Source organism: Zea mays, chromosome 3 (assembly GCF_902167145.1).
Source record: "Zea mays cultivar B73 chromosome 3, Zm-B73-REFERENCE-NAM-5.0, whole genome shotgun sequence".
Classification (NCBI taxonomy): domain Eukaryota; kingdom Viridiplantae; phylum Streptophyta; class Magnoliopsida; order Poales; family Poaceae; genus Zea; species Zea mays.
Window position 1 is genome coordinate 221710965 of NC_050098.1, and position 71019 is coordinate 221781983.

Genomic DNA, 71019 nt, shown 5'->3' on the forward strand with positions numbered 1-71019 from the left:
TCAAGATCACATAGCAGTCACATGCAACTTCACCATCGAGCCTCCTCACTAGCGTGCTGCTAAGAAGTTCAAGGATCGGTGGTTTACGAGTATTCGAAAGGTCACCCTCCTCAACAACATCTACAATATTCGGTCTGACCAAGTGGATCATATAACGCACAACTGCTCCAAGCGACAAAGGGTAGCTTTCATAGCAGGCACGGTAAAGCTGGATTAATGTTGGAGCACATGCGACGTGCACTTTGTCATCAACCAAAGTGGTGCACACGACACGATGACTCCGACTCCGGGAATAGGAGCAAATGATCTCGCCTCAATGTGGAGGGCGGTTATAGTTCCACATCCTCCAATAATATTGAACCAGCACGCCCTATTGGTCGTTATAGGGCAAGAGCGTAACCCCCTAGATTTGCCCTTGAATTCGATCCAACCAAGGTAGCTACAAGTGGGAGTTGATCAAGGTCACCACAACACTTATGTTCTATAGATTGTCTTGGACTCCTCTGGTGCTGTAATTTGTAATCTTATGTGTCATCTATGTATATCTATGCATGATTAGTAAGAGGATGTAGAGTATTACATATAATGCAATCTAAACCTCTATAAAAATCTCGGTGTGTTAAGCTCTTGCTGTCATGATCTCATTCTCAGACATATTGGTGTTAGGACTCGCTCTGTTTCCTGGCTATCATTTCTCTGATACTCTTGGTACTATGTTGTCTTTGCTATGCATGACATAATGAATCCCCTTTCTATGTTTTAATCAACTGTATATTTTATTGTACAGTGTGTCAAATAACCTGGAGGTCACTACTACGTGGATTCTATGGCAGTTACGACGAATACATGAGACAGTCCGATAAAACAGTTTCAAGTATATAATTAATATAGTTAGATGGATCATTGAATCTATTTTCATAATAAACGTCATTGAGGACCTAATTATTGTTAATGTTTTCTAGAAAGCTAGTGAAACTTAAAAAAGTTTGACAAACACCAATATTATAACAACACTTAAAAAGAGACAGGAGTACAGATATAACTATACCAACTTAACTATACTTTTAGTTATTTCCTCCACCATGCACTGAGTTGGAATAATTTCCAAACAGCAAGTTGCAGAACGGTATATTCCATGACCAGAAAGAGGGGCTCTTGTTTATTAGAACCTATATCTTGCCTTTTGATTGCAAAATAGAATAATATCATACTGAAGGCCCATCCAGGATCCGGGTGTTTTAAAATTTTCTTTACCTCCTTTCCAAACTTTCAGCTCGGTATTCCAGATTCTATGCTGCTATGCTGAATCTGATCAAGTGTCCATTTTCCCCTTTTTAGACTTTTCGAAAGTAAGCGAAGGAAATCGAACTCATGTGGTGGGCTTGATAAACATCAAAACTCCCCGACACAAGGAGACTCATTTAGACCTAAAATGTACAAACAGAACTCATAACTATATATATTTAGATTCAAATTCAAGATGATAGTTGTGTCTCCGATACCATATTTAGCCACATACATCCACAGATTCAATACAAAAGCTAAAACTAGCAGATAATGGGAACAATTCATTGTACACACCACTGCTATGAAAATCTTTTACAGAAACGGTAATCGACATGAAGCCCATCATGGCAGACACTAATGGAGTATTTGGTTTGAGGAATCACTCCATACAAGATAAGATAGTGTCTCACAAGTCTATTTCTCAAATTTGGTGGGATAACCACATTTCTAATGTTAGTACTAATTAACTATAAGTTATGAGATGATGATGGATCAACTCATTCCATTCTAGAACTAAATTAAAAAAATGAGAAGCGAGAAGATGATAGATTAGCTTATTTTCAGACCAAACACCCTATAAACTCTCCATGTCGTCCTTGTTGGAGGTTGTTATTGTGGATGTGGATGGTAATGGATCACGATCTAAATATTTCTTCACAATGAGTTAGATCCTTTAATTAATTTCAGTTTAAAAATAAATAGGAATAGAGACTGATTCTAATCTGATTTGATCCCTAATTGTGAGAGATGTAGGTTGGTGCAGTTGGTGTTAAATAGGCAAGGGACAAGGGAGTGAAGGGTGCATGGCCTCGTGAGAGAATGAGAGAGACATGAACATAGCTCGATTATTTTTGTCTAGTGGTGGGTTTTGTAAGGAAGTTTGCATATGAAAATAGATCTTATTTTTAAAGATAATGTTCTTTGTCCACAGTACCTCTAGCTAGGCGGTAATTATATGCTAGTCGTCCATTTGAATTTAAAAGTTTATTGAAACCATTTTTTATAGCAGTAGCGATCATTTAGAAGTTACAATAAAATAAAAGGAACACTCGTGCCCGCCGCCGCCGTTGCACCCATCGGCGACGGTAACGATTGGTTCAAGTGTGGTGGACGCAAGCTTATTAGAAGCCGACGCGGGCCGGGGTCGCTAGCCTACTCGATGCTGATTAGCATGAAGTGTCTACGTACGTTCTGAGCATGCAGCGTATGTTCCGATAAATATGTTGCAGTAGAAATGTTTCAGACTTTCAGGTCACTTGAGAACAACGAAAAAAGATGGACATCAGAATATAAATATCGTGCATAAAGTAGCGACATTTTAACTACGAGAAAAACACTACAAATAAACAAAATCCCGGGGGCAAATGCTTGTTACAACTTGCTGCCGGCCGGTCGAGTCCAAAGCCCTGATCCTTGGAGCGAGCGGTTGCAGAATCTATTCCATTTTCTGGGCCAAGTTGGGCACGTAGGTACTGTTGTTGGTGCCTGCATTGATGAACAATTTTAAATATAGGGAATAAATAAAATAATTAGGAAAGAGAAAAAAAATGTTCGCAAACACATCCGCCTCTCTAGATCTGCTCGATCGGCCCACGTCACAAGCTAGTTTCCATTTGTTTTAGATCTAATTGCAAATAACCCTGTTAATGTTTTCCTATATTCCAAAATAAAAATATATTTCTCCTATTTACCTATTAAAAAGTAATACGTGATAATAGATATGGCCATGGGGAATTCTCGACGGGGAATAGCTCCCTATAGCTGTCTCCACGAAAAATTTTCCCTGTTTCCCGTGGGCATCCCCGCGAATACTTGCAGGGCACATTTCTTCTTCACTCCTGTTCTCCGTGGGATAAATTCCCGTTTTTGTTTAAATTATAATTTGGACATATATATATATATATTGTTATTGTTGACACCTTTTTGGAGGCGCCAATCACTCAAAAGAACCAGCGGCGGTGCTCTCTGGTCAGGCGCGGACGGTCCGCGGCACAGAGCCGGACGGTCCGTGACCTGGCGCGAGGCGGCGGCGCTCTCTGGTCAGACGCGGACGGTCCGCGGCACAGGGCCGGACGGTCCGCGGCCTGGTGCAGGAGCTAGGATTCCCTGCCTGACAGCCGGACGGTCCGCGCCCTAGGGTCGGACGGTCCGCGCGTGCGCAGGGGCGGCGGAAGATCGCCGGCGGCGCCTGGATCTCGCTCCCGGGAGGGACCCCGTCGGGGAGGAGAGATCCTAGGAGTTGTCTAGGCTCGGACAGACCGACCTAGACTCCTCTAGTCGACGTAGAGTCGAGGAGAGGCAGAGAATTTTGGGATTGGAATACTAAACTAGGGCTAAACTAGAACTAGACTAGAACTACTCCTAATGCATAAGGTAAAAACGAGTAGTAGAATGGATTTGTTCGATTGCTGGGGGTTCAATCGGCCGTAGCCCTTCATCTATATAAAGGGGGAGGTCTGGATCCGCTTCAAACTGATTTTCGAGTTAATCCCGCGGTTTTAGGTAACCAATCCCGCGAGAAACTAGGAACCCTAACTGACTCTGCGCACGCGCGGACCGTTCGCGCCACCACCGCGGACTGTCCGGACCGCGGACCGTCCGGCCTCGGGGCCGGACCGTCCGCACTGCTCTTTTTAGAGCTCAACATATGCCCCTCTGCCTTTTGGTGAAGGTTGACGAACCAAAAGCATATGAACTAAACCTGATGTAGGTCACCGGCTTTTCGATATGAAGATTATTCAATAAAGCACCAATATAAAGGTCATTTCGGATTTGTATCTTTCTCGGTCATGACCATTTGATCAATGGATCAAAAGGAATAGAATGAAGGTGTCCCCCCAGTCTGGATAGACGAAGGGACTATACATGTACCATGGATTCATCATCGTGCCATTCCATGTTTGAACATGATAATATACCGACGATGAGTAAATAGGTGGAAAGTACCCTGGTTTCATAGAATGAATAGGTGATGCTTGTTGTGTCGCCTTTCGAGTCGTTTTGTTTGACCGTTTTGTTTTAGCAGGTGACCGGGGTTTCTTTGTTGACCGATCACGTGGAACAGTCTTTTTGCTAGTATTTTTGGAGAGCAACTGATCAAAAGTAGGATCAGCTTTGATCAGCCGATTATATGTGCTTTGACCTTGCGTCTTTTTCCTTGCTTTGTGTAGAGGTTGACGCCTTTGGTCATAGGTGGACTGTCCGGCTGAGTTAGCCGGACCATTTGTCTGAGCACCGGATTGTCCGCACGTAGGTGCCGGACCATCTACGATGCTGGGGCTAGGTTGATGTGTTTGGTTCATTAACTGTGCCTACCCCCCGGCGTCTTCGAACTTTTTAGCCTTCTCGTCCGAAGCCTTTCGAGCAATCTCCTTTTGTGATATATCTGACATGCGAGGATTGCTGATGACGATGCCCTTGCCTTTGCCTTTATCGGCCATTTCGGGCCGAACCAAGACCTTTTTGCATGTGAGTTCTATTGTATTAACAGGAAAGGGTTGTGTGTCTACTTGCATCTCCTGAAAAGCCAATCGACCCTCATTTATGGCCGATTGTATCTGTCGACGAAAAACATTACAATCATTGGTGGCATGAGAAAAGGAATTATGCCACTTACAATAAGCACGCCTCTTTAATTCATCAGGAGGAGGAATAGTATGAGTTAATTTAATGTTGCCGTTTTTCAGTAACTCGTCAAATATTTTATCCCATTTGGCAACATTAAAAGTAAACTTAACTTCTTCTTGTCGATTCTTTCGAATCGACTGTAAAGCAGAACACGCTGAAGGTTTAGCCTATCCTGGCCAAAACAGTTCGGCGGTGTATACATCCGTGGATTCATCGTCCGAATTATCGTATCCCACTAGATGCATCTTATGGCTAGCCAATTTTGATGTATCCTTACTTCGGCTTTCACAGGTCATAGCCCGCTGGTGTAAGTGCACTAGCGAAAAGAATTGGGTGCCATCTAATTTTTCTTTTAAGTAGGGTCGCAACCCATTGAAAGCTAGCCCTGTCAGTTGTTTTTCTGCGACATGAATCTAAAAGCATCGGTTTATAGTGTCCCGGAATCTCCGGATATAGTCATTAACCGATTCTTCAGGCCCCTGTCGGACTAAAGCTAAGTCAGCCAAGTCTAACTCATGTTCTCCTGAGAAGAAGTGTTCATGAAATTTCTGCTCTAATTCTTCCCAAGAGTTAATAGAGTTTGGTGGCAAAGCTGTGTACCATGCAAATGCAGTATCAGTAAGGGACAACGAGAATAAACGAACGCGGTAGGCTTCCCCATCAGCCAATTCTCCCAAGTGTGCTATGAATTGTCTAATATATGTTCATGTGTGCTTTTCCCACCTTCACCAGAAAACTTAGAGAAGTCTGGTATTCTAGTTCCCTGTGGATATGGCACGATGTCGAATCAGTGGCTATAAGGCTTCCGATACGATTGCCCTGTACCTGACACACTAACACCGAGTTTGTGCCTGAACATCCCGGCTACCTCGTCTCTGATCCTCTCCGCCATATCTGGCGACCATCCATTGAGTTTGTGGGTGGAAATCTCAGGTTGCCTGACATCACTTTGTCGGCTTTCCTCCCAGGGATGTTTGAGGTGTGTGCTAGGTGTCCTATTAATGTCACCAGCTCCTGCCCTATACCTCTCAGGCTCTCTTGTGGCCGAACAGTATTCAGCCCTATGTCCATGAGGTGGTATGGTATGATTATAATGTGTTGCTGGTGGGGCACCATAATGTTGCTGTGATGAATGTGGGAACTGTGCGTATTGCGCAGCTCTCGGCTCTGTGTATGCATATCCGGACGGTCCGGCGTAAGAGGCCGGATGGTCCGGGACCTGGCCAAATGGTCTGAAGGTATATCCGGATTGTCCAGCCGTATATGGTGCTGCGTGGGTAGTCTCGTACCCAGACCGTCTGTCATAAAGAACTGGACGGTCCGCGATCGGGCCGAATGGTCCAGGGCTGTACCCGGACGGATCAGCCATATATGGCGCGACTTGGGCAGTCTGCGCATGGACTCGTGTAGAGTCGGATGGTCCAGCGTAATACGTCGGCCGGTTCATTCCATATCCGGACGGTCCGGCGTAAGACGGCGGACGGTCCGCAACATATCCGGACGGTCCGGCGTGATGTACCGGACGGTCCGTGATGGGGCCGAAGTGTTCAGGGTTGTACCCTGATGGTCCGGCCATGTACGGTGTGACCTGAGTGTTTTGTGTGCGTGCCTGCATCTGGTCGGACGGTCCGACGAAATACGCCGGACGGTCCGCGGTATAACCGGACTGTCTGAGATGATGCTCGGACGGTCCGGTCGCGTCCAGTACGTGTCGCGTGCCTAGTGGTTGCGGCTATGATGGTGACACGAAAGCATGCATCGGCATACCATATGATGGCTGGGTCAAAGGTGACCCGTTTATAGCCGATGTGTTTGACGTGGGTGGCACTGTATTAGACTCTCGCGATGGAAAGTTAGGAGCAGCTGATTTCTCGTATGCACGTAAATGCATTTTAATAGATTCATCTACATATTTCTTTAACTGATCTCCTCGTTGATCCATGAAAGTCGTAAGAGATGGATCTGGAGTACTTACAGCGGGACCCTGAAGTGGAGGTAGGAGAGATTCCATATCGATCTCCCCTTGACGGACGATCTTCTGGTGGCGATCTACCGTGAAGTGTGACAAGTACTTGTCTGCCGCCTCCTTGCGCCGTTCGGAGAGTTTATGCAGCAGTTCCGCCTCTTCCCTGTCGCGTTGTTCGTTCCATTGCCGCATCACCTCCTTCTCATCGCGCATTACGAGGTCTTCAAAGGGCCTTTGGTCATCAGCCGGGAGCGCCTCCATGGCCGGCTTGATGATGTTGGTGGTGGAGATCTTGGTGTGATCCTTAGAACCGACCATCTATGGGCCGATTTTTAGCAGGTCTAGACACCTAATCCCCAGCGGAGTCGCCAAAAAGTATGTTGACACCTTTTTGGAGGCGCCAATCACTCAAAAGAACCAGCGGCGGTGCTCTCTGGTCAGGCGCGGACAGTCCGCGGCACAGAGCCGGACTATCCGCGACCTGGCGTGAGGCGGCGGTGCTCTCTGGTCAGACGCGGATGGTCCGCGGCACAGGGCCGGACGGTCCGCGACCTGGTGCAGGAGCTAGGATTCCCTGCCTGACGGCCGGACGGTCCGCGCCCTAGGGCCGGACGGTCCGCGCGTGCGCAGGGGTGGCGGAAGATCGTCAGCGGCGCCTGGATCTCGCTCCCGGGAGGGACCCCGTCGGGGAGGAGAGATCCTAGGAGTTGTCTAGGCTCGGACAGACTGACCTAGACTCCTCTAGTCGACGTAGAGTCGAGGAGAGGCAGAGAATTTTGGGATTGGAATACTAAACTAGGGCTAAACTAGAACTAGACTAGAACTACTCCTAATGCATAAGGTAAAAACGAGTAGTAGAATGGATTTGTTCGATTGTTGGGGGTTCAATCGGCCGTAGCCCTTCATCTATATAAAGGGGGAGGTCTGGATCCGCTTCAAACTGATTTCCGAGTTAATCCCGCAGTTTTAGGTAACCAATCCCGCGAGAAACTAAGAACCCTAACTGACTCTGCGCACGCGCGGACCGTCCGCGCCACCACCGCGGACTGTCCGGACCGCGGACCGTCCGGCCTCGGGGCCGGACCGTCCGCACTGCTCTTTTTAGAGCTCAACAGTTATTAATACAAAACATTTTCACTTATATATGTTGTTAGATGTAAGAAATCATTATGTGTACATTAAAATGAACACATTTATACAATGATTGATCTCTTGATAAGGTAATTATTTATTTTTATCATTAACTAGTACACAAAAAATATCGTCACATGCATGTTTAACGGGTCCCCGTGGAGAACGGGGAGATGAATGCTTCCCCGTCCCCATCCTCGTTTACCAGTTGTGGAAAGAATTTTTCTTGTTTACATTCCCATGTGGAAATAAACTTCTATCTTATCCCTTAATGGAGGAATTTTCCGCGAGGAATCAGGGATCGAGGCCCATTACCATCTATACATGCTAATATCCACTTAGATCTACCTGAATGGATGGTCTAATTTAGGGCCCATTTGGTTGTGGGATAGTGGTAACAGTCAGGGACAACCATGTCCCCGAACGTCTCTTCTTGTTGGTCAAATTATAACAGTCAGCTGAGGATGTTCTATCCTAGCTCCTGACTCTGAACCAAACAAATTTATATAAGTGATCATTATGTCGTATCATTGCAAACAAACACATTGTTAGAGTACTGTAGCAAGAACTTCAGGCCCTTTCTTCGCTTGGTCCCTAATCCTCTATGGCATATAGTATATCCTTGGTTACTAGCGGCAAGGTCGACCACCTTCCAATCAAGCAACTTGGTGTGCAGCTCTGACGGAGGCATGCGTAGGTCATCCTAGGTGTCCCCCGTTTTCATGCAAATTTCTAAATACTCAGGCAGTAGCTCACGTTCCCAATGAAGATCAACTTGCCGGTATTAGCACATCTAAGCATTACTGAACACTCAAAGTCTCAATGCACTCCCTGATTTCCTTCATCACCATGGATGTCTCCCAAGTGCTCATAAGTCATAGCTACCTTTGTGCTCGATAACCGTCATAAAGTTAGTTGCTTGTTCGTGGTCCTATGAAAATGCCCCTGGTTTTGATGCAATGCAAGCACCACCATTGTTGCGTAGCAGCCATGAAAAGATGTAAGGACAAAAAGTCATTTCCTTAGTGGAGAAACTCCAGATTGAACAAAGATAACATGGTCGACAGTCGAGAAAAAATCTTAAGAATGTCTTGTAGCGATAGTTTCACTTGAGGAGCATGTGTCTATTACAATACAAGTTGTCCATCTTATCAACTTAAGTTTTTTGATTGAACTGACTGATGTATGTAACTTAACATGGTATCAAAGAAAGAGGTCTCAAATTTGAATCATAATTATGACAACTTAATAATTAATTATTGATCGCTCCTATTGCACATGTGAGGTTTGGGTTGAACTGGTTAGGGTGAGGCTTTATGACCAGTACCCTTGCTTGATCTTTGCTTACTAGACTTATTATTTATGGTTGTGTGCTATAGACTACCGATGCACATCTTACTAGTTAAGAAATTTTATTTATCTAATGTAGCATCATGTGGAGTCCTAGGTTAGAAAAAATAGTAAGGGGATTCACTCCCTCTCTCGTAGCTTGATCATCCTTAAATCTTTACTAGGGTCATCATTCTTTTCAAAAAGTTACCACAAGTGGATATCTTAATAAGGAACTGGGCTATGGAGTTTATTTTCACACATGTGACATTTTACCAACGACAACCTCCATTGTATACATAGTTGACCCAAAATTAGAATTTTCTATGGAAAGACAAGGAAGATTCTAGGGAACATAGTTTTTAGTAGTTCTTTTCATGAATCTAAAAGGGCATGGCCCCCTACGTTGTTTTATTAGCTCAAAACATAAAACTAGTCCAAAGCGCTAAATAGAATACAAAATAGTTAAAATAGCTAAGCAAACTTAAGAAACAAAGAAGGAAGCAAAAAAGATAAGAAAAGATAATTGACCATGCTAGAGTTCATATCCATGATATACGTGATTTAGAGAGGCTTGACTTCACTCTGTAGGATAGAAGTGTCAATTCAATGAAGAAGAATCTTCCACAATCCTACAAATCCAATTTATTCCTTCGAAGCTAAGGTCATTTCTAGTCGTCTAGATTGTCCAACACGTGAGGATTATAGCCTCCATGTAGAATTATGATTGTAACAGGTTTTGAACAAAGATGTGGCTTTTGGGAAATTGTTGTCTATTGAATAGTCAATGTTGATGATATCCCAACACATTCTTGGAAAGTGACAGTCATAGAAAGATGTTGATAGGATTCTTCTACTAGCACAATGGAAAGCACACAATTATATGAGTCCAAGTGCATGTTTTCCCTCCTTAAGAGATTTCTGGTGGTTAGCTAGCCTTTGATCAACAACAAGTAGAAGACCTTGTGTTTTGGCTGATAGTAATTCTTCCTCAACAATTTGAAGGTAGGATCAATCTCTAAGTGTCCCACCAAAACATTATAGGTTTTGGATGACGAGAGGACTCTAGAACCTCAAGTGTACCAAGGAATCATTACAAAGGGGCATCAAAGCGATTGTTTGCTAAATATCCTACAAGTGGTGGAAGGCATCTGAAAATGTTGGGTGAATTACTCTTGGTTGAAAGCTTTCTTTACTGGTTGAAACAAGCTAGTGGTTAACTAATGAGAGATCCTTTATTGTAAGGTCCATATCATTTGAGATGCATGTCTTTCTTTTCCTATATGGATGGTTGGTATATATCTTAATATGATTTGAGTGGCTTGTTTAAGTAGAAATATTATCCTACAAACATCTTAAAAGAAACATGCCTATGAGTTTGATTACTAGTCATAGTATATGATATGAGATGCTTGTAATATCTAGATACACATGAAAGCCCCAAAAGTTAGACTTAAATGCTCCAATATATGATATACTTTTGATAGCCTAATATTAGTAAAGAACTTAGGTGAAGCTTATTTCTCACAAAACTAATATTTTAAGGCATAATCCATTGTTCAGTTATGAAAAGTATAACCTCTATTTTAGGTGGATATTCGACTTAAATGCCTCCACCAAAAAGACGATAGTCAAACATTAGTAGAACTTAGAGCATTTTTTATGCCTTGGGATTCAAGGGATTGTTGGATTATTTGGGTTTGTCCATTTTTTATTCAGAAATTAAATTAAAGAAAATTCCAAGATCAAAGTTATCGTTAGGTGTAATTTTTTGGGTCCTTTATGTGGTATAACTGATGGTGATGAAGGTTAAGTGCATGATAACCATTATGTATTGGTGGATTATGATGACTTTTATGTGGTAGTGGTTTATGATGCCTTAGTGGTTTTCGTTACAGGTAACAGATAATGACATGATGCCACTATCACTTTGTGTCCTCACTCTTTGTCTTCCTCGTTGCGGCATAAAAGGACTCATCCTCATTTTCGCGTGGGAGAAAAAACAACTAAGAACACCACCTTATTGTTGTTATGGTACTCGGGCATACTCGTCCCAAATTCTACGTGTATGAAGAGTAGGCCTCTAAAATTGGCATCGTTCACGAGTTCATCTGATCAGGTAAAAATCTGCAATCAGTTTTTTTGGGTTGTGTCTTTCAAGTGATTGCTCGATGTTCTTCTTAACGGTTGCGACTTCTTCCTGCTACTTTTCGACGGTTGGTCCCTCGTGATGGTGATTAACACTGCAACCGTATTGTACGACATCGAGCAGAACGACTACATTAACAAAGGCTATGTCAACTAGCACTAGCTCTAGTGGCGCTAGATATGCTATTGTTACAATCCACATTTTATTTTTATAATTAAAACCATGACAAAATATCATATATATTGTGCTTAGTAAAGAACATAGGTGAAGCTTATTTCACACAAAACTAGAATTTCAAGGCATAATCCATTGCTCAGCTACGAAAAAGTATAATCTCTATTTTAGGTGGATATTCGACTTGAATGTGTCCACCAAAAGACGATAGTCAAACATTAGCAGAACTTAGAGCATTTTCTACGCCTTGGGATTCAAGGGATTGTTGGATTTAATTGGGTTTGTCCAATTTTTATTCAGAAATTAAATTAAAGAAAATTCCAAGATCAAGGTTATTGTTAGGTGTAATTTTTGGGGTCCTTTATGTGGTATAACTGATAGTGATGAAGGTTAAGTGCATGATAACCATTATGTATTGGTGGATTATGATGACTTTTATGTGGTAGTGGTTTATGATGCCTTAGTGGTTTTCGTTACATGCAACAAATAATGACATGATGCCACTATCACTTTGTGTCCTCACCCTTTGTCTTCCTTGTTGCAGCATAAAATGACTAATCCCTGTCTTCGCGTGGGAGAAAAAAACAACCAAGAACACCACCTCATTGTTGTTATGGCACTCGGGCATCCTCGTCCCAAATTCTACGTGTATGAGGAGTAGGCCTCTAATAAAACTAGTATCGCTCACGAGTTCATCTGCTCAAGTAGATATTTGGTTGTCTTTCAAGTGTCTGCTCGATGTTGGTAAAAATGAGGACACTAACAAAATCGAGGGCACCAGCTTAAAAAACCCACGGTTGCGACTTCTTCCTGCTACTTTTCGACGGTTGGTCCTTAGTGATGGTGATTAACACTGCAACCTTACTGTACGACATCGAGCGGAACACCTACATTAACAAAGGCTATGTCAACTAGCACAAGCTCTAGTGGCGTTAGATATGCTATTGTTACAATCCACCTTTTATTTTTATAATTAAAACCATGACAAATTACCATATATATTGTGCTTAGATCACACATGCTCATAACTAATGTCGCTAGTATGATGTTAATATTGTTTAGATTAAATTGTTACTGAAAGTATCTATTTTTTTAACATATATGTTCAGTACATAAAAACCAGATCTTTTTAACTGCATGATTTCCTTTATTTTTCATGAACACATGAATGATATTCGTATTTTTTTGCGAGGGAACCCTTAAGCATATTTCGCGTCTCTGTACTGAACACGACTGAATCTAGTACTGAAAACAGCTGAATCTAGTACGCATATTTCCCAGCATGATGACTGGTGATAACATTGTATATTCCTGTGAAGTATACTAATAAACCACGAATAAATGTATTTATAATTTAGAGTATGGGTAGTAGTCAATTAGCAGCCAAAACTGAAGTAGCCAACTTGACATGTCGTGCCAATCTGCCATCGGAATTAACAGCAATGGACGGTTATCTAGACAGTATTAAACATTATCGCAGCAACGCCAGTGGCATGCATGATGACACAATGCAGTTCTTTACGCGGGCGTAATGCGAATTAATTATGACTAATCTCATGGTAATTTGCCGTTTCAAGCATGCAGGAAGTATCTGCCCTGTGTCCAAGGATCAGATCTCATGTGGTATAGTAGTGGTACAGCAGCTAGCTACTGCTCTGTGTCCCAGTCCACCTAGTCGACGTCACGAGTGGTTAAATTTATTATGCCATGTTGCATATGGTACAAAACTAAGCGGAACCAAAATAGCCGAATTGAATAAGGGCAATAAATTAACAAGCGGACAGGCAGTGGTTAAGTTTTCAGTTACATACCTGGATGCAGCGGCGGGGCGGCGGCGTACCAGTAGTGGAAGGGCACTTCGCCGGACTCGATCTGCGCGACGTCCACGGCGAGCTGCTGGTAGCGGCGGCGCACTTCCTCCACAGACGTGGTGCCCCCCATGTAGCGCGCCACGTTGTGCCACCGGTCTGGGGTGTCCGTGTCGTACACCGCCAGGGCGCGCTCGAACAGCTTGTTCTGCGGCTTCGTCCACTGGGACGACGTCGACGATGACGGCGACGAGCCCTTGGCCGAGTTGGACGCCGACGACATGGCGCTGTTTTGATCGCGTGTGGAACGGACAACGGTACGTCCTGGTCCTCCTCGGAGGTTTGGAATGGTTGAGGTGGGGAGCCCTACGGAGCCACGATGGTTCAATTTATAGGATCCGTGCCTCCGTGGTGGAGCTCAAATCTCCAACTGCCAGGGTAGAGAATTTTGTATCGTTTAGAGCATCTCCAACAACGCCTCAAACTAATGTTTCAAATCGAAATATAGGGCTCTACACAGGAAAAACAACTCCAACAGTGCCTCAATTCAACAAATTTTGTCAAAAAACTATATGGCACTCTCTCAAGTGCCTCAAATATACTACACCGTAGTGGGCTGCCCTATAATCTAAATTTGGGCTTTACTGTTGGAGCGGAGTGTTTTGTTGGTGCCCTAAATTCTATAAAATTTACTATTTTTAAATTATAAGGCATTTTTATAGGTCACGTTGTTGGAGATGCTCTTAGCTACAAGTCATAATTGTCAACTTATTTATCATAACACGAGCACGACTCATTTTCGGTACCCATCTATCGCCATCGCGTAAAGTGAAATTACTGTGTGATTGAGAAATTACTGAACAAATGTTGTAAAATTACCGAGTGATTACTATAAAATTACTAAGTAACTAGACAATTACTACATAGTTGTTGTTCTTTTCTCAGCGTGTAAATGAAATTACTGGGTAATTGAGAAATTACTGAACACATGTTGTAACGTTACTGTAGAATTACTGAGTAATTAGACAACCAGTACATAGTTTTTGTTCTTTTCTAGGTGTGTAATCAAAATTACTGAACAATGTTGTAAAATTACCAAGTTATTACTGTAAAATCACTGAGTAACTAGACTCACGAGGAAGCGGATCATGGATCTATCGCGCGTAGGTCTTAAGTCGGTCGGGCACGCTGGTGGGTGCGCGGGCTGGGTGTGAGCTAGGACGAGGTGACGAGAGGGGCGGAGGGAGGTTGGTCTTAGTGAAGTTTTAGAGTCAATGGTTTTAAGGACCAAACAACCAAAACCTTTGGAGAAGCTTATCCACTACACCTGCTCCATAATCTTGGTGTGTGTGTCATTGTTATCACCGGTCGATCGATCACCATGTCCTCCAGCATCTCTATTTGACTTGGTCAACACGATGTACTCCTCCATATATACATTTGTTTATTGATATCCTCAAGTATCAACCACCCACAATCAGTCTTTCTGCTGTTGAATAATTAGACAAATTCCAAATTAAATTCCGAATATAAATCATGACCAAATCAGAAGAACTGAAATAAAAGCCAAATCAGATGATGCGTACTGATTAGACTTACTGATTGTTGGCGCGCGCCAGGATCAGATGGGTTGACGAGGTCAGCAGATCACGAGCAGTCGCGTGAAGACGCTTCCCAAAAACCTTATTCGCCCTCTCCCGGTGCAGGATCTAGAAGACGAAGGGTTCCGGAGACCTGCTCTCCTGATCGCAGATGCACCTCTGCGGTCGGGACGAAGGGAACTAAAAGGCGGCTCAGCTATGAAGAGAGGCGAAAGCGAACTGGGATCTGGGATGATATGGAGGCTGGCTGCCGGGCTCCTTTTATAGGGTCGAGTCCGCGACCCCCGTGCTTATCCGCCCACGAAAATCTCGCAATCAGTTGAGATTTTGTAGGAATCGGTTAGGATAAGCGTAACAGCCAAGAAACCAAAAAATCAAACGGCAAAAGGTAGCCGCGCCCCCGCAAGGCGAGGGGCCGGATTTCGGCGGACCATTCACGCGCATGTCGTGCGCCCGCGCCCTTCGCCCCGCCCCGCCCCGCCCCGCCCCGGCCCGGCCCGGCCAGGCCAGGCGAGGCGAGCGAGCGCGCGCGCGCGTGTGGCTCTCCACACTCTCTCCTCTCATCCATGACTTGGTGAGTGAGTGTGGCTTCCATATTTAAGTTAGCTCTACTCCACAAGAGCTAGCAATATGGTGCTATTGGTTCCACCTATCCCTTTGCCATCCACTTATATGGGCTTTTGAGATTTTTCTGGGATTTATTTGAATAACTTAATTGGGCCAAGCCCATAAATCCTAACAATCCCCCACCAGATCTCAAATGCCCATCTGCAGTTTTCGCCACTGTTCACTACTGTTTAATATACTAGTTTTTCAGCAGAGACTGTTAAGTTGAACTTCCGCCTAGAACTCCAAGTTACACCAACCCACAACTTGGACAATGGACTATGCCTTGAATTGCAAGTTTTGCGTGAATGGGTTTCACTTGAAGTCATGACCAGTACTTGGCTACCAGTAGTCCCCTTCTCGGGTGGAGCATATACGTCGTACTCCAAGGTCTCTTCATGAGTTTACTAGAGATCACCCAGATCTCATAGACTGCGACGTTAGACAGTCTAACTCATATAGGTGTGTTCTTTCAAAGAATGTTCTGCAGGACAACATCTTCGCTAATACAAGCCAACAGAACACATTAAGGCACAAAGCCAACCTGCCTTACAGCATTTGAGAGTATTGCATCTTTACTTAGAGAGGGTCAAAGGCTACTCTCCTCAGTTCACCAATGGCTTGTTCTTCCCAGGACCTAATTCACGGGATCTCCGATCACATAGACTGGGTTTCCACCATGGCAACTTTATTCGGGTCTCATACCCATCTCTCTCGATGCGATTTCTATCACATTACGTGGTAGTCCCTTGGTAAAAGGATCTGCCAGATTCTTATCTGTTGAAATATAAGTCACACTTATAACTCCGGAGTTTCTCAACTTTCTGACAGACTTCAATCGTCTTTTGACATGTCTTGATGACTTTCCATTATCCTTAGAACTCGTCACTTTAGCAATCACTGTCTGATTGTCACAGTTCATAAGGATAGCTGGTATTGGTTTCTCAACCACCGGCAAGTCCATCAAGAGTTCACGCAACCATTCTGCCTCAACGGTTGCTGTGTCAAGTGCAGCTAGCTCGGCTTCCATGGTTGACCTCGTCAAAATGGTCTGCTTGCATGACCTCCATGATACCGCACCTCCACCAATAGTAAAGACATAACCACTGGTGGCATAAAGCTCGTCTGCATCAGATATCCAGTTCGAATCACTATATCCTTCAAGTACTGCATGCTGACCAGAATAGTGAATTCCATAACTCATTGTACCTTGCAGGTAGCGCATAACCCGCTCAAGTGCATGCCAATGATCAGTCCCGGGGTTTGACATGAACCTACTCAATTTGCTCACAGCAAACGAGATATCGGGCCTTGTTGCCCCAGCAAGATACATGAGTGAACCGACAATCTGAGAGTATCTCAATTGGTCTAAACCAATTCTCTTGTTCTTTCGCAGTGTCACACTGGGATCATAAGGTGTTGAAGAAGGTTTGCACTCAGAGAAGCCAAATCGCTTCAAAACCTTTTCAACATAGTGAGATTGCGAGAGAGTAATCCCACCATCTGCCTTAATCAGCTTGATGTTTAGAATCACATCAGCTTCTCCCAGATCTTTCATATCAAAACTCTTTGATAGAAAAGACTTGACTTCATTGATCACATCAATGTTTGTGCCAAATATCAATATATCATCAACATATAAGCACAAAATAACTCCTTCGCCCCCACCACAGCGATAATATACACACTTGTCTGCCTCATTAATGGCAAAGCCTGCAGACGTTAGAGTAGTGTCAAACTTCTCATGCCACTGCTTTGGTGCTTGCTTCAGACCATACAAAGATTTCAATAACTTGCACACCTTGCTTTCTTGACCCTTTACTACAAATCCATCAGGCTGTTCCATATAGATTTCCTCGTCCAGCTCTCCATTAAGAAAAGCTGTCTTTACATCCATCTGATGAACAAGGAGACCATACGAGGCAGCCAAAGAAAGTAGTACTCGAATAGTGGTCATTCTAGCAACAGGTGAGTAAGTATCAAAGAAGTCTTCTCCTTCTTTCTGAGTATAGCCTTTAGCCACAAGCCTAGCCTTGTACTTTTCAATTGTACCATCAGGCTTGAGCTTCTTTTTAAACACCCACTTACAACCTACAGGTTTGCATCCATAGGGTCGATCAGTGATTTCCCACGTACCATTTGAAAGAATAGAGTCCATCTCATTATGAACTGCTTCTTTCCAATCATCTGCATCTGGAGATGCAAATGCTTCTGCAATGGTAGTAGGAGTATCGTCCACAAGGTACACAATGAAATCATTACCAAAGGATTTTTCAACCCTTTGTCTCTTGCTCCTTTTAGGAGCATCATTGTCATCCTCCTCTAGGACAATTTCATGTGGCTGTTCAAAACTCTCAATAGGTGTATTATGTTCAGGAATTATCTCAGAAGAGTATCTAGAATTGCTATGAATGTCTTTCATTGGAAATATATGCTCAAAGAAAGTAGCATCACGTGATTCCATAATAGTATCAACATACACATCAGGAACTTCAGATTTAACTACTAAAAATCTATATGCTATGCTACACGAAGCATATCCAAGAAAGACACAATCCACTGTCCTTGGACCAAGCTTGCGCTTTTTATTAATTGGTACATTGACTTTCGCCATGCACCCCCAAGTGCGCAAGTATGAAAGTGATGGTTTTCTCCCAACCCACTTCTCATAAGGGGTTTTCTCTTCTTTGCCCATAGGAATTCTATTCAGAACATGACATGAAGTCAGGACTGCCTCCCCCCACCATGCCTTAGATAAACCACAAGTGTCTAACATGGCATTCACCAGGTCAGTCAACGTACGGTTTTTCCTTTCAGCAATCCCGTTTGACTCGGGTGAATAGGGAGGAGTCCTCTCATGAATAATGCCATGTTCTGCACAGAAATCATCAAAGACTTTGGGAAAGAACTCGCCACCACGATCTGATCTAAGACGTTTGATCTTTCTCTCTAGTTGGTTTTCAACCTCAGCCTTATAGATTTTAAAGTAGTCTAAAGCCTCATCTTTAGTTTTTAGCAAGTATACATAGCAAAATCTAGACGCATCATCAATCAATGTCATGAAGTATCTCTTACCACCTTTTGTCAACACACCATTCATCTCACAAAGATCAGAATGTATGAGTTCTAGTGGTGCCAGGTGTCTCTCCTCAGCAGCCTTATGAGGCTTTCGAGGTTGCTTCGACTGCACACAACTATGGCACTTAGAACCTTTGACTATGGTGATATTCGGAATTAAACTCATGGTTGCAAGCCGAGACATAGAGCCAAAATTAATATGACACAAACGAGAATGCCAAATACTCGCAAGATCATCAACATTAGCACAAATATGGTTCACAGACTTATTATTGAAATCTAACAAAGAAAAGCGGAACAAGCCTCCGCAATCATAGCCTTTACCAATAAATTGTCCAGACTTGGACACAACTAATTTATTGGACTCTAAAACTACCTTGAACCCATCTCTACATAGAAGGGTTCCGCTAACGAGATTCTTGTGTATAGAAGGGACATGATGCACGTTCTTCAGCTGCACGATCTTTCCCGAAGTAAACTTCAGATCCACCGTGCCAGTGCCATGAACAGAAGCATGTGACCCATTCCCCATTAGCACGGAAGAATCCCGGGCGCCCTGATAAGAAGAGAACAAGTTGATGTCAGAACACACATGAACATTAGCACCAGTATCAAGCCACCAGCTAGGTGATTGAAATACTGAGAAGATGAAAGGTAAATTACCATACCCTTTGTCTTCCTCATTGCTAGCGACCACTGTGTTGACATTGCCCTTTTTGCCACGGCGATCCGCTCGATCGGGACAATCCTTGGCAAAATGACCCGCCTCGCCACATGCGAAACATGTCAATTCAGCCTTGTTCTTCTTCTTCTTGAAGTTGGTAGTTTTGTTGGGCTTGTTAGATTTTGGCTTTCCTTTGCCCTTGTTGTGGTTCTTCTGAACCATGTTGGCGCTGGAGTGGCCCTCGCCTCCTTTAGATCCCGTGTCCTTAGCCCGAGCTTTCTCCTCAACATCCAGAGACGCTATCAGATTTTCAACTGATATCTCCTGTCTCTTATGTTTCAGAGCTGTGGCGAAGTTCCTCCATGTAGAAGGCAACTTTGCAATAATGCATCCGGCCACAAATCGGTCAGGAAGGACTATCTTAAGGTGGTCGAGCTCCTTGGCTATACACTGTATTTCATGAGCTTGCTCTACAATAGAGCGATTATCAACCATCTTATAATCATGAAAGCTCTCCATGATATACAGGTCACTGCCAGCATCTGATGCACCATACTTAGTAGTAAGTGCATCCCACAACTGTTTCCCGTCTGTGTACTGCATATTCGTATCAACCAGACGGTCAACAAGGGCGCTAAGAACGGCTCCCGTGAACATAGTATTGGCATGGTCGTACTCTTTCTCCTGTTCAGGAGTCAGTGGACCCTCAGGTCTGCCTTTACTAACATGGAAGACATTCATAGCAGTAAGCCAGAGCGTGGCCTTGACTTGCCATCTCTTAAAGTGCATACCATTAAACTTTTCTGGCTTCAGCGCGTCGGCAAAAGCAGCCATAGAAAAACTAGGAAATTGTCTACAATAAGGTTTTTGGATTGTTGAATAATTAGACAAATTCCAAATTAAATTCCGAATATAAATCATGACCAAATCAGAAGAACTGAAATAAAAGCCAAATCAGATGATGCGTACTGATTAGACTTACTGATTGTTGGCGCGCGCCAGGATCAGATGGGTTGACGAGGTCAGCAGATCACGAGCAGTCGCGTGAAGACGCTTCCCAAAAACCTTATTCGCCCTCTCCCGGTGCAGGATCTAGAAGACGAAGGGTTCCGGAGACCTGCTCTCCTGATCGCAGATGCACCTCTGCGGTCGGGACGAAGGGAACTAAAAGGCGGCTCAGCTATGAAGAGAGGCGAAAGCGAACTGGGATCTGGGATGATATGGAGGCTGGCTGCCGGGCTCCTTTTATAGGGTCGAGTCCGCGACCCCCGTGCTTATCCGCCCACGAAAATCTCGCAATCAGTTGAGATTTTGTAGGAATCGGTTAGGATAAGCGTAACAGCCAAGAAACCAAAAAATCAAACGGCAAAAGGTAGCCGCGCCCCCGCAAGGCGAGGGGCCGGATTTCGGCGGACCATTCACGCGCATGTCGTGCGCCCGCGCCCGCGCCCGCGCCCCGCCCCGCCCCGCCCCGCCCCGCCGCGCCCCCGCAAGGCGAGGGGCCGGATTTCGGCGGACCATTCACGCGCATGTCGTGCGCCCGCGGCCAGGCCAGGCGAGGCGAGCGAGCGCGCGCGCGCGTGTGGCTCTCCACACTCTCTCCTCTCATCCATGACTTGGTGAGTGAGTGTGGCTTCCATATTTAAGTTAGCTCTACTCCACAAGAGCTAGCAATATGGTGCTATTGGTTCCACCTATCCCTTTGCCATCCACTTATATGGGCTTTTGAGATTTTTCTGGGATTTATTTGAATAACTTAATTGGGCCAAGCCCATAAATCCTAACATCTGCCATCTTGGTCCAAACCTCACAATTGTCCGTCAACATGACAAGTTTCTACCTGATCTTCCCTATGGGCATCGATCGTTTCTATGCTCTATATATACATATACACACCAACGCAACCAAATTGCCCGCACGCTCACGCAATTGCTAGTCTCCAAACTCAACCAAAGCCGATCATCTTACGATAATCACTCGTCATAACTTGACACAGAAGGGCACATATCAACCATGTTTTCGCAGAGAAAAATATACATTGTAGTTAAATATCTATAAACGATTACATCCAAATTACGTTTATACACCGAATGTAAAAAATAATAATTAAAAAGTGTTCTAATAATAGTCTCCTCTGATATACTTCTTGAGCTGTTTTACTTCTTGGTGCTGCTGGTCCACGATTGTTCTAACAACATCACCGATGGATATCATTCCAACTACCTTGTCGTCGAAAACAGGAACATGCCTGATACGCTTGTCTGTTAATAGAAGAAAAAAGAGAGAACAACATACGAAGCTGTGAGGTTTCATGTAGCCTTCAGAAACGACACATTTATTTAAATCCACGAGCTGCAGAAACGGTCCATTACCTGTCATAACCTCCATTGCACGCAGAATATTGGTACGACCGGACACCGTGATCACCTTGTCCTGCAACGATAAGGGAAAACGGTGAGGACTACGAGATGGGTTGTTCAGTTAGCCTGATTTCTTGCATAGGGTCTACGTCTTATTCACCTCTTCTGTCATGATATCCTCTACCCTTGTTTGCTGTGAAGGTCGCCCTGGCAAGAGGATCTTTCTGGCAAAATCTGCAGCAGAGTATATCCAGTCTGAGCATTTTATTTGGTAGAGGAACGAACTGTCTTTTGTAACGGCTGCTGGCCTTAGCTAGCTAGCCTACCTCTCTCGGTCACAATTCCTGCGAGCTGGTTCATGTCCCCCGACTTGAGAACCACGAGAGCTCCAACGTTGTGTGCCGCCATCTACAGTGTCAGCCACACCGCCATCAATACCGTGGTAGTGGTAGTGGGGGAAGAAGAAGAAGAAGAAGAAGAAGAAGAAGAAGAAGAAGAAGAAGAAGAAGAAGAAGAAGAAGAAGAAGAAGAAGAAGAAGAAGAAGAAGAGAAGCAAAGCGAATGGAACGGCGCTTTACGTGCTGCACCGCTTCGTGCACCAGATGGGCGGTGCTGCACCAGTAGACCGCTCCGGCCTCGGCCTCCCCCTTGGCCCTGAGAATCTCGTTGACGGTGATGTTCTCGAGCCCCATGTGCGGTATGATCACGGCTGGCGACTCGCTCTGTATGCGCGAGATCAGGGTGGCCCAGGAGAAGATCCCCTTGTTCATGTTCATGTGCTGCAGGACCGCGTGCCTCAGCTGCCTCCCGTGGAGCCGCAGCGCCTTCGTGATCCCTTGCATGCTGTGTTTAATTTGGTTGGTCTGCACTGGAGTTTCGCTAGATACATACATACATACATTGGCAAGGGGAAACTAATTATGAGTCGAACGAACTTCACGTACGTACCTGGATGGAAGAACTGATGATCGGCAAATGCTTCGGTGCTGCTGCGATCCTAGCTCGATTGAGTTCTCCGATCCGCCGCTGAAGCTTGCGATGGGGGGATCCGCCTCTTATGATGCGAGTTTTTCTCTCCTAGACGGCGGGCAAGGATCGGTTCCTGCCGTTGCCATTTCGAGGGAAGAAAGGAATCTCGGGTGATAGATTACAGCCAGGTTCAGGTGGCTGCTCGAATGTGGTTTCCTCCGTTGCAGAGGTTGCTTCCTCTGCTCACTTCCGTTCCGTGCACACGGAGAGGAAGAAGCTAGCAAGATCTCGTACCTCAAACGGAAAACAAATGGCACCAAGGTTTCCTTCACAGCCGACTCCATTTCGTCAGCTTTGTGTTTTCTCGTCCAGTTTTTTTTTTTTTTTTGGGTTCATTATCTACTGCAAGTTCGTTGTCTGTGTGCTGAATTCTTCGTTATATGAATGACAGTCGTCAAAATCGTTTTTCTAATTCCCTCTCCTTACACCCTTCGAAGGTGGCCACGATCTCAGATAGATTATCCTAAAATCCCCTCCGGTATCTTGCTTCTAAATAAGGCCTAACCGGCTAGGGCATTTTTCTTAAGCCGCGCTAAAAAAATCGAGAAGAGTTGCTTAACCAAACTATTGAAGACTCTCTTTTATATTTTCCAACTCGTGACTTTTAGGATATAGTAGTGTTATTTTTGCAAACCATGCAATTCCCTGACTAATTTGCGGCTCAACAAATAAAAGTCCGTTCACTGCATCGCTTATTATTGACTTGTCAAGCAAGTGCACTACTGCAGCAGAGAGCGTCTCCTGTAGCTCACCATGACTTCACCTTTGGGCCTCATGGAGATCATGTTCTCCGTCTCCGGGAAGGGAGAAAGCAGCCGGAGCTCGAAGTTCCTGAGGAGATGGCTCAGTATCACTTTGATCTGCAGGTAGGCGTAGCCCTCGCCCATGCAGGCATGCTTCCCGGCGCCGAAGGAGGTGTAGGCGAGGTCGCCGCCGACCCTGTCCTCCTCCCTCCAGGCGGCGAAGCGATCCGGGTCGAACACATCAGGGTCCCTGTAGATGCCCTGGAGCAGATTATTCACCACCAGCGGGCTCGCCAGCATGCGCCCCTCGGGGACCTCGTACTCGGAGCCGTCCTGAGTGCGCACGGTGAACGGCCTGCGCGCGCGGCGGAGGATCATTGGGGTCACCGGGTGCAGCCGCAGCGCCTCCTTGACGCTGCGGTGGAGGACGTCCATCCGGAGCAGGACGTCGTAGTCGATGGCTGCAGCGTCGTTCTGATCGTTCCTCTGCAGCAGCCTCTGCTCCTCAGTGGCTGCGTGCAGCCACTCTGTGTGGCGGAGCAGGCGCGCCGCGGTCCAGGTCGTGACCGTTGCGCTGGTGTGATGGCCGGCGAAGAGCAGCGCCACGAGCAGGCCGGTGACCTCCGCCTCGGTCGTGCCGCGCCCGTCTCTGTACCTGGAGTCTAGCAGGCCCTGCAGCATGTCGTGGTCGCGGTCGCCGTCGTCCCCGGCGCCGCGGCCGGATGAGCATGAGCTCTTGCGCAGCCTGGCGATCCCGGAGAATATCTCCTCGAGCCTGGCGCGCGCTCGGTCGCGGCGGCGGTGAGCCGGGGTCGGCAGGTACGGGAAGAAAAGGCTCACTAGGTGCAGGCCGCCGATAAGCTCGCGGAGGAGCGAGGACACCTCGTCGTGCATGTGATCCCGAACCTCCTTCCCCAGCAGGCACCGGCTCGCAATCAGCAAGAGAACGTCCTCAACCTGTTGCTTCAGATCGACCGTGCCGGACTGCCCCCACCTGGCGAAGTACTCCTCCACCTCGCGGACCATGAGACGGGCATGGCTCCTGAGCTTGGCCGGCCTCAAAGTGTCGGCGAAGAACCTGTGCTGCTCGTTGCGCGTGTCGTTGTCGACGTCATAGCCGACCCCTTTGCCAAAGATGGGGACGGTGACCTTGTAGACGTCGCCGATGCTGATCTCCGACTCGGCGGCATGGAAGAAGTGGGCGGACACCTCGGGGCCCACCAGGAACGTCACCTTCACTCCCAAGGAGCTCAGCGTGAACACGCTGCCGAGCTTCAAGTACTGGTCGCAGATCACGCCTTGCAAGCTCCTGGTGAGGATGGCAGGCAGGACGCCGAGGAGAGGAGCGCCCTCCGCCACCGGCGGCTCTCGGCGCTTGGGAGGGGCGAAGACGGTTCTTCCCATCTGCTTGGTGGCAGCCAGAATCAGGACGGAGAGGATAGGGAGCACGGCGATCGCCATCGCCGCCAACCACGTGTGCGCAATCGTTGCTGTATGATGATGATGATCTTCCATGGCGCAATCAGCTGGGCCTGCGCTGCGCGTACGTACTGCTGCTCCAACAAAACAAAGAGGAATCAGTGTCGATGACATCCAGGAACGAGAGAAGATATATGTAGGGTGTTTGGTTTGAGGAATGAGCTAGTTCATCATCTTCTCACTCCTCACTATTTTTATTTGGTTTGTGGAATGGAATGAGTTGATCCATCACCACCTCATTCCTCATAGTTAGTTAGTTAGTACTAATATGAGGAATGAGGTCATCCCACCAAATTTGAGGAATGAACCTATGATGCACCACCTCAATTTGGATGTAGTGATTCCTTAAACCAAACACCCCCATGATGATTTAATCGATCTTGGGTAAACACAGTACGCTGTAGTGAATTAGTACCAGATCGAGAAGTTGAGCACACCTGCAGGCTGCAGGTAGAGAATTCCAATCTTTTTCGTCCTCGCTTGTGAGAGCCCTCGAGTGCTTGCTTGAGAGCCCGTGGATTCAAAAAGGACCGAGTGGGATTAGAACGGTGTGACTTCTAGGATCGGACCGGATTGGACTGAGCTGAAACAAATCAATGTGGGTTGGGATTGGAGTGGGTCATGAGCTTAATGGCCCTATGATTGGGGCCAGATGTTGATCTATTATCGGTCGATATAAATAGAGCCCATTCGAAAGGATTTGGAAGCTCAAACGTCGATTTTGTTTATTTATCAATTCATATATTCTAAATTTTAGGACACTTTATATTTTCTATATCACTAGCTTATATAAATTTAGATATATGCTATTGTGTGTTTGAATGCACTAGATCTAATAGTTAGCTGATAAAATTAGCTCAAAACATCTAAACAGTTTAGTTATTAGCTACTTTTAGCAAATTAGCTAACAGTTAGTTAGCTAATTCCACAAGCAATTTTATAGCCAACTAACTATTAGCTCTAGTGCATTCAAACACCTCCTATATATAGATAACAACAACAAAATAATTCATTGAAAATACAAACTAACCTATAATTTAGAATGATGTAGGTACCCCTTTGTTATTTTTTATCTATCACGTGTCGCGTTTTAGTTGAAAATGAATCAGTCGACGATAAATATTCGAGAACAGACATAGTAATAAATAAACTAGCACAACCTAACTAACCCACTACCACCTTGTCCTTTCTTAATAACACCAATATAAGATCCATAGTCCATATGTCCTTTGTCCCTCTTTTTTCTAAACCTAACATAGACAATGACGCTGAGACATGCACACTCGTCCTACTGCTAAGTAATGAACACCATCAAATTTAAAAATAATTCTTAAAAAATACTATAGCAACATAACTTTAGTGGAAAGCCTCAGTTTGTTTAATGTGCATATGCTCTATCAAATCACACTAACACGTATGGATTAATTAAAGAGACATATCATTATTCAAACAAGGCTTTAGCGGATAGGCTTGATCATGAGAAACCTGCCACTCGATTCGTTTGAACATAAAGTGGTACTTGAGTAAAAACAATCTCAACGTTTAGTCAAGTTTGTATAAAACACATCAACATATATATGATACCAGAAGAAATGCCAATGGGTTTGCAATAAACATTATTTTCAAGTGTCACCTCATCAACGTTTTGGTTATTGGTAAAAATTTGTGAGATGTTGAGGGTGATAATATATGTGAGGTATGCTTTTTATATAATTGGTTGTGCATTAATATTTTATCGAATAATTTTTATGCGACGCATTGCGTGTCATATGAAAAAAAAATAAGGTAAAAGTGTGCATAAGTGGAGGTTCGAATGTTGATTGTTGGCTCCACCAATCCACACTCATCGAACCAACACAAATATATATTTTATGTTTTATCAAAACAAAGTCTATGCGTGTGATATATAAAGAAACCCGAAGCAATATACGGATAACTGACTAGCATGTTGTATATATATTTGTAATCCATTGTCTGTGAGACCCTAACCGCCTAATTGGATTTAAGTTTTCATATGCGCCTTTCTTGTTGCTAGATTAACTATCATGACGAGGTTAATCGGATGAAAAAAAGGAAGCGACACGTTGCTACGGTTACAAGGTTTATGAGTTAGTTAAAAAATTGAAAGCTGGAATGTGAGTGTGAAAGTTTGCACTAATAAAAGAAAATGAAGTGTTTACCTTCACGGCTTCACCTAACAAAAAACCAGGCGTTCCATTACATGCGTGCGTGCGTGCGTACGTGTCCACCGGCAGAAGAATATCCGTGAAGCCAGCGCCGCATCTTGGTCCTGACCCCTCACTATCCACCCGTGTCATTTGGAGAGCACTACTAGTTTTGTAGCGCATCACGACAAGGAGTAGTGGGCCGCCTGTTGGGATCTCGGCCTTTCGGTGGATCCAAAGTATCCAACGCAAAAGCGCTGTGGATGCAGAGCAAACAAACGAAGGAACACGAGAGGAAGCATTGGATCGGTGATGCGATGCGAGCGAACATCTCGCAGCAGCACAGCACAGCAGCTTGTACACCGGGAGAAACAGGCTTTCGATTTGGCCCCAGGAGAAACCTACCTGCTTGAGTGGCGAGTGCAGTACATGAACGGCGGCCGGCACGGCAACACGACGAGCGTTGCACACACCTGACTACCTGCCCAGCGGGTGGTTCGCCCAGCAATGTGGTTTTGGTGTCTGGGGAGCACCGCATCCAGGTTTTTTTTTGGTGGTACTATTATTTGGTGATGATTGTGACGGATTGGAGTGCCACATGCAAAAAAAAAAAAAAACAGCTGTGGCGTGTGGGTTGCATACTGCATCTGTACCAGCAGCACACCAAACACGTTAGTTCTGTTCTGACAGTGAGGAGGAGTTGGACCATTATTTACCCGTTACGTTACATATGACTTGTTGCTTTGGTAAAAGAAACAAGTTGCGTTGGAAGAGCAGGACTGATGGGCCTTTTATATATTGGTGGTGATGTCGAAGACCGATAATCATTTGTGTCCAAAATGGGAAAACATATACGTATACACACCCACTGAGATGTGAGATCACCCACACGACATCTGTTTAGCTTTCTGCCCTCAGACGATCGCGACTCGCGACGCAAAAATAAAAATAAAAAAAATAATGATATGATAATTGAGCTGGCTGGCTGGAGACTTGTCTCGACGGATATATTAAGAGAGATCAAATAATACAGTCACAGTGGTCTACAATAATAAGCTCATGGTTAAACAACATGTGAATGCTCCACACTTATGCATAGTTTACTAGGCCACGAAGCCACAGCACATCACTAATAGGAGAATAATTCGGTCATTCACGCTCGTATAAATAAAAAACAAAATAACTTGCACAAGAACTAAAACAACAAGCCAGTAACAGCTCACACAATTATTTTACTGAGCCATTCTATAAAAAACATATTACTTTTATAGCTCGACGTGTGATGCATGCATGTGCTACAATTTACTATATGTTAACTGAACCAACTGACGTGATATATATATATATATATATATATATATATATATATATATATATATATATATATATATATATATATATATATATATATATATATATATATATATATATATATATATATATATAGATTGTATATTAGCAGCCCTGGGCTTCCTTTAGTTATTGGAAGCCCAGGCCAGACAGTGCAATCCGGTCGAGCCGGACCAGGTCCAGACGTCTATAAAAGAAAATCCGTAGTGCTAGGGATCAGTTTTTACGCCCCATCTCGATTCATTAGAGACGGTTGCCAGGCCGACGGTGGCGGCCCCCGATCCAGAGGGCGAGCGGCGGCGGCAGCGCCCTTATGCGGTGGCGGCGGTTTCAGGCCGGCGGTGGCGGCCCCCGATCTAGAGGGCGAGCGGCGGCGGCGCCCTTGTGCGGTGGCGGCGATTCCCAGGCCGGTGGCCGCAACTCCATTACCTCGACGCGCGGTGGCGGAGGTTTCTCGATCCGCAGCGAGGCCCTTGTGCAGGCAAGCGGCGGCGTCCCCGAAGCCCCGAGGAGGCGGCACTTCCAAGGCCGGCGAGCAAGCGACGCCCGTCGACGTGCGAGTAGCGACGGCGACGCATGAGGCGCGATGTTCGAGCGAGCGACGTCACGGAAGGGGCGAGATGCGCGCAGCGATGATCGCGCGTGACATCCTCTGATCCAGCGCATTTTTCTTTTCGTTTATTGTGTTTTATGCCTACCACATGTATTATTTACGCTAAAAACTGTATGTTTTTATGCTTTAACACAGAGTTCGTATATCAGTTTACTGCATGCAATGGAAACTCCCAAGATTTGAAAGGAAATTCCTTGATTTATGCTGTTCTTAATTTGCGCGCATGCAATGGAAACTTCCACGATTTTGCCATAATTTTTGGATCTGTATAAAAATAGAAACCGCATGCATGCGGCTACCATGTTTTTCGGATCTGTCATAAAAATAGGATCGTAATAACAACCTACTAAAGCTATCAACATCTAATTGACTCGGTATTTACGCTTATAATTGAGGGATTTTATGCTCAAAACTTAAGGTTTTTACGCTCCACCCGGAGATGCGTCCACCAGTGAACAACATGCCAGATTTTTTACGCAGTGTAAGGAATTGCATAAATACCTACACCGTGTAGTATAATTTGTTTCAGTATACATCATAAACTAGTTCTAATGTGTTTAGTTGCATGGCTGTTGGAGGGATCCTATATTTATGAAGGAAATAAAACATTAAATGTGATTTTTTGTTTCTATGCATGCAATTCATTTCCTTTCATTGCATATTCTTTCCATCATAAATTCGTGTGCATGCAGCCTGTAGCAGATTTTTACGCAGTATACCGAATTGCATAATTATCTACACAGTGTAGCATATTTAGTATCAGTATATAGCATAAAATGGTCATTACGAGTTTTAGTTGCATGTCTGTTTCAGCGATCCTAAATTTATGGAGGAAATAAAGCATTTAAAATAGAAACCGCCACACATATCTTTCCTAAATTTACACGCATGCAAGGGAACGTGATTGACTCATGCATGCATTTTGCCATAATTTTAGGATCTGTATAACCGCATGCATGCGGCTGCCATGTTTTTCGGATCTGCCATAAAAATAGGATCGTAATAACAACCTACTAGAGCTATCAACCTCTCACATTGGCTCGGTATATACGCTTATAATTGAGGGATTTTATGCTCAAAACTTAAGGTTGTTACGCTCCAACCCGGAGGTGCGTCCACCAGTGAACAACATGCCAGATTTTTTACGCAGTGTAACGAATTGCATAAATACCTACACCATGTAGTATAATTTGTATCAGTATATATCATAAACTAGATTTAATGTGTTTTAACTGCATGGCTGTTGGAGGGATCTTATATTTATGAAGGAAATAAAACATTAAATACGATTTTTTGTTTCTATGCGTGTAATTCATTTCCTTTCATTGCACATTATTTTTATCATAAATTCGTGTGCATGCAGCTGGTAACAGATTTTTACGCAGTATATCGAATTGCATAATTATTAACACATTGTAGCATATTTAGTCTCAGTATATATCATAAAATGGTCCTTGCGCGTCTAGCTGCATGGCTGTTGCAGCGATCCTAAATTTATGGAGGAAATAAAGGATTTTAAAAACAGAAACCGCCGCACATATCTTTCCTAAATTTATGCGCATGCATTGGATCGTGTTTGACTCATGCATGCATTCCTTTTTTTGCGCTAACAGACGTGGGGCAGGTGGCGCACCCGACAGCCTGTTTGGGCGCGCTGGTTGAACCAGTTTGCAGGGGTGGTCGGCCTGGGCTTCCTTTAACTATTGGAAGCCCAGGGCTCCCGTTATACCTACCATATATATATATATATATATATATATATATATATATATATATATATATATATATATATATATATATATATATATATAACGTAGGTGACGTATATTCTTCATATATATTTTTTAAATTGCAGATACCCGTCAATTTGATACCTATGCTATGAATGAATAAATTTATGAATATCTGAACCTCATGTACTATCTACGAATAAAATTTTAAATCCGTGCCTGCATCCAACGGCTATGAAACCCGCGCATGTCGACGCCCGCGCGTGGGAAAGATTATCACCACCAAGTACCAACACACAACACGTTTCAGGGCTCGCATTGGCCGCGGTCGGCGGCATAGGAAGAAGAAAAAACTGCCGGCTGCTGCTGCGCGGTCCACGTACGCGGCATGCAGTGGCGCACCATGTGCCCGTGTCACACACACGTTATGGGTTTGTCTGTTGCGGCAAATTACCGTGCAGGACGGGACGGGAGCCATCCGAATCGCATCGGCATCGCACTCGCACGGGTGCTCTCCTTACCGAAAAGACCCGTTGTCCGGCGGCCTGTGTAGTGTGCGTCCAAAGATAGTGTAGTAGGATACGTATGTACTAGTATTGTTGTTTGCATGTACTTGTCGCTAATAATCTGGGGTTTTGGGAATTTACACAAGCGTTACTGTTTAGGAGGAGTACCCTCGCCTCGGTGACCGCAAGTCGCCGGCGGACAAGCGATTCTGACACCGCGCGGACGGCGAGAAGGACAGAGGTGACTGGACGACCGACCCCCCTGGCCCCACCACGTCGACCCAAATAAAAAACGCCACCTGCACGCGGCTCCACCTACCACTCGATTCACCACACCAGTCGTCCTTCCTTCTCATTCCCCAAGCCAAACCCCCGGGCTCCATCGAACCAAACCTATTTGAATCGCCAAAGCCGGTGGCGGTGGGTCTCACTCTCACAGCCCTCCGCTCCTCGTCCTCACCCCTGCTTCGCTTGCCTAGCCTTCCGTCGTCCCCTGCTGTCAGTCCCCGAAGACGGCGGCGCCGCCGGCCATGGAGGACCCCCTCGCCACGGCGCCGCCACCGCGCCGGCCCCACCGGGAGCGGCGGCACCGGCGGAAGGCGTCGGACGCCGCCGCGGCCGCGCTGGCGGCGCAGGCGGCGTCCTCCTACGGCGACGTCTTCGGCGGGCCCCCGCGGTTCGCGCCGCCTCCTGCGGCGTTCGCCGCGGGGGCGGGGACTGCGCCGGCGGACTACGCCGAGGTGTTCGGCGGAGTCGCGGCCTCCTGCTCCATCCCCTACCTCGACCTGCCGCCCGCCGTTGCCAGCGGAGTCGGCGCCGGCGGGTACGGCGAGATCTTCGGCCGCTTCGACTTCGGGGAGTTTGCGGTGCCGTACGAGGACATGCTTTCTGGTGCAGAGTCTCTGGTGGAGGAGATCGCGTCACCAAGTGGGAGCTCAAGGTACGAACTCTGCTCCCGTTTCAGGATTTCGTTTTTTTTCTTCTTCTTCCCAGCCATTGTGCCACTGTTGCCTGAGGCCCATTGTTCGGGCCAAGAATTCTGCTCCGCTTTTAGGCGAGGCCTTATTTTTCTGGCGATTTTAGAGATAATGGGTTTAATGGGGCTAGGTTCTGCACTGTAGAGAGTTTGCTCGTCTTTACCGCACACACCGTTTTGGCGACGAAATGCTGCCTTTGCGTAACAATCTGCGCGTTGGTTCCGCTCTGCTTTTTACTATTTCGGCTGATTTGTTGTGAGTAGGATGGTGGAATGTCGTTTCCAAGCTACGTGTACTGCATTTTTTTTCTAATCCATAAAGGTTATTGTGTTTGGTGAAGTGCTATATTTCGTCACGCGTTCAATACTCACGATTGAAGGGGCTATATCTGTATATATATGGAGTTCTTTTAGGAAATCCTTTTTCGCATAAAAATATTGCCTTCGGGTTGAAGTGCTGTCTTTTTTCTTCTCCACTTTCGAGTTGTTTTAAAATCGAAGAATTAGCGAAATGCCTGTGAAATCTTGAATTTTACTTATGAAATTTATGTAATCGTGTGTTTTCATGACTCTTTATTTCTGTGTTGACTAGATATGTGTCATGATGACGACATATAAGGGCATGTACAGTGGAGAGACACCAAAACGGTTCTCCAAGCACAGGAGACAACTAAGAGACTATTGTACAATGGATTGTCTATAAACGTAGTCTATTAATAAATACAGAATTAAATGTATTTGTATAGCATCAGATCGATAGAACAGACGACAAATTCGTACAGTGGGAAGTGAGGCGTCTGTTGCTACTTGATTTACGAGCCAGAGACGTCTCTTCACGGAGAGACAGCTCTAAGATTTTTTTGCAAATAACCCCCTTAAACACCTTAAGAGACTCCACATTAAACACCACTGTACATGCCCTAATTATGAATTCTGATCCTAGGTCCCCAAAACATGTCGTAGTAACATACTAACATTTCACCTAAAAGTGTACTCCCGTAATGCAATGGGGCACTGACTCAAACCCTGCTTCCCTCCTAAGTTCAACTACATAATCCCTTTAGCTACTTTCATATTTTTTAATTCATTGTTTTGTAGTTCTTTTCTGTGTCTTTTCAGGGAATTCTTAGCTGTGTAAAGTGGGCTGACCTTTTGATGTCATTGACAAGAGTGAATGCACATGCCATGTTTTATTGCTTCTGATTTATGCTCATTACTTCCATATCTACAGATCATCAACTAGAAAAGAATCGGTCCGATTGGATACTGAGCCATCTGTACCCTATCAACAAGTTCCAGATGCTGGTTCTGGCAGGCACTCTGATGACGAGCAATTTCATGCAGTCTCCTTTCCTCCAGATGGCGAGCAAACGTTCACTATGTCATATAACAAGATCACCCGGGGAAGGCCAGATGATCTTGTTGAAATGACCGCTTGCATAGTAGAACCTTCAATTAGCTATGTGGTTGACTCTTGCAATTTGTCAAATGATTTAGAAATGGATTATGTCCCAGTAATGGACAGTGGCACAAATGCTAATGTTGTGAAAGAAAAGATGAACCTACCAAACATTGCAGATTCCGGCCTGGAGTGTGCTGATAGTGCTTATGTGGTTGATCATCAGCAACATATCCCAACATGCCCTCCCATCTCTGAAAATATTTGCCAGGATGAAAACTACAACAAGAGGTCTAGCACACATTCAGTGTCAAGCGAGGAAGCACCTTCCCCTGACTATCCATTCTTAAGGGTATCCAACATCAACCTTCCAGCAGCACCCATCAAAGTACAACCACCACCGATGCCCCCATCTAAATTGCTTAATAAAAAGGGAAGCAACGAAAATGGAGATTCTGATGTCAATCCTAACTCAGTTGCTGCTGCTGCTGCTATGAAGGAAGCAATGCAATTTGCTGAAGCCAGATTAAAAGCTGCAAAAGAATTGATGGAGATAAAAGGTGTCAGCTCTAAATTCCGTAAGCGGCCAGTTCATCACAAAAGCACAAAATCAACTGAAATTAAGGAATACAATGCACCTGAAAAAGCACATCTATTTGAAGAAAAGCTGGATATGAGAAGATTGGTAAAAGAGGAAAATCAAAGCAATGATATAGCTTTGCTGGATAAAAACACGGGCAGTGTTGCACTTGAGCACAGTGATCATGACAAAAAAGGGATTATATCACCAGGGAAGCCTAAGGAGATGATGCAAAACGACAGTGAACTAGAACAATTAGGAGAGTGGACATCAGATGCTGATTTTTATGAATTGGTTAGCAATGATCAGAAATGCAGAACTAATGGAGCTGAATGCAGAGACAATGGTCTGATGACAAATTCCTTAGCCAAGCTTGACCGGTCTGAGAATGAAAAATTAGGAGGCTTTGCAGGTGAGTCAAAAAGGTCTAGGAAATTGTGGGATTGTAACAACAGAACATGTCTGCGGACTGAACATGTAAATCAGGGAAAAGATGGTATAGGTTCATTGGAGGTTGAACAAAAGAATACTAGGTCTCCAGAAGTTACAGAACATGTAAATCAGCAAAAAGATGCTATAGATTCTGTGGAAACTGAACAAAAGACTCCTAGGTCACCTGAAGTTTCTCCTTGTAATGAAAGGGTGACGTATGAAGAGCCAACCAAAGGAAATAATGATCTGATGACAAATTCTTCCACCAAGCTCGACCAGTCTGTGAAAGTAAAGGAAGGGGGTTTTGCAGGTGAGCCAAAAAGGTTTAGAAAATTGTGGGGCAGTAACAGTACAACAGTTCTGAGAACAGTGCATGTAAATCAGGAAAAAGATGCTATAGCTTTCGTGGAGGCTGAAGAAAAGGCACCTAGGTTTTCGGAAGTTCCTCCTTGTGATGAAAGGGTGGCATCCCAAGAGGCAACTGATTCCCGTTTAGAACAATGTCTAGGGGTGGGGAATTCTCTAGGTCACGAAAATGGTGCACAATTTGAGACTTCATGCGTGAATAATTTACCTTCAGAGGTCCATGCAGACCCAGAAATCTCCAGTTCATTTTCGGAATGTTGTTCATCAGGAAGTCATGCCAATGGTAATGAAAATCATTCTGAAAGCACAGCTCAGGAAACTGCATTTGTAGGGAACTCTAGCCAAAATGTCAACAATAAAGAGGAACTTGAGCTTCCGTGCATTGATGGGTTGCCTTGTACTTCAGCAAGGAATCAGATTTTGCAGGAACATTTTAATGTTATTAATGCTGATGAAAACAAGGAAATTGAAGTGAAAATATCAAAATTAGAAGGGTCTTCCAAATCTTATTTGAATTTTGAGGAAGAAAAGTTACCCAGTTTTGTTGATGAATCATGCCTACAGAACAAAAATGAAAGAGAAAATGAAGTAAATTCAGAATCACCCATCCATGAAAAGATGACAAAGTTCGGGTTTGAGGACAAAGGTGATGCATATGAAGATTTTCAAGAGGGAGATATGGATCAGGTTGCTGGATCTGCTGAAGAGGAAGGTTATGTTACTTCAGGAAGTGGTATTGCTAATGAAAGCGAATATGAAGAAGCAGAAGATGATATATTTGTAGGAGACATGGAATCAAATGTAAGAACATGTGGTAGTTTTGACAAAGATCCATATCAGCGCCAAGAATCACAAGGATCATGGGGACCCCAAGATTTGGATAATAGAATGGACAAAATCAGTGATACAATATCTCATGGAAAGGAAAGGGAGACTAAAGAATCCTTGCTGGAGAATGTTGAAAAGACAGCGGCAGAAGAAGTACTAAACCATGACTGCAGGGAAGGGCAGAAATCCATGGAAACCGTTGACTACATATGGCCCAAATATGTATGTGCAGAATTTAATGTAAGTAGTGACAAAGATGGTAATGTGTTTGATTCTGCTGATGAACTTATCAGCGACAATGGCAGTGATTATGCCATGAACATGAGCACAATGTCAAATAATCTGCAAGCTTCATTTTCAGAAGCATGCAGTAGCATTCAACATCTTTCTCAAAAACCTCAGTCTATTTCTGCTGAGAAGGCTGATGAAAGCACTCCTGTTCTTGGAAATCTTGAAGTGGACTGCGGAGAAGCAGGTAGAAAAATTCCAAGTGAAAATTGTGAAGTCTCAGAAGAAGGGCAAAATATTGGAATCGAAATGGAAGAAAGAAAAAGAGAAGACAATATATCAAATATAAGGTTCATGGATCAGCAACCATTTTACTTGGACAGTGACATTAGACCTAAGGCTGCAGAAGGTACTGCATCAGAAACTATTCTAAAATCCAGAGAAGAGGATCTTAATGTTCAGAGAACTAAAGTGAGGAATGACATAAAAGAGGCTGAAGGAGAACTCGAGAAGGAGGTAAAAGTTGTTGAAGAGAAAGAAAAAGAATGCAAAATGGGAAAAGAGAAGGAACAAGATAAAGAGAGACAAAGAAGAGAGTTGGAAGAACAGAAGGAACGGGAAATGGAGCGAGCAAAAGATAGGCTTGCTGTTCAGAGAGCTACAAGAGAAGCACATGAAAGGGCATTCGCCGAGGTTCGAGCTAAGGCTGAAAGAATAGCATTAGAAAGGATCACCTCAGCACGTCAAAGAGCATCCGCAGAAGCCCACGAGAAAGAAGAGAAGGCAACCGCTCAAGCAGCTCTGGAGCAGGCTTCAAGGGAAGCTAGAATGAAAGCAGAACGTGCAGCCGTTGAGAGAGCAACTGCTGAAGCTCGGGAGAGGGCAATTGAAAAGGCAAAAGCTGCTGCAGATGCAAAGGAGCGAATTGGGAAGTTCAGGTCCTCTTTCAAGGATAGTTTTAAGGCACCTAATCAGGTAGCTGATGTCATTATGCATGCATTTTTTTGTTGCATACACAAAATAAACACTGTTCTAATCCGCATTCTTGACACAGGACAATCAACATGAGGCATCATCTCAGAAGACGGCTTATAATAAGCATGGAAAAAGCATGGATTCTTGTGTTGAAGGTATTGCTAGAAGTATATCCTACTGCAAAATAGTTCAAGTATTTGTCTGTGCAATTTTCTGTAATATTTCTATAGTGTTATCTTATTTGAAACATGGGACTTGACTTGCTCTGGTCATGTTCCCTATTTATAGTAGTCGAGGTTGAGTCAGCTCTACGACATAAAGCAAAATTGGAAAGGCACCAACGCACAGCTGAGCGAGCGGTATACTTCAATGCTATTGCTATGTTGCATTCTACTTGTTTGTTTGCCTAGCCTGTGGCAGTCCTCATCATTACCAATTTTCAGGCGAAAGCCCTTGCTGAAAAGAATATGCGGGATATGCTGGTGCAGAGGGAGCATGCTGAGAAACATGTAAGATAGTTGGTCATCAGGAAAGAAAAACATATTCCTCTGTTTCTAAATAACATTTGTTATCCATGAACTTTTTACTTTTGGATACAGAGACTGGCTGAATTTCTTGATCCTGAAGTCAAGAGATGGTCAAATGGAAAAGAAGGAAATCTGCGAGCATTGCTGTCCACATTGCAATATGTACGTGTTTTGGCTTATATGACTTCTATTTGAACCATGTACATCTTGGTTACTGTAGGACTTCCACTGGTTCTTATCAGAAACTTATGCCCATCATTAGATTGCCAATAAATAATACTCCTAATCATGGGTGCTCCAGTTAAAAAATGGATCGTATGTAAATTCATTTCAGACAGCGCAAGAAATGGTTAGCTACTATACACCAGGTTTACCACATTGTGTATAATATATATTTTTTGTTCATGTTAATATCGTTCAAGAGTGTCAAGCATAAACATAAATAGTTTGTAAGGAAAAAAAAATCAAGCACCATGCGTTAGGTCATGTCTCCCACTAATTTATTACTTATGTTTATGCCATCTTATCTGTTTTGAGAATTTTCTTAGCATGCATATTTTTTTATTTCAGTATGCATGCATAATCCAATTCGTTGGAGGTTCACTCTTGATATAGTTTTGGAGAAAATAACTCCATGAGCTCTTTCTTGAGTTCACTTAGCTCAATTCTGCATTATCATTTGACTCGACCTGCGGGGGTAAGACCGCCCCCACGGTATTATGTTAAGAAGAAAACCTTCTCACGCAGGTCGAGAAAACCCCCGAACCCCTGCCCCACCCATACACAGCGGCATCGTAGCCCATGTGAGAACGACCGCGACCGGGGCTGAGCTTTAGACCTGTGCTTTGGCGTGGGACAGACGAGGAGATTTTTTAACCACAGTCTGAAAATTCGCTCCCACAGGGAGTCAAACCTAAGACCTGAGGAGTACTACTTAAACCATCTACCAACTCTAGAGGCCCTTTCTCTGAATTTGACTTCGAATCAGACACCAGTCCAATCATGCATTTTTTCTTCTTCTGGGCAGATACTTGGTTCAGACAGTGGCTGGCAGGCAGTTCCCCTCACAGACCTTATCACAGCTGCTGGTGTCAAGAAGGCATACAGGAAGGCAACCCTTTGTGTCCATCCAGATAAAGTGCAGCAAAGAGGTGCTACAATCAGACAGAAATACATTTGTGAGAAGGTGTTTGATCTTCTTAAGGTGTGTTCTTTGGTCATCTTGCTTTATAAATTAGTTACTTATCTACAGTTGCTTAAGTTTCAATATTTTTGTTGGTATGGCTGCTGCTATACTCCCAAGTTCTGTTAGCCTCAGTCACCTCTGGGAGACTGGGACTATGTTGATGTTTCTGCATTGCTGTGGTGCTTCACAGATCCTTATTATAATGCAAGCATTCGACTTTTCCTTTCGAATGGAGCACCATATTCTGCATTCATACCCAGCTATCCATATTCTCTGTTCCAGACATGGATATCTGTTAGATGGACCTATATATGGGGAATATGCATTACGGTCTCATTGCTGGCCTATTGCTGTTTCATTCCCTTCATGTTCATTTCTGAATGTGTAAGATATGTGTTCATTTGGATATAACAATACAACTATCATAGTCAAATTAGTGTGAATAATAAGACATGTCATACAAAGGCTTACTTGCCAGCAGGCTTTCAAGGACATTCATTTTATGATTGACAAAAAGCCTACTCATGCAAAGTGTATCATGTCCCAAAACTGGCTGCATCAAAGAAAATACAAAAATAACACCGAATCAATACTGAATTAGTAATCTGTACGAACCTGGCATCCGTGAGAGACTGGTAACAGATCTAGTAATACTGCGTTTTAAAATGCTTGCTCATTCTAAATTGTGAGTACGTCTCTGGCCACGCCTTTCGTAAAATCTTTGGAAGTATGCCTGTTGCTAATGACTAGCGAAAGCAAGTCTTGTGTTGATAATTTGATAACTGTCTTTCCGAATATATCAAGTTACTTGTTGCGATAAAGGGAGGCTAACTTTTTCACTCGTGATCGATTGTGCAGGAGGCTTGGAATAAGTACAATTCTGAAGAGCGCTAGTGGGATAGGTGGTTCTTTATCAATTGTTTACGGGGGACAGGATATTGGCTAGGTATCTCTGTAGCATTTGCCATACTGATTATTTTTTACATTGGTGAAAATATGCAGCTGTAGAGGGCATCTTCTGGTCATTTTTTATCCATATCAATGCAATAGTAGAGCATATGTTGTCTCTTATCTAGCATCCCCAAGTTTACCTTTGCTAGACTTTAGTTGTGCACCTTTTGCGTTACTTTGACCATTCCTAGCAAAGTTTGCCTACGTTTGGCGATCAACTTGAAGTAGTTGAATTTATATTTTCTTTCTGTGGCTGAGTGACTCGCAGTTGCGGGGGCCTTCTATTCGAACTAGTAGCTGCAATATGCTCACGGAGAATTTGTACCATTTGTATTAAAGAATATCATGTGTTATGTTACTAGTTGGAGCTAAAAAGAAACTTAAATTAACTACGGTTGGTTAGTTAGCTTGGTAATAACTAGTTGAAGATTTGACAAAAAAAATAATTCATTCGTTAGCTCTCCTATTTTGATGTACTAGAGTTAATTTTAGCTATTATTTTTGCTAGCTAACAATTAGCTCTTGTATCAAACATGTCCTTTAGGGGTTAGTGTTGGAATCTTCTATATAAGGCCTTGTTAGGTTATTCCAATTCTATGTGGATTGGAGTGTATTGGGATGAATTGAGATGAATTTTGACTTGTTATGGATTTAAATCGACTTAATATCATTTAATCCACATGGATTAACGGCGAAACGAACAAGTCCAACGTTTGCTCTCAATCTATATGTATTGGGTGGGATTAAGGCTAGTTTGTTTCGCCGTTAATCCATGTGGATTAGGTGGTATTGAGTCGGTTTAAATCCATAACAAGTTAAAATTAATCTCAATCCATTCCAATACAGTTCAATCCACATAGAATTGGAATAAGCGAATAAGGGCTTAAGTGGGTTTTGATCCCGAACAAGTCAAAAAAATTTATATTTTTTCAATTTCATTTAATCCACACGAGATAAGAATAACCGAACAAGTCCTAAATATAAATAAATGGGGATATGGGAAAAGATAAACCAAGGCAAGTTTTCTTTCATAAATATGAGGAAAGGTGGGTTCGAACCCATGACCTGGTGGCTCAGCGAGAATTCCCACCACTGTATCAAACATATTCTTTACATAGAAATTGTTTCTTAGACAAATAGTTATTGTATAAGAAGTTTTGTTTGATCTAGAACATCTTTTTTGAGTTGCCGCAAAAACGATAACGACCATATCAGGTACAATCGCACATATTTAGTATAATCATGCAACCAAAACATAAACATTGAGGTGTGATGACCTATTTTAAAAATAGCCTTGAGATGTGTAAGTTTTTTTAAGTATTTTTAAAAAGTCCTTTGCACCTCTATCTTTGTGTTTTGATTGCAGAGTTACACAAATATGTACGGTTATGCCTGATATGTTTGTAAAACAGTAATTTTTTGGATATTTGCATTTGTATTATTATAGTTCTTTAAGTTTTGAAAGCTACCATTATTATCCACCTACTTGAAACCATGCCATTACAATTACAACTCATAGTAAATTGAATCCATGATATCTTGTAGGCTAGCAAAGATGTTATGTCCAATGAAGTGCATTATATTTTTATAGACAAAGATACTCCGACAACCTCTGTCTCCTTCCACCTGTTGACGAATGGACCTTGCAGGCTAGCTGTTGAATTTTTACCTAGCTCCTTCAAACTCTCTCTAATGTAGACAACCCTAGCAACCCCTCTCTCTATCTCCACCATACCTACATAGCCCCATATCTCTCTCCAATGCCCCCCTCATCGATCGCCCGTGCACAGCTAGGGCTGGACGAAAAACTCGTAGCTCGTTAACTCGCTCGGCTCGGCTCAACTCGATAGTGGCTCGACTCGACTCGTTTATAATTTGTAACGAGTTGAGCTTGTATTTCAACTCGTTACGTTAACGAGCCAGCTCGAGCTGGCTCGCGAGCTGACTCGCGAGCCAAACGAGTTGGAGTAATTAGTCAAATCACAATAATCTCCGATCCAAAATAGTTAATCTTGTACTCTCCTATAGTTAATCTTGTTCTTTGTTGAGTGTGGAACCTTAAGTTGCAAACTCTATTATTTTTTCTAAATAGATCTCCTTTTCTAAATAGACATGGTATTATCGAGCTGGCTCGCGAGCTAAACAAGCCAGCTCGAGTTGGCAAACGAGTCGAACCAAGTTGGATCTTTAGCTCGTTAACATAACGAGTCGAGCCGAGCCAGCTCATTATCTTAACGAGCCAGCTTGAGTCGAGTCGAATCGAGCCGAACCAGCTCGATATCCAACCCTCAGCTCGATATCCACCCCTATGCATAGCTCACCGCAAGCTTCCGCGCATTGCTGAAAATTGATGGAGATCGGCCTACAGTGACTTCTCAATCCCGTCGCCTGCCTCGTCCGGTTGCCAGCAGAGGGCCTGCAGGTCGGCGCCCTCGACAGGACTGTCCAAGACAGGCTAGGCGTCTAGTCAGTCATTAGGGCACGATGGCTCTCCTCGAAGCCCCTCGCTACAGGGGACAGATGAAGGTTCCTCTAGTACCACGACCGCCGTTGGGGTAGGACCTCCACTCCCTCCAACAAAGGACGCGGGGGCAAGAATAATGGAGGCCTGAGCCGAGTGAGACAACCCGTCTGTTCGGCAAACCTAGATCAAAGGCCAGGAAGCCAGCCAGCCTAGGATCGAGTGGAACATTCATTCTTGGCCAGGAATCGATCCACGTGAGGGGACACTTGGATTTGTTCTAGGTGGAGAAGTGAGAATGGGGAGTCAAAATGAGATGGATTTGTTCTCGATCCGGGTCAAAACGAACAACTAGATCGGATTCCAATCTAGGCCAATTTGTTCAACCTGGAAGGAGGCTGGAAACATGCCAATTCGACCGATACGAACGCGCCATGGGTGCCGACGGAGTTGGCTTCCGAGCCTGCTACGAAAAAGGCTAACCCTCATCCGCCTTGTCCAAATTACTTGCGGGAAATGAAAAAATGAACCGGAAACACTAGACCCGACGACCTCGGTCGAGGGTGGCGGGGAAAAGGTTCCCGACGACATAATCGTGCTGCCTCTCCCATTGAAAGCAGGCACCACCCTCCTCTTTTTCAAGATCACCTTTCTCAGATACGCCGTGGGAGCCGCGAGGCGAAGAGTGCTTCCAGAAGGAAAAGGAGCCGACTCAAGAATTGCAACAAAAGGGAGGCAAACAATGGGCCAACGATGCTCGCCGCCCGCCGATCGCATAGTGACAAACCTACGCTTCTTATGCAGTGCCCCGCTCTCCCATGACTTCCTGTTCCTGATGGAGTGCCACACCCGCCACCTACGACAGGGGCGACCAGGGGAGCCCCTAGAGATACGACACTCGGGGCCTCCGACATGTCTGCCACGGCAGGGACACCTCCACTAGCCGCCCCAAACGACCCACAAGAAACAAGTTCGACGAGCGAGGGAGCTAACACCACCGGAGCCGCTGGACCAGGAGAAAGGACAGGGAGATCCAAGAAATCAGCATCATCCACGGCGGAGAAAATGTTAGCCGCCCTCCTATTATAAGATTAGAGATGTCAATGGGCACCCGATACCCACTAACCCGTGGGGAATTCCTCTATTATGGTACGGTTATGGGACAAAAATTGTCTCCATATGTATGGATATGGGACAAAAATCTCCACCCATTGGGTAAACGGGTATGGGTTTGGAAAGCAATAATCTGAACCCGATTACCCATAGGTATTTCATACGTGTATATCTGTCCTGTTTGTATGAATGAGTTGAGGCCGAGTCGACCACCAAGCCCAGCACGGCAGCGCACCAGGCCTAGGTCCTAGCCCAACAAGGCAACACAGCAAGACAACTAGCAGACTATCACAAAACAAAACCCTAAAATAATCAGCCATACGCTACACCCTGCCGAGCTGCCTGAAAGGGAAATAGGCTTACACCTTTTCCTAAATGATTTTGGTGGTTGAATTGCCCAACACAAATAATTGGACTAACTAGTTTGCTCTAGATTATAAGTTCTACAGGTGCTAAAGGTTCAACGCAAACCAATAGAAAGTCCAAGAAAGGGTTCAAACAAAAAGGAGCAAAGACAACCGAAGGCTGCCCTGGTCTGGCGCACCGGACTGTTCGGTGCACCAGGGTGGATTCTCTCCAACTCGCTAGCTTCGGGAATTTGAGGAGCCACTCCGCTATAATTCACCGGACTGTCCGGTGTAGCACCGGACTGTCCGGTGTGCCAGCGCAGTAACAGCTATACAGCGCCAACGGTCGTTTGCAAAGGAACAGTGAAACGCTATTGTGCGCGCCTGCGCGCGCAGAAGTCAGAGCAGGCGTCAGATGCGCACCAGACAGTGAACAAGACCTGTCCGGTGCACCACCGGACTGTCCGGTGCGCCATACGACAGCAGACTTCCACAACGACCATTTTGGTGGTTGGGGCTATAAATACCCCCTAGCCACCACACTTCAATGCATTCAAGTTTTTAGCCATCAAACCTCATACAAGAGCTATAGACTTCATTCCAAGACACAAACAAAGAGATCAAATCCTCTCCCAAGTCCGGAATCACTCCAAACAAATTAGTGACTAGAGAGAGACTTTTGTGTTCTTTTGAGCTCTTACGCTTGGATTGCTTTTCTTATTCCTCTATTCTTGTTCCCAAGATCATTGTAATCAAAGCAAGAGACACCAAGTTGTGGTGGTCCTTGTGTGGACTAAGTGTCCCATTTGATTGAGAAGAGAAGCTCACTCGGTCTAAGTGATCGTTTGAGAGAGGGAAAGGGTTGAAAGAGACCCGGTCTTTGTAACCACCTCAACGGGGAGTAGGTTTGCAAGAACCGAACCTCGGTAAAACAAATCACCGTGTTCATCCGCTTTATTTCTTTGTTGATTTGTTTTCCCTCTCTTTCGGACTCGAATTTAATTCTAATGCTAACCCCGGCTTGTAGTGTGCTTAAACTTTATAAATTTCAGGTTCCGCCTATTCACCTCCCTCTAGGCGACTTTCACCACCCAACCGCCGCACGCCTAGAAAGTTGCGCTGACACTGCACACTGGCGACTTTACCAGCAACAAGGAGCACCACCGGCTGCTAGGAGCCTAGGATGACGGTGATGGCCATGGATTTTCAAGCGCCAATGAACTCGGATGGTGACCAAGGAAGGTGAGCATACTCCATTTCTTCTATTGGTCCCGAAGTACTGATTTCTTTTCTGATGGATGGATGAATGGATCATGGTTCATAGATGAGTGCTTGACAGGTGGTGATGTCTGAAATCTGGATAGTTTGTGCTAGTTGTTAGTACCTAGTTATCTCTTAATTGCGGATGGGGACCCATTGGGGACCCAAAACCTGAATGGGAATGAGTATGGGATGAGTTTTGCACCCATGATGGGTATGGGGATGGATGAAACATGATGGGGATAGGTCTGAGATGCTATAACTCGGTGGGGAATTCCCCATTGACATCTCTAGCCAAGATGGCATCAGCCGCCGGTACATCAAGGGGAGCGTCGCCCACAGGGATTACCGAAGGTTTCGAGTTCGCGCTCGCGGCATCATCGTCCTCCTCCTCGTCGGTTGAGTTAATATCGGCGCCACGATCCCCATGCATCCGATGCTCTACCCTGCGACGTTTCTTCTCGACCCTGGCTCTCTTTTCCCTCCTCCGCTGCACCGCCCTTGGGTGGGCCACCTCCTTCTCGATCACACTTTTTGGCAATCGAATGGGACGTCCTATAGCACTGGAGAAGAAGACTGGAAAAGGATGAAGGATGGTCAAGAGACACGACACCGAAGTCGAAAGGGGATCGAACAAACTCATGAATTCAACGAAACCTGGCTTGGGACGTATCAGAGGGTAGCCAAAGAACGGGAAGACATACGGATTAGTGGTCCCGTCTGCGCCCTTGCGGACCTCCATGGCTTCTCTAAGCGAACGAGCAATTTCCGCATCGCTGGGAGGCAAGGCGCTCAGTTGTGTGCCCTCTGGTAAAGCATCGGCGGTCTGCTTGTACAGAGGTAGCTGCCTGGCCATAAGGGGAGCTACCCCATGGTGGAGGTAGTTCCCAATCACCCCTTCAAGCGTAACCCCTCGGTCACGGAGAATCGAAACGACTGTAATAGGTCCAGTCGTCCTCTTCTCTCATTCCTTTGGGACACCCCACATCCAGCTCTGAGGAGCCTCAGGGGGTGCTTTGGGCAAAAATGGTGGAAGGCTGCGACCGGTGGCAAGGACCCGTAGCCGTAGATGTATAGGTAGAACTACTGGATGTGTCGACCCTTATTGGACGAGCACAATCATAACTGGACGTACCCCTTGGGTTGAGCCCCTCAGAGATGATAGCCGCGCAACCGATCTATGCCGCTTTCGTTGGGGTGTCCGTCACCAGTCGTATACAAAACAATTTAGCCGAGAAAAAAATGGCACCAGGGGCAAAAGTGGGGGGCATCTTGCGGTATTCCTCGCACAAAGCCACAAAAGCGGTCATATGTTGAACTCCATTAGGGTTGAGGTGGTGTAGTCGGATCTTGTAATAGTGAAGAAGCCCCACCAGGAACGGGCACCACGAAGCCCCACTCGTGGAAATGCATGAACGAAACCACGCAGCTCGTCGACGGTTTTGGAACGCCCTCGGAGCCAGGGAGTAGGTGGTCTCCTTCATGTAGGAGGCTACGAGAAATGAGCGCATCCAGGTGGCTTTGATCAACCAAGGAGCGGCTCCAGAATCCCATGATCACCCAAGAGCGAATGGCGGTGGTAGGGATTCAAGGCGAGAGGCAGGTAGCGGTGATGGAGTAAGAGACACGCGACGCCCTATAAGATGAATAGGGAACCAAAGCAAAGTGGCGCCTCAACCCCAAATTGATAGGAGCGACCCACCACGACGTGACCTTCAAATTGAAGGCACGACCCAGTAAGCAATAAAGAATCTAAACTAACATGTTGCCGACAATGGTGAACAGGCCTGGTCCAAACAAGACGCCCACCCCCGAGGTTCCGACCTAGGCGCCTGGCGACAACCATGCGGCGCAGGTACGACGCTGAGTCCCGAAGCCGCACGACCATGCTTGGTTATGATGACTCATCTCGCCTTGTCGATTCGTGATATTATCTCCCCCAACAAGGAAGGAATCAGTGGGCCCACACCGACCCTCGAAGCTCAACCAAAGTCTTGAAGCGCTTGATTACAAGCGCCATTTCTTCCTCATTAAGGTCATCTGTCTCAACATGTGCCACCTTGTTTGGGAGCGCCTCCTTGTTGGTTGTTGCTTTGAGTGCAACGGGTTGCGGCTCGTATTGAGGAAGAGGTCCGTTGGCGATGTCGTCGATGCACATTGCTTCTTTTACCATCATGCACCCGCTTACAAACTTACCAAGAATTACTTCGGGTGACATTTTGGTATACCTGGGATCTTCATGAATAAGATTAACAAGATGAGGATTAATAACAGTAAATGACCTTAACATTAGGCGCACGACGTCATGATCCGTCCATCTTGTACTTCCATAGCTTCGGATTTTGTTCACTAGGGTCTTGAGCCTGTTGTACATTTTAGTTGGCTCCTCACTGAAAGTCGCCTAGAGGGGGGGGGGTGGATAGGCGAAACCTGAAAATTATAACTTTACACCCCAACTAGATCCCTTGATTAGTGGTTAGAACAAGATACACATTTGTCGGAGTATAAAAACTAAGTCCTTTGCTTGTAAGGAGTATTGCTTTCAAATAATGCGGAATTGATAAATCAATACTACTAATAAGTCTATGAGAATAAATCAAGAGGGCTTAGATAAGAAGAGCAATAACACAAGTTCTTTCTTGCAAGGTGTTGCTTCACTAAATGAGAATTTAACTTAAAGCAACACCAAATAGTATTAGCAAAGAATAGTGCAAGAAAAACTTAGAAAGGGAAAGAACAAACAAATCACAAGCAATAAGCACACGAGACACGTGTGATTTGTTTTACCGAGGTTCGGCCCTCGAAGGCCTAGTCCCCGTTGAGGAGTCCACTAAGGATGGGTCTCTTTCAACCCTTTCCCTCTCTCCATCGATCACACAAGACCGACGAGCTCTTCTTCTTCTCAAGGATCACTTAAGACCCCGCAAGGATCACCACACTCTTTGGTGTCTCTTGCTAGCTTTACAACCCTCCAAAACTTTGGAGGAAGTTCAATGGGAGTCAAAACTCCACGCGCAAATGAACACAAAGATGTAGCACACACTATCTCTCAATGAATCTCACAAGGCACACACTATCTCTCAATGAGTAGCTCTTTCTTGCTTGCTCTCTCTTTTGTGGCACTTGTGTTGGTTGTAGTGGTCTAAATCTTGTGTATAGGATGGATCAATGAATAGAGGTGGTTGGGAGGGCTTGAGTATGTCAACTATATGACTTGGAATGTTGCTTGGGCTCCCTCACCTTGAAGTGGCCGGTTGGGGTGGTATTTATAGCCACCAACCAAATTGTAGCCGTTGGAGAAGGCTGCTGGCGATGGGCGCACCGGACAGTGTCCGGTGCGCCGCCACGTCATCCTCCCGTTAGGGCTTGGAGCTTGGTCGACCGTTGGAGGCTTTGTCCTCATGCGGCACCGGACAGTCCGGTGCTACACCGGACAGTCCGGTGCCCCTCTGACCATCTGCTCTGACATCTGAATTGCACTGTTCACTTTGCAGAGTCGACCGTTACGCGCAGGTAGCCGTTGCCTCGCTGGTGCACCGGACAGTCCGATGAATTATAGCGGAGCTGCGCCTGAAGAAACCGGAGCTAAGGAGTTTGAGCTGATTCACCCTGGTGCACCGAACACTGTCCGGTGGCACACCGGACAGTCCGGTGAGCCAGACCAGGGCACACTTTGGTTTCCTTTTTGCTCCTTTCTTTTGAAGCCTAACTTGTTCTTTTGATTGGTTTGTGTTGAACCTTTGGCACCTATAGAATGTATGATCTAGAGCAAACTAGTTAGTCCAATTATTTGTGTTGGACAATTCAACCACCAAAATTATTTAGGAAAATGTTTGACCCTATTTTTCCCTTTCAATCTCCCCCTTTTTGGTGATTGATGCCAACACAAACCAAAGCAACTATATAAGTGCGAAAATGAACTAGTTTGCATAAGGTAAGTGCAAAGGTTACTTGGAATTAAACTAATATTCTTTTCATAAGATATGCATGGATGCTTTCTTCTGATTTAAAATTTTGGACCATGTTTGCACCACTTGTTTTGTTTTGCAATGTTTTGGAAATTCTTTTTTAAAATCTTTTGCAAATAGTCAAAGGTATATGAATAAGATTTCGAGAAGCATTTTCAAGATTTGAAATTTTCTCCCCCTGTTTCAAATGATTTTCCTTTGACTAAACAAAAACTCCCCCTTAATGAAATTCTCCTCTTAGAGTTCAAGAGGGTTTTAGATATTAATTTTGAAGGGGGTTATACCAATTTGAATATTTTATCAAAAATAAGATACCAATTGAAAAATCTTTTCTTAACTCAATTTGAAAGACTATATTTTTGAAATTGGTGGTGGGGCGGTCCTTTTGCTTTGGGCTAATACTTTCTCCCCCTTTGGCATGAATCGCCAAAAACGGATACTTGTGAGTGAAATATAAACCCTTTTTACGTTCTCTCCCCCTTGAGCAAACAATATATGAGTGAAGATTATACCAAATTAGAGGGCTGGCGAAATATCGGCAAAGAGTGGATAATACCAATGGAGTTGAGTGGAAGCAACGTCTTTGCCAAATACTCCATTTCCCTTTCAATTCTATGACTAAGCATGAAAATACACTTGAAAGCACATTAGTCATAGACATATGATCAAGAGATATATCAGTTAAACATAATCATAGTTCTATGCAATATAGATTGTTCCCCCTAAATATGTGCATGGAGAGCAACACATATTTTGGCCTTAAATGCCAATTGCACATAATTAGGTTGATGAGAACATATCTATATCATACAGAATGTGAAGTGCATTGTGTCATAGTATAAGTGTGATGCTCATGGCAGTTTATGCACTTATGAAAGCATGTTAGAAACATCTTAAGCATTTTACCCTTAAGGATTTCAAAGAGGCTTAAGGACCATTCACCTTTGGAACAAAGGCAGCTTATCCTTGTTACAAAGTTAAGCTTTAAGCTCTTTGACAATAATATTACTTCACTCAGTTTTAACAAAGATGCAAGAATGAATGTTTGAGAAGTTAAACTAGGTATGAAGCAGGGCTAATGCATGAACATGCTTTCTCTTCCTTTTTATACAAGATATGCAAAGAAAGTATGGACAAAGGAAGATTTAGGTACAAGTTAGAATGAAAGGAAGTTGTTTTACCCTTTTGTACCTTCACATAGAGACGCTCTCTTCATTGTGCTTTGTCCTTAGTCTTAGTCGCTTAAGACCTATACTCAAGACAATATATGGAAATATTTTGTACAAGAGAGAGTTCTACAACTAGTGATCCTTTTCTAAGTTATTGTCAGCATATATCAAATGGACCACAAATTGCATAATATATCATGAATTCTCCTTTTAACTTAGTGCGTACCAAGATAGATGTTGATTGAGAGAATATGCGGCACTAAGAGACATAAGTGTTAATTGAAGTTATTCAATGATCAAACAAATAACAGATGTGATCAAGAGAACAACATATGCATTAAATAAACTTAAAATAGGAGAATCCATTACATATGCTACTTTAGCAATGAAAGCAACAATCCTTTATAAAAGCGATATTATTTTAACAAGTTGGATTGATATGTAGTAGCATACTTCATGAGAAACTTATTCTCATACTTGAGACTATGTGAGATTACTAAGATGAAGGATTAGTTTCAATATAATCAAGATATAGAAATAGGCTCCCCCTAAAAATATGCATCAAGAAATTGAATGAATTGGATAGATGCACTCATTTTTTAAAGACAAATAGGGAGAAGCATTATTCATCTTGATCAAGGCTTATAAGATTTGCACTAAAATAACTTATGCCTAGTTATTCTCACAATGAAAAAGATTTAGAATGCTTACAACCACACCATGATTGTTTTGAAGATCTCATTATCCAAGTAGGTTTTGTTGCTCTTGATGTCTTCCTTTTTCATTTGAGTGTCCTCCCTTTGTAGTTAACTCTTTTTCCTTCCAAACTTATTGAAAATACTCAAGAGAGATGTTAATAGCACAAGGGAGTATATGATGAAGAATGATTTCTTTTAGATAAGAAATATAAACAATTCATCATTCACAAGTCACACAGACATGAAGTAAAATCCTTAACATTAGTGCACATTATTAAGAAGGAGGAATGAACACTTTTTAAATATCTTGATCAATCATAGGAATTTTACTTCTTCATATTGAATTTATTATCATGATTTAAGAGCATATCAATATGAGAACAGAGATAGCAAAGGCATGAATTAGATTCTAATGGACAAGTGCATTTTAAGAGAATGAGATTGAATGCATATCTAGATGACTTAAGTCCACTAAAGAATCTATTCTTCTCATAGGTAGAATTTAGAGTAAATAACCATTGATGAGAACTATATTTGATTAAGAAGATGAGTTCCCATACCTTTGCTTTTACCTTTCTTCCTTTGGGTGAAGAGTAGCTCTTGTGGCTTGCGGCTTGCACTTACTCTCTTGTAGATTTTCATAAGTAAGCTCAAGAGATATGTCATTAGTAACACAAGCACTAGTTTCTCTTTTTGTAATCATTTTTGACAAGAATGGAAAATAGATTACTAAAGCATGGAAACTTTATAATATGAACTAGATTATTCCATGATGTATGCTTAATTTTACACGCATAGTTAATTCTTTAAGATTATGGGAATAAATCTAATTCATAACATGGAGAGCAATAAATATAGAAGAATCATATCCAACTTAAGCAAGGGGCAAACCAACATAAATCATTGGATTGACTTTTCTTTTCATGATAGATTACGCATCTCCAAAGAGAAACTTATTCTCTACATGTGAGACTACTTGGGTTACTTAGATAAAAGCATTAGTCTCACTCTTCTAGTTATAGAGAGATTTTTCCTTTTATAAGTGTCCTAAGGATTTGAATTCCTTACATGACACCTTATTCTTTTAAGAACATGGAATATCTCTCTATATCTAGAACATGGCAATGATAGGATAAATAGTGTAAAGCATGCCATGAGGTACTTACAATTACTAAAAGCATGTAGATTGCCAAAGTAAAGAAATGATGAATATGCAATGTACCATATGAGAGGAATTTCTTCAAAGAATGGTGAAATAATTTAAGATACTTGCACTTAAAAGCATAATTGTTATCATCCTTTGGCTTTCCTCCATGTTGTAGGCCTTGACTTTTCGGCATAGGATTAATTCTTTATTTCCTACAATATCAATATCTTCTCCGAGATGATATGAGTTTTAGATATAACAACTCAAAATAACTTTGGGTCAATCTTGAATATAGATCATTGAATATTGATAGCTTGAGTTAAGAAAAATTGAATTAACTCTCTCAAGCACCCCAAAGTTTCATACCATCTCCTTCTCCTGCAAGGCTTGTCAAGCATATTTTGGTACCCATCTCTTGATGGGTCCATCAAGGTTAGTCAACAAAGATCTAGGAACCCAAACGTCCTTTGTGCTAGCACTAGGTAAACTCATTACCTTTCTAGCATAAGTTGCAATTTTGGTGAAGCGTCCCGATCCTTTGGGACTCAAATGTGAAACAATTACTAGTCCCAGGAGGCTAGTAAACACATTCCTTCCTTCAAATAGTACAGAGTTTAGATAAAATTATTACAATACCGGGGTACAAGCTCGAGAGAGCCAAATTAGGAAACGTAGTAGGAAAATACACTAGCCCAAGCCACAGGCAGAACTGGGTGCAGACACAGCCCTCTTAATCAAGCATAGCAGAAAAGAAGTCCTCGGCGGCTGAAAAACATAAATAAATCTGGGTGAATACACTAGGTATTCCGCAAGCCCACCCCGCTCCCGTAGAGAGAAAGAGACCTATGATATACATGCTCAATTTGGTGGAGTTGTGGTCACTCAACATTTTTCTTAGAGAAAGGCAGATACTTGAAGGTTTTTCCCATAGTCTTATACTAACCAAAAACTCAACCGCCATTGAGCTTCCCGCTCCCGTGGCCTTAGTTTCTTTCCTAACACCTACTTATTCACACATTCCCCTTTTCTTGAAACTCATAGAGAAAGTTCTAATTGCCATACCATACCGGACTCATCCATACCAGTGGACACGGACTATTCGAATAGGTTTCAAACTCTGCGCAGAGGTGTACACTTTACCCACTAGCCCGGTTTCTGCGATCTCACCGTCGCGAGACCCGAATGCCGGATCTCTTTCCTTACCCGTACGTCCTAACCTTAATGGTTATCCGGAAGGAGTCAGGCCACCACCATGTCCAAACCGGACAAATCTTTCCCCCTCCTTATCCTCCCGGTGCTCCCTAGCCTTCTTAACCCTGGGGTTGGACCGCACGAGTTCGGATTGAGTGACTGCCCACACAGTCTCGAGTGGTTGTACGATAAAGGAGTACAGGTAGTGAAAATGACAAGCCGGTCCTTATATGAGGGGATAATCCTTCTGCTCACGCCTAAACCAGCTGAGCCAACACCTTAGGCCCTCCCCTAAACCAGGGAGTCCCTGATCATCCCACTCCCAGGGTGATGAGGGTGAGTACCCTTCATCGCAAAACTTTTCAAGAGGAGACTTTATTTGAAGAAATCACATTTCCTTTCTTCCCAAACCACATTTCGTATCCAGAATGAATATGTTAATGCGGGCCATCTCTCACTCACAATGCAATATCCCCCCATAGTTCCCGGCCTAGGCAGTGGTAGAGAGAATGGGTAATTTATGCATCAAGGGAAGGATGGACTTGCCTTCGTTGAAGCTCTCTTGGCACAGAAGATCTACTTCCGGAAGTTCGGGCTCCGACCCTTCTTCCGGAGCTGCGGGATCCGGATCTGCGGTCCCCGCTTCTTCTAGGAAACAGGCAGTAAAACAATACATCAATAGTGATTTATCAATCATAGTGTGTCATTTTCTAACAACATTATTGTATGTAACCTTGGAAATCCTTTTTGATAATTTTTGGTGCATAAAATATTGAGAAAACTATTTAAGTGGGAAAAAGGGTGGAAAAAGAAAAAGAAAAAGAAAAGAGAAATCCTCATCCTGGGCTGGGGGCACGGCTTTTGGCCCACCCCGGGCGCGAGCGCGCGCGCTGAAGCGCTTTCGGCCCAGAAGCGGCCTAAGAGCGAGGGGGAGACGGCGCGGCTGCGAGGGTGACGGCGCTTCTGTGGGCCCACTTGCCAGCGAGAGGGGGGGAGGAAACGGCGTCGCGGCCAGACGGCGGGGCGAACCGGCCGAGCGAGGGAGAAAAGGCCGGCCGCCGGGGAAGCTTGACGGCGGCTTGCCGCCGGTGGCCCGGTTCTTCGACCAAGGGAGGGTGGTTTGGCACGGGCGGAGGCTGGCGATTCCAACGGTAGGCTCAATTTGGCCGGAGAGGGTTGGGAGGGGGCTGCCCACGGGGAGGGGGCGGAGTTCCGCGGCGGGGATAGCCGCCGGTGGGCTCTGGGTGGGGGACGGGGGTTGGAAGGTGGTGCTTCGGGTTCGTGGCTACGTGAGGGAGCTGCTCGGCCCACTTAATTTCTTGCCGGACCAACGGAGAAGGAGAGGGAGGAGGAGAAAGGGACTCACCGGAGAGGAGAACGACGCTGGCGCTTCGCGAATTGTGCTCGGGGGAGGGGAGGAGAGGGATGGCCGAGGCTGGTGCGAGGAAGGAGGGGCTCGGGGCGAGCCTTTTATAGGCGCGCGAGGGAAGGGGGGCGGTGGAGCTTCTGGGCTCCGGCGAGCTTCACAGTGCCGCCATTAATGCCGCACAGCGCCGCCGAGGGGACACTACGGCGGGGCGGTACCGGCGAGGACGCTGGTCAAGGGGGGGGGGACGGAGCGGTGCCAAACTTCCCTGTGCGGCGAGATGGCAGAGGGGAGGACGGAGGCGACGGCCGGAGGTGACTTCGGTGAGGGGACGATGGAAGGACGACGAAGCAACTGACCAGCGGGGCCATTCTGCCAGAGGGAGCGAGCGCGCGAGAGAGAGGGCGGCTGACGGGTGGGGACGCCTTGCCAGCGAGAGGGATGCGGGGTGTGGAGCGGGCTGGCGCGCGCGCGCGGAGGCAGGCCGAAGATGGACCGAGAGAGGAGGAGCGCGGGCACGTGGGAAGGGGGATGTCGCGGGTTTGGGCCGGGATTCGGTCCAGCAGGGAGAGGAGAAAGCTTTTCTCTTTTTCTTTTTTACTTTCTAATTCCTATTTCCCATTTTTCCCCTTTTCTTTTGAACAAATTATTTTGTGGATACTCTAAGTGTTTAGAAAATAGGATCTAAGTGAGGTGCTTTGTGATCAAACAAAATGTATGCATATGAAGAAAGAAAAACTAGTGGAGGTCTTGGAATTAGAGGATGAAAGGAGGGGAAAAGGGTAGATTAGGGTTCCAAACCTGGGTTAGGATTTTTGGGATGTTACAAACCTACCCCACTTAAAGGAATCTCACCCTCGAGATTCAGACGGGGCTCGAGAAAAGGTAAGGGTATTCCTTCCTCAGAGAGTCCTCACTTTCCAGGTGGCTTCCTCTTCTCCATCTCTGCTCCACTAAATCTTACAGAGTTTCACTTCTGAATTGCGGGTCCTTCTGACTGCTGAGTCGAGAATCTTCACTGGCTTTTCCCGGTACTGGAGATCCTTTTGAATCTGAATTGCCTCTGCCTCGATGCGGGTTTCTGGTACTTTTAGGCATTTGCGGAGTTGAGACACATGGAACACATTGTGAATATCTGACATGGATTCTGGTAGCTCAAGACGGTATGCCACGGGTCCTATTCGGGAAATGACAGGGTAGGGACCGACGAAACGGGGTGCCAGTTTTCCTTTCATCTGGAACCTTTTGACACCACGCATCGGGGAAACCTTGAGATAAACAAAATCTCCTTCCTCAAATCTGAGTTCCCTTCGCCTATTGTCTGCGTAACTCTTCTGTCGACTCTGAGCTTCAAGTAACCTCCTGCGGATTAAAGCGACTTTTTCTTCGGCTTCTTTAACAAAGTCGGGTCCTTCTAGTGTCCTTTCCCCCACATTGGACCACATTAGGGGAGTCTGGCATTTTCTTCCATACAGTGCTTCGAATGGTGACATTTTGATGCTGGCCTGATGGCTGTTGTTGTACGAGAATTCGGCGTACGACAAACTGGACTCCCAATCTCTGTCGAAGGCTAACACGCAGGCTCTGAGTAAATCTTCAAGGACCTTGTTGACTCTTTCGGTTTGACCATCTGACTGGGGATGATAAGCAGTGCTGAAATCTAGCTTGGTGCCCATTGCTTGCTGAAGGCCCTTCCAAAATTTTGAAGTGAACTGCGTTCCTCTATCTGATACTATCTTCCGTGGAATGCCATGTAGCCTGACTATCTCTTTAAGGTATATTCGGGCAATGGCTGCTCCTCCAAAAGTGGTCTTTACTGGAACGAAGTGGGCCACCTTGGTGAGACGATCGATTATCACCCATATGGAATCATTTCCTCTCTGTGATCTGGGCAGTCCGGTTACGAAATCCATGCCTATTTCTTCCCACTTCCATTCGGGTATTGGGAGGGGTTGAAGTAGGCCTGCAGGCTTCTGATGTTCGGCCTTTGCTCGCTGACAGGTGTCACATCGGGCCACATACTGTGCTATTTCCTTCTTCATCCCTTTCCACCAATATCTGGCCTTAAGGTCTAGGTACATCTTGGTGGTCCCTGGGTGGATAGAGTAAGCCGAGTTGTGGGCTTCATCGAGCAGGGTTTCTCGTGCCTCTCCCACTGGCACGCACAAGCGGTTCTTGAACCAGAGGACTCCTTGCTTATCTGTCCTAAGGTCCGGAAGTTGCTCCTTGCGTGTTCTTTCCATAAGCCTGGTTGTCTCTGCGTCCAGGCGTTGGGCCTTGCATATGAGATCTTCTAGATTTGGCTTGACTTCCAGGCCACCGTTGTCTCCCAGACATGCATTTAGCTGAGCTGATTCTTTCTTCCACTCTTCCAGAAAATTTGTTCCTTTAACCCCGAAAGGTTTTCGGCTGAGGGCGTCTGCTACTACGTTGGCCTTTCCGGGGTGGTAGTGGATTTCGAGGTCATAATCCTTGATCAATTCGAGCCACCTTCTTTGACGGAGGTTGAGGTCCGGTTGCGTGAAGATGTACTTTAGACTCTTGTGATCAGTGAATATGTGGCATTTGTTCCCAATCAGATAATGCCTCCATATTTTTAGGGCGTGCACTATGGCTGCCAATTCCAGATCGTGGGTGGGGTAGTTCTGTTCGTGCGGCTTGAGTAAGCGAGATGCATAAGCAATGACTTTCTCATTTTGCATTAAGACACACCCTAAGCCTTGCTTGGAAGCATCACAGAAGATGACAAAATCCTGGTGTATGTCTGGCAGAGTCAGGACTGGTGCGGTTGTAAGCTTCTCCTTGATGATTTGGAAACTTCCTTCACATTTGGGAGTCCACACAAACTTATTGTCCTTTTTGAGAAGTTCGGTCATGGGCTTTGCTATGCTGGAGAATCCCTTGATAAAGCGGCGATAATACCCTGCCATTCCCAGAAAGCTTCGTACTTCACTGACGTTGGATGGTTGCTTCCAATTTGAAACAGCTTCTACCTTAGATGGGTCCACTTCTATCCCTTCTGCAGTCAAGATATGCCCCAGGAAAGCTATCTTCTCTAACCAGAACTCACACTTGCTAAGTTTAGCATAAAGTTGATGTGCTCTGAGTCTTCCGAGGACGATTCGAAGGTGATGCTCATGGTCCTTGCGACTCTTGGAATATATGAGGATGTCGTCGATAAAGACCATGACAAACTTATCTAACTCTTCCATAAATACCTTATTCATGAGGTTCATGAAAAAGGCGGGTGCGTTCGTTAGCCCAAATGGCATCACTGTGAATTCATATTGCCCATATCTGGTGACGAATGCAGTTTTCTGAATGTCTGCTTCCTTAATCCTTAGTTGGTGATACCCTGACCTGAGGTCTATCTTGGAGAAGTATTTGGCTCCTTGTAGTTGGTCGAAGAGGTCATCGATTCGAGGGAGAGGGTACTTATTCTTGATTGTAACTTCGTTCAAGGATCGATAATCAATACACATCCTCATACTTCCATCCTTTTTGGTAACGAAAAGAACGGGTGCTCCCCAGGGAGACGAACTGGGTCGGATGTACCCTTTTTGTTGTAGTTCTGAAATCTGAAGTTTCAATTCTGCCAATTCAGTGGGGGCCATGCGGTATGGTCTCTTTGCGATGGGCGCAGTGCTAGGAATGAGATCTATATAGAACTCCACTCCTCTTTCTGGTGGCATTCCGGGCAACTCTTCCGGAAATACATCTTCAAACTCCTTGATTACAGACATGCTCTCTGCTGTTAGATTAAACATCATTGGATCGTTTGCGGGCAGTTGGGCTTGACAGGAAACTGCCTTTCCTTGGTGATCGGTGAGGAGAACAATCTTGCTTGCACAGCTGATGATACCCTTATGCTTAGCTAGCCAGTCCATCCCTAGGATCACATCAATTCCTTGGGATGGCAAGATGGTTAAGTCTGCCAGGAACACTACCCCACTTAAAAGAATTCTGACTTGGGAGCACCTGAGTTTGCACAGGAGGTCTGATCCCGGGGTTCGGGTGACCAAAGGGATAGCTAGGGGTGCAGAGGGGATGCCATGCTTTTCCACAAACTTAGCGGCTATAAAAGAATGGGATGCTCCCGAATCAAAAAGCACAGTAGCGGGAGTAAATTCAACAAGGAACTCACCGAGCACTACTCCCGGGGCTTGCTGAGCTTCTTGAGCGTCGATGTGGTTGACCCGGGCTCTGCCCTGATACTGAGTCCTGCTCTACTGGCTGTTTGAAGGAAGTGCCTTGGAGGTAGGTGCCGATGTAATCTTGGGGCCATTCACCGAGTTGGAGTAAGTTGGTTCGGGTGCCTTCAACTGAGGGCAGTTGTTCTTGAAGTGACTGGGGTCTCCGCAGTGCCAACAGGCGTTTGCTGGCGGCTGGTTGCTTGCAACAGAGGGTGCCTGAAGGGAGCTCTGACTCTGCTGACTGTAGCGTGATGGAGTGGGTCCAGATTGTTTATTGAAGCTTGGACCCCTGGGTGGAAGCCCAAATGGTCGAGCTCTCTGGTGACGTTCTTGCTGTTGCGCTCGGAGGACTTGGAATTTCCTCTTGATGTGCCCTTTTTCTTCCTCTTTTGCCCTTTCCACTTGAATAGCTTTGTTGGAGAGGTGAGAGAAGCTGTGGAAGTCTTGGCTGGCGAGGATGGTCTTAAGCTCGGGTCTTAACCCTTTCAGAAAACGGGCCATTTTTCTGGCCTCGGTGCTGACATCCTCGGGCGCGTAGCGGGCCAGTTCTGTGAACTTGTGCACATACTCACTGACTGACCTTTCGCCTTGAGTTAACTCCCGGAATTCATCCTCCTTGAGTTGAACTATCCCTTGGGGTACGTGGTGCTCACGGAAAGCTGCTTCGAATTCTGCCCATGTAGCATCTCTGACGGCTTCACTGAAAGTGTCCCACCAAGCTAAGGCCATTCCTGAAAGCTGATGAGATGCCAGCTGAACACGCTGATTCTCGGGACAAGCGATGGCTTCCAACTTCCTCTTGATCGTGCGAAGCCAGTCATCTGCATCGAGGGGATTGCTGGACCCCGCGAACGTGGGAGGCTTGAGTCTTAAAAATTCTCCCATCCTGTCCTGTGGCCTTCCACCGCCTGGGCGCTGGTTTTCCAGACTTCGAGTGAGGACTTCAATGAGTCGGGTTTGATTGGCCAGAACTTGGGCTAGGTCTAATGGTAGTTCCGGAGGTGCGGGGAGGTGGGTCTCACCCCCTTCTCCGCCAGCCTCTCCTTCAGCTCCTAGAGGAAGTCTTGCTCCAATCCCGGAGGCGGTAGGCATGGTTCTATCCGAAGCCATCTGCCATGGGAAGAGAGTCACTATTATGCACATGCCATTTTTTTTAACTAGTTATTTTATTCATTACATCAAGCCATTACATAACACAACACCCTGCTACTACAAGCCCATCACACACGAGTGCTATCTAGGGTACTCCCGAACTCCTTCTCTAAAGTGTCCCCAAATTCCTTGAGAAGGTCATCAAGGCTGGCCAGGGACATCTCTTCGGTGTCGGATGGGTTCCTTGGAGGGTTTTCTTCCTTCTGCTCAGTCTGACATCCTTGGCTTTTGGTCTTCTTGCGAATTTTTCTTGCGGGGGCGAGCTTCTTCAGTTTCTTGTCGTAGTCCATTTTTAGGGTGCGGTAAGCTTCGCGGGTATTGGTCTCTTCCCCTTCGGCCATTGAGAGGCTCTCTTGAAGGGATGCCTTTTCTTCTGAAAGTTCCCTGACTTTTTGCTCCAGGCTTTCCACCCGGGAGGTTAGGGAGGTGCAGTGGAGGGCGAGGTCATCATATTGGTTGTCAAGGGTGTGAAGGTATCCGACCATGTAGACAATGGTGGGATCATTCTCAATAGGATCTCCTCCTGATAGGGCCTGGAGTCTTTTCCTCCAGGTGGGGGTATTCTTGTTGCTGGGTGGAAAGTAGCGAAGGGGGGTTTCGAAGATCACTTTGTTGTAGTTCTGACACAGTTGTCGGAGGGCTTTTCGGGCAACATTTTGGCAAGTATCGGGGAAACGGTATCCGGTAACAGTGACTTGGAAGGAAGGATGGTTTGGATAGTTTCGGCTTTCTCCCAGGTAGACTGCCATAGAGCATTTCTCTATTCCGCCTTCGATATGCTCCGTCCAGATGTATTCCGGCTTCTTGCGGATTCCCATGCGAAGCGCACAGCTTCGCAGGAGATGCGGGAACCCTTCCACCTCTGAGCAGTAGGATGTCCTAATGGCCAGAGAGTCTTCCATCTGGAATAGGAAAAGAAGGGCCTTGTTAAAATCGGGGAGAAGAGAAAACTTTTCTTGGGGTAAGAGATATTTTCTTTTTAGGGCAAGTTTTTAAGGTCAGGGTTGCGTCCTACGGCCAGTCCTATGGCTCTGATACCACCTGAAGCGTCCCGATCCTTTGGGACTCAAATGTGAAACAATTACTAGTCCCAGGAGGCTAGTAAACACATTCCTTCCTTCAAATAGTACAGAGTTTAGATAAAATTATTACAATACCGGGGTACAAGCTCGAGAGAGCCAAATTAGGAAACGTAGTAGGAAAATACACTAGCCCAAGCCACAGGCAGAACTGGGTGCAGACACAGCCCTCTTAATAAAGCATAGCAGAAAAGAAGTCCTCGGCGGCTGAAAAACATAAATAAATCTGGGTGAATACACTAGGTATTCCGCAAGCCCACCCCGCTCCCGTAGAGAGAAAGAGACCTATGATATACATGCTCAATTTGGTGGAGTTGTGGTCACTCAACATTTTTCTTAGAGAAAGGCAGATACTTGAAGGTTTTTCCCATAGTCTTATACTAACCAAAAACTCAACCGCCACTGAGCTTCCCGCTCCCGTGGCCTTAGTTTCTTTCCTAACACCTACTTATTCACACATTCCCCTTTTCTTGAAACTCATAGAGAAAGTTCTAATTGCCATACCATACCGGACTCATCCATACCAGTGGACACGGACTATTCGAATAGGTTTCAAACTCTGCGCAGAGGTGTACACTTTACCCACTAGCCCGGTTTCTGCGATCTCACCGTCGCGAGACCCGAATGCCGGATCTCTTTCCTTACCCGTACGTCCTAACCTTAATGGTTATCCGGAAGGAGTCAGGCCACCACCATGTCCAAACCGGACAAATCTTTCCCCCTCCTTATCCTCCCGGTGCTCCCCAGCCTTCTTAACCCTGGGGTTGGACCGCACGAGTTCGGATTGAGTGACTGCCCACACAGTCTCGAGTGGTTGTACGATAAAGGAGTACAGGTAGTGAAAATGACAAGCCGGTCCTTATATGAGGGGATAATCCTTCTGCTCACGCCTAAACCAGCTGAGCCAACACCTTAGGTCCTCCCCTAAACCAGGGAGTCCCTGATCATCCCACTCCCAGGGTGATGAGGGTGAGTACCCTTCATCGCAAAACTTTTCAAGAGGAGACTTTATTTGAAGAAATCACATTTCCTTTCTTCCCAAACCACATTTCGTATCCAGAATGAATATGTTAATGCGGGCCATCTCTCACTCACAATGCAATATTCCCCCATAGTTCCCGGCCTAGGCAGTGGTAGAGAGAATGGGTAATTTATGCATCAAGGGAAGGATGGACTTGCCTTCGTTGAAGCTCTCTTGGCACAGAAGATCTACTTCCGGAAGTTCGGGCTCCGACCCTTCTTCCGGAGCTGCGGGATCCGGATCTGCGGTCCCCGCTTCTTCTAGGAAACAGGCAGTAAAACAATACATCAATAGTGATTTATCAATCATAGTGTGTCATTTTCTAACAACATTATTGTATGTAACCTTGGAAATCCTTTTTGATAATTTTTGGTGCATAAAATATTGAGAAAACTATTTAAGTGGGAAAAAGGGTGGAAAAAGAAAAAGAAAAGAGAAATCCTCATCCTGGGCTGGGGGCACGGCTTTTGGCCCACCCCGGGCGCGAGCGCGTGCGCTGAAGCGCTTTCGGCCCAGGGGCGGCCCAAGAGCGAGGGGGAGACGGCGCGGCTGCGAGGGTGACGGCGCTTCTGTGGGCCCACTTGCCAGCGAGAGGGGGGGAGGAAACGGCATCGCGGCCAGACGGCGGGGCGAACCGGCCGAGCGAGGGAGAAAAGGCCAGCCGCCGGGGAAGCTTGACGGCGGCTTGCCGCCGGTGGCCCGGTTCTTCGACCAAGGGAGGGTGGTTTGGCACGGGCGGAGGCTGGCGATTCCAACGGTAGGCTCAATTTGGCCGGAGAGGGTTGGGAGGGGGCTGCCCACGGGGAGGGGGCGGAGTTCCACGGCGGGGATCGCCGCCGGTGGGCTCTGGGTGGGGGACGGGGGTTGGAAGGTGGTGCTTCGGGTTCGTGGCTACGTGAGGGAGCTGCTCGGCCCACTTAATTTCTTGCCGGACCAACGGAGAAGGAGAGGGAGGAGGAGAAAGGGACTCACCGGAGAGGAGAACGACGCCGGCGCTTCGCGAATTGTGCTCGGGGGAGGGGAGGAGAGGGATGGCCGAGGCTGGTGCGAGGAAGGAGGGGCTCGGGGCGAGCCTTTTATAGGCACGCGAGGGAAGGGGGGCGGTGGAGCTTCTGGGCTCCGGCGAGCTTCACAGTGCCGCCATTAATGCCGCACAGCGCCGCCGAGGGGACACTACGGCGGGGCGGTACCGGCGAGGACGCTGGTCAAGGGGGGGACGGAGCGGTGCCAAACTTCCCTGTGCGGCGAGATGGCAGAGGGGAGGACGAAGGCGATGACCAGAGGTGACTTCGGTGAGGGGACGGCGGAAGGACGACGAAGCAACTGACCAGCGGGGCCATTCTGCCAGAGGGAGCGAGCGCGCGAGAGAGAGGGCGGCTGACGGGTGGGGACGCCTTGCCAGCGAGAGGGATGCGGGGTGTGGAGCGGGCTGGCGCGCGCGCGCGGAGGCAGGCCGAAGATGGGCCGAGAGAGGAGGAGCGCGGGCGCGTGGGAAGGGGGAGGTCGCGGGTTTGGGCCGGGATTCGGTCCAGCAGGGAGAGGAGAAAGCTTTTCTCTTTTTCTTTTTACTTTCTAATTCCTATTTCCCATTTTGCCCCTTTCCTTTTGAACAAATTATTTTGTGGATACTCTAAGTGTTTAGAAAATAGAATCTAAGTGAGGTGCTTTGTGATCAAACAAAATGTATGCATATGAAGAAAGAAAAACTAGTGGAGGTCTTGGAATTAGAGGATGAAAGGAGGGGAAAAGGGTAGATTAGGGTTTCAAACCTGGGTTAGGATTTTTGGGATGTTACATTTGGGTTGCCTAGTTACAAGAGAATTAATTGACAAACTAGGAGTGGGATTGTTACCAATGGGACAATCCTTGCATTGATGTCCCTTCTTTCGGCATATGTAGCATAGGCGATCCTCAAGTCTTGACGATTTCTTCTTTCCTTGTTTCTTTCTTGCTACATGGTTAGTGAATATTTTCTTTTCTAACACTATGCCTTTTTGTTTTAAATGGGGGCAAGACCTAAACAAGTGCCCCTTCTTGGAGCATTTAAAACAAAGTTTTATCATCCTTGTTAATAATCAAGTCATTTTTAATATAGGGACATGACCTAATAGAGTGCCCCTTTTCAAAGCATTCACTACACTTCTTACTTCTCTTAGTGTGAAGTGTGACTTGATTATTATCTTGGATGTTACCTTTTATGGAGGCTTGGTTGAGGCTTTTGGAAGAGGTATTGATTTTCTTCTTTTGTTCCTTCCTCTTGACAATTCTCAAGTCCTTGACATTTTCTTCAAGGGATTTAGTGCATGCCACGGTTGTTCCCATCTCAAGCTTCTTCACCATGTGATCACGGTTATCTTGAGAAGGTTGAGCAATGCACTTCCCTTTTAGTTGTGTCAAGCTCACTTTTAGCCTCTCATTTTCTTCTTTGAGCTTTTGATATGTATCATCGTTTGTTCCTGCAAATTTTAGCTCAAAGGAAGATTTGCTTGTTGATGGACAACAAGCATTAGCACATGGTAATGTAGTTTCAATTTGAATACATGTGCATGAGTGAGGTTGTTGGGATTTTAAGTTTTCTATTACAACCTTATGAGCAATATTTAATATGATATGATCATCCATAAGATTTTCATGAGAACATAGGAGCATATCATATTTTTCTTGAAAAGCTAGATTTTCATATTTTAGCTTTTCTACTTGGTCCTTAAGCAAGGCATTCCTATTTACTAATTGAGCGATACAATGTAAAGCGTTATCTTGCTCAATTGAAATAGTTTCATACCTTTGGACCAAATCAACATGAGAGAACTTTAGCTCCTCATGTTCTTTAGTCAACCCATCAAAGTATAGCATTTTCATTGAGAGAACATTTTCTAGCCTTTGACGAGCTTCGCTTTGCTCTCTCGCTCTTTCTAGAAGTTTGAGCATGACCGCCTTATCTTCTTGGCTTAGGCGAGCGTAGAGTTGCATGAAGCTTTTTTCTTCCTCCTCATCCTCGTTTGTGCTTCCGCTATCATTTTCATTAGCCACACAACATATGTGGGAATCGAAATGGGAAGACAAACCTCTTGGAGAGGTGGATTCATTGTTTGGTCTCCATCGGTCATTTTATTCTTCTTCCTTGCAAGGGTTAGTATCACAAAGACCAAAGGAAGTAGAAGCACAAAATGAACTATCATGTTTGAACTCATCAAATTTACTTTTGATCCTAGTCCAAATATCATGCGCATCAGGAATATGTTCATTATAATTTGTAATGAAGGCATGATAATCTTCTTCGCTAAGAGAATTACCTAAGATGTCAAGAGCTAGATGGTTTAAGCGTATACATCTTTGATCTTCCTCCGAAGCATCATAATCAGAGGGTATGATACTCTTGTCTATAATTTGTTCTAATCGTGGATCTATAGTTCTAAAAGCATTTAGTACACTAGTAGACCATGAATCATAGTTAGAACAATCGGAAAATAATATCTCAAGAGTTACCTCCTTCCGAGTTGTGTTCTTGTTCTTTTGGGATCTTCTTTGAGCCATCACTTTGATTTGTTAGACTCAATATGAAGTGCCTAGCTCTGATACCAATTGAAAGTCGCCTAGAGGGGGGGGGGGGTGGATAGGCGAAACCTGAAAATTATAACTTTACACCCCAACTAGATCCCTTGATTAGTGGTTAGAACAAGATACACATTTGTCGAAGTATAAAAACTAAGTCCTTTGCTTGTAAGGAGTATTGCTTTCAAATAATATGGAATTGATAAATCAATACTACTAATAATTCTATGAGAATAAATCAAGAGGGCTTAGATAAGAAGAGCAATAACACAAGTTCTTTCTTGCAAGGTGTTGCTTCACTAAATGAGAATTTAACTTAAAGCAACACCAAATATTATTAGCAAAGAATAGTGCAAGAAAAACTTATAAAGGGAAAGAACAAACAAATCACAAGCAATAAGCACACGAGACACGAGTGATTTGTTTTACCGAGGTTCGACCCTCGAAGGTCTAGTCCCCGTTGAGGAGTCCACTAAGGACGGGTCTCTTTCAATCCTTTCCCTCTCTCCACCGATCACACAAGATCGGCGAGCTCTTCTTCTTCTCAAGGATCACTTAAGACCCCGCAAGGATCACCACACTCTTTGGTGTCTCTTGCTAGCTTTACAACCCTCCAAAACTTTGGAGGAAGTTCAATGGGAGTCAAAACTCCACGCGCAAATGAACACAAAGATGTAGCACACACTATCTCTCAATGAATCTCACAAGGCACACACTATCTCTCAATGAGTAGCTCTCTCTTGCTTGCTCTCTTTTTTGTGGCACTTGTGTTGGTTGTAGTGGTCTAAATCTTGTGTATAGGATGGATCAATGAATAGAGGTGGTTGGGAGGGCTTGAGTATGTCAACTATATGACTTGGAATGTTGCTTGGGCTCCCTCACCTTGAAGTGGCCGGTTGGGGTGGTATTTATAGTCACCAACCAAATTGTAGCCGTTAGAGAAGGCTGCTGGCGATGGGCGCACCGGACAATGTTCGGTGCGCCGCCACGTCATCCTCCCGTTAGGGCTTGGAGCTTGGTCGACCGTTGGAGGCTTTGTCCTCATGCGTCACCGGACAGTCCGGTGCCCCTCTGACCATCTGCTCTGACATTTGAATTGCACTGTTCACTTTGCAGAGTCGACCGTTGCGCGCAGGTAGCCGTTGCCTCGCTGGTGCACCGGACAGTCCGGTGGCACACCGGACAGTCTGGTGAATTATAGCGGAGCTGCGCCTGGAGAACCCGAAGCTAAGGAGTTTGAGCTGATTCACCCTGGTGCACCGGACAGTCCGGTGAGCCAGACCAGGGCACACTTCGGTTTCCTTTTTGCTCCTTTCTTTTGAAGCCTAACTTGTTCTTTTGATTGGTTTGTGTTGAACCTTTGGCACCTGTAGAATGTATGATCTAGAGCAAACTAGTTAGTCCAATTATTTGTGTTGGACAATTCAACCACCAAAATCATTTAGGAAAAGGTTTGACCCTATTTCCCTTTCACTCACCCCTCTTCATGGCGAACCTCCCCAGCTCGCCTTCAATCAACACCATTTTTGTGATTATTGAGGCGTCATTTCCCTCATGCGCGATTTTGAGGGTGTCCCTATATTTCTGTGGCATTGTCCAAGCCACTAACCTTGTTATATTCATCCCTACATAGAGATGCTAAAAGAACAGTAGTAGCCTGGACATTCTTATAAATTTGTTCATGAATGAATATAACATTATCATTACTATCAAAGTGCATTCCATTTTCTACTACTTCCCAAATGCTAGGATGAAGAGAAAATAGATGCCTACACATTTTATGACTCCGAAAAGAATAATCATCCCCATCAAAGTGAGAGGGTTTGCCAAGAGTAATAGATAATAAATGAGCATTGGAGTTGTACGGAATACGAGAATAATAAAAAGAGTAATTTTGGTTAACTATCTTTTTCTTTAACGTAAAAATCATCATTGGAATGCATACATAGTGTAAATAGAAGGATAAAACATAATCTTCGATAGCATAAACATGGATCGGATAGTTTGTCACCGGGGATGATCTCGAGGCCGCTAGATCAAAGGACGTCGCCGAAGCCACCGGATCAGAGGAGTTAGTCATTGAAGGACGCCAGAGCCACCCAGAGAATTTGTTTGCCGCTCACGTATGCAGAGGGGGGTCCCACTCCATATCTTTTTTTCCTTTTTTGTTTGCCGCAATGTCCGCATGCGTGCTTGCATGGTTTTTTTTTCTTTTTTGCTACACATATTTTGATATTTTGAGATGTAAATATGATAGCACATTTATTCATTTTTTGTGTATGCATGTTGTATTTGTCCTTTTTGTGCGTTAAGTAATATATGTACTTAGTAATATAGCAAGCATCAGACAATAATTTTATAGAATTCACTCAGTACTAATAACAGTAGTGAATAAATGTTGTGTAATTACTAACAAAACACTCGGTAATTACTGATGAAACGTTCGGTTATTACTGACGAGACGTTCGGTTATTTACAGACGAAACACTCGGTAATTACTGATAAACATTCGGTTATTACCGACGAAACGTCCGATTGTTACTGGAGAAAAGTTTTGTTGTTCTACGAAACGTTTGATTATTACTGACCCAATGTTCGATTATTTACTGATAAAACGTTTGGTTCTTACTAACGAAACATTCGATTATTACCGATGAAAAGTTCGGTTGTTACTGACGAAACGTTTGATTATTATTGACACAATATTCGGTTATTTACTGATGAAAGTTTAGTTCTTACTGACAAAACGTTCGGTTGTTACTGATGAAACGTTCGATTATTACTGACAAAACGTTTGATTATTACCGGCGGAACGTTCGGTTATTACTAAAGAAACGTTCACTTATTATCGACGAAATGTTCGTTTATTACTGACAAAATATTCATAATGACGAAACATTTGATTATTACTTGATGAAATATTTAGTTATTATTGACGAAGTGTTTGGTTATTATTGACGAACGTTTGGTTATTACTGAGTGGATGTATGCAAAAAAAAGAAAAAATATGCATGGAGTTATTGGATCCCAAAAAAAGAAAAAACCTAAATGCACATGCGAGTTGTGCAGCACCAAAAAAAAGAAAAAAAAAAGGGGTGCGTCACATGGACGGGATGGGAGCAAGACTGTGCGAGGTCTGGAGAAAGCTATGTTTAAGCGTCTTCCCCACATAATATGCAGAGAGGCTATGACTCAAATCTGGGACCTTCTAGTTGCAGAAAAATAATTATAATAGTAGCCTCCCGAATAAGTGAATAATAATAATAGTTTTTAAAAATTGAATTATGCTAGTAATCCAAATAACTCGAAATATATATTGCACCAGAGCCTCTACAGATAGCTTATTCATATAATAGAATCTCTACTATAGGGGCTAGCTGTAGTAAAATACTGAGAAACATTCGTTGTTTGGGTATAAAACATAAAAACAATACGTAATCCAGGGGATAAAACAATTCGTTGAACATGGAAGTAAGTTCCGTATTGGCAGCGGAGCTCGAAGAGATAGATAGCTGATAGCATCATCGACGGGGAGAGCCGGGTGATTGTTGCTTAAGCGCCAATCGTCGCCTCCGTCTCGCCGGGTGCGCGCACCGAGGCAAAGCCGTCCCCTCCGGCGGCAGTGGCGAGGGGGATGAGGCCCTTCTCCTGGCAAGTCCGGATGGCGGCGTCGAACATGTCCTCCAGCGTCTTGTACCTGAAGGTGAACCCGAGGTCCTGGAGCTTCTTGGACGAGAAGCGCACCGGCTGGAGGTCGTCCTGGATCCCGGGGAACCTCTGCGGGACGTCGTACTCGGGGTACCTATCCCTGAGCATGGCGGCGAGGCCGTGGATGGTGACGTCGTGCGAGGAGCAGACGTAGCGCCCGGCCGCGGCCGGGTTCTCGAAGAGGAAGATCTCGGCGTCGCAGAGGTCGTCGAGGTGGATGAGCTGCACCTGCTTGAGGATCGAGTAGTGGGGCGCGTTCCCCGTGATGAGCGCCAGCGCGGTGATGAGGCTGGGCGGCATGGACGCGCTGATGAACGGGCCGACCACGAGCGTCGGGATGATGGTGACCAGGTCCAGGCCGTGCTCCGCCGCGTACGCCAGGGCCGCCTTCTCCGCCAGGGTTTTAGACACGAAGTACATCTGCAGGGGGGTGGACATAAATAAAAGGTGTCGTCAGCGCGGTCGCCATGTGCCGCAGCCGCAGGCAGGGCTGATGGTGACCAAACACTGTCGTCGTCGAAGTTCAGTTGAATTGATGAGGCGCAGGGCTGACAAGTGGCTGCGTACGTACCCATCCGGTCATCTTGACGCGACGGCAGAAGTCGACGTCGGTCCAGCTTTCCTCGTCGTAGACGGGCCTCTGCCGCTCCTCCAGGTTGACCGTCCCGGCGGAGGAAGTGAAGACGATGCGCCGCACGGTGCCGGCCTCCTTGCATGCCCGCATGATGCTTATCATCCCTTCCACCGTCGGCTTGATTACCTCATTCTGCAATGGAAACCATACGTATGTAGTATATGTGTGCAGTGCATGTGCAGTGAAGACGTAGAGATCGAGAGACTAATTAATTGTGCAGCCAGAGCTAGAGACTGATCTACCTCAGGGTCTTTGGACAGGAAGTCCATGGGCGTGGCGACGTGGAAGACGCCGGTGCAGCCCCTGATGGCGTCGTGGAAGCTGCCTTCCTCCGCCAGGTCGGCTTTCCATATGGACAGGCGCTCCGTTGCTCCGGGAAGGTCCATCAATGGCTTCGTCTTCCCAACGTTCGCTGCAGGACGATCAGGACACGGCATATATACACGGAGCGAATCAGAGTTTGGCTGCAGGAGGAGGACGTACGCAGGACGATCGAGACAAACTCACCGGGATCGCGCACGGTCGCCCGGACGGTGTAGCCGGCCTGGAGGAGCTTCATGACGAGCCAGGAGCCGACGAAGCCCGACGCCCCCGTGACCAGCACCTTCCCTTTCTCGCTCGCACCGGCACCTCCCTCCATTATCGCCTCCCGCGTTTTTTTCTCCGAGAGCGAGCTCTTGCGCAGGACTGAGTGAGCAGACACTTGCTTTGCTTCTTTAGCTGCTGCTCCAGTTCCGATCGACGACGGTGTGATATATAATGCCGCAACAGCGCGAGTGTTTAAGGTTGGTAGGTACACTGACCCGCGCGATTGAGCGCATCCTCCATTCAACACCACACGCTGCACCTACCGGCATATCTCTGCGCGCGTTTTTTTTTTTTTTGACAAACCAAGCTGGGCCCGGGCCGTAGAGCCCGTTTGGACACATCTAGCTGGAGCTCCTCCTATACTCCTCTCCAACTCCAAACTCCCACTCGAACAGCCAGCAGTACTCAGTGCTCTCAAGGTACGCAGGCAGAAAAACCAGACATAGAGTTCTATTATTATACTAACCACATAGAAATTAAAGAAAAATGACACCAACACCAAACCCTTCAACCTGTCTTCCCACGTTCA

At 45.3% G+C, this 71019-nt stretch overlaps 4 protein-coding genes across 9 annotated transcripts; 1 reads left to right on the forward strand and 3 right to left on the reverse strand.

The window, feature by feature from the left end:
* Window positions 1-2496: 2496 nt before the first annotated feature.
* Window positions 2497-13818, reverse strand: LOC103651455 (protein RADIALIS-like 3). The gene is made up of 2 exons (XM_008677082.3): window positions 13475-13818; window positions 2497-2772 (listed from the first exon to the last, which is right to left on the reverse strand). Exons 1-2 carry the CDS (start codon window positions 13752-13754, stop codon window positions 2723-2725), a joined length of 330 nt encoding a protein of 109 aa, XP_008675304.1. The 5' UTR covers window positions 13755-13818; the 3' UTR covers window positions 2497-2722.
* Window positions 13819-21407: 7589 nt separating this feature from the next.
* Window positions 21408-25681, reverse strand: LOC100273258 (uncharacterized). 5 transcript variants are annotated; one of them, XM_035965733.1, is made up of 6 exons: window positions 25447-25681; window positions 22359-25105; window positions 22107-22188; window positions 21941-22014; window positions 21793-21853; window positions 21408-21681 (listed from the first exon to the last, which is right to left on the reverse strand). In XM_035965733.1, exon 2 carries the CDS (start codon window positions 25065-25067, stop codon window positions 23529-23531), a length of 1539 nt encoding a protein of 512 aa, XP_035821626.1. In that variant the 5' UTR covers window positions 25068-25105; window positions 25447-25681; the 3' UTR covers window positions 21408-21681; window positions 21793-21853; window positions 21941-22014; window positions 22107-22188; window positions 22359-23528. The 5 variants fall into 5 exon arrangements, with proteins under 5 accessions (XP_035821626.1, XP_035821625.1, XP_008675305.2 ...); XM_035965732.1 differs by having other exon boundaries at window positions 25469-25658; XM_008677086.4 differs by lacking the exon at window positions 25447-25681 and having other exon boundaries at window positions 21571-21681; window positions 22359-22643; window positions 22729-25204.
* A 6047-nt stretch (window positions 25682-31728) lies between these two features.
* Window positions 31729-40199, forward strand: LOC103651457 (uncharacterized). 2 transcript variants are annotated; one of them, XM_008677090.4, is made up of 8 exons: window positions 31729-32335; window positions 33603-37179; window positions 37259-37334; window positions 37471-37538; window positions 37623-37688; window positions 37779-37868; window positions 38734-38910; window positions 39751-40091. In XM_008677090.4, the coding sequence occupies exons 1-8, from the start codon at window positions 31926-31928 to the stop codon at window positions 39784-39786; spliced, it is 4500 nt and encodes a 1499-aa protein (XP_008675312.1). In that variant the 5' UTR covers window positions 31729-31925; the 3' UTR covers window positions 39787-40091. The 2 variants fall into 2 exon arrangements, with proteins under 2 accessions (XP_008675312.1, XP_008675311.1); XM_008677089.3 differs by having other exon boundaries at window positions 31730-32335; window positions 37468-37538; window positions 39751-40199.
* Window positions 40200-68832: 28633 nt separating this feature from the next.
* On the reverse strand, window positions 68833-70609 carry A1 (Dihydroflavonol 4-reductase). Its single transcript, NM_001158995.2, has 4 exons — window positions 70410-70609; window positions 70145-70314; window positions 69840-70034; window positions 68833-69688 (listed from the first exon to the last, which is right to left on the reverse strand). Exons 1-4 carry the CDS (start codon window positions 70540-70542, stop codon window positions 69113-69115), a joined length of 1074 nt encoding a protein of 357 aa, NP_001152467.2. The 5' UTR covers window positions 70543-70609; the 3' UTR covers window positions 68833-69112.
* Window positions 70610-71019: the final 410 nt, after the last annotated feature.

Coding starts and splice junctions, on each gene's coding strand:
- LOC103651455 (XM_008677082.3), bottom strand. CDS start 13,754: ATGTCGTCGGCGTCCAACTCGGCCAAGGGCTCGTCGCCGTCATCGTCG. Junction 2,773..13,474: donor CGCCCCGCCGCTGCATCCAG/GTATGTAACTGA, acceptor TCATCAATGCAG/GCACCAACAACAGTACCTAC.
- LOC100273258 (XM_008677083.4), bottom strand. CDS start 25,145: ATGTCATCGACACTGATTCCTCTTTGTTTTGTTGGAGCAGCAGTACGT.
- LOC103651457 (XM_008677089.3), top strand. CDS start 31,926: ATGGAGGACCCCCTCGCCACGGCGCCGCCACCGCGCCGGCCCCACCGG. Junction 37,335..37,467: donor CATGGATTCTTGTGTTGAAG/GTATTGCTAGAA, acceptor CCCTATTTATAG/TAGTCGAGGTTGAGTCAGCT. Junction 38,911..39,750: donor AGGTGTTTGATCTTCTTAAG/GTGTGTTCTTTG, acceptor TCGATTGTGCAG/GAGGCTTGGAATAAGTACAA.
- A1 (NM_001158995.2), bottom strand. CDS start 70,542: ATGGAGGGAGGTGCCGGTGCGAGCGAGAAAGGGAAGGTGCTGGTCACG. Junction 70,315..70,409: donor GGCGACCGTGCGCGATCCCG/GTGAGTTTGTCT, acceptor ATCGTCCTGCAG/CGAACGTTGGGAAGACGAAG. Junction 69,689..69,839: donor GCGTCAAGATGACCGGATGG/GTACGTACGCAG, acceptor ACCCCCCTGCAG/ATGTACTTCGTGTCTAAAAC.